Here is a 71,477-nt window from a genome sequence, read left to right on the forward strand (position 1 = left end):
AAAACTGACAGTGCAGGCCTTCGGATAATAGATCATTTCAGGAGAAAATTTTATGAAGCCAGTTTCTTGCCTCTTATACCTCGAAAAGCAGTAAAGTCATGAACAAAGACATCTGCTGCTCATGATTATCAGCAACCTTCTACCAAGAGTGTCTTTGATGGCGGGTTCATCATTTACCAAAATCGTATATATACTGACCTCCCCCCAACCCCACAGCCCCCTGGAGCAGTTCCTTACAGCTGTCAGAGAAGCTGTCCTCAGAAGGTCCTCCCAAATAACCGAACTCCAAGCTCTCATGTTGTCCATTGTTTGTTCCGTGGCCAAGACCTCTTCAGGTCAGCCTGCTCTTGTCATTCCCAAAGAGGACAAGTCTGCCTCTCACCTCCAGCCCAGACTGGACCTTCTGTTGTCAATGGTGAGTCTGGGACATTCATCTGGGGGTTTTTGCACAAACCTAGAATTTCACTCAACTTCTGTTTGCAGTTGGTGGAAGGTATTGGCAGCCATAAACCCTAATGGGAAAGGAAACAGCTGTATGAATGGGCAGTACAGCTTAATGCAGAGTGGATGAGGATTTCCTACCTGAAGAAAAGGATTGTGGTGATGGAGTGAAAGAATGGGATCCAGAAAAGCAGAGAGGGAGAGGGCAGTGTGCCAGGTGTCAGAATCAACACATAGATATATGCTTTATTATATATGCAGTATTATTTTATAGTATCTGTTTATATGCATATGTACCATATATATATTTTATTATATTTTGTGTATAATTGCATATCATTGATGAGACACTGTTTTCCAATTCTGTTTTGCTGACTGTTGGTGTTTTGCAGTCAGTTACAGAAAGGGGTAGGAGAATTCATTATTTCCCTTTATATTTGTCTGAAAACAAGAAAATAGCCACTACCTATTTAGCTATTTCTCAGTGGGTGATACTCTAAGAGCTCTTGAATATTCTAGATTGTCTACTTGTCACAACAACTCTAGGAATCATTTCACTTACTTTATGTTTGAGGAAGCTGAGGCTCAGGGAAGTTAAGTGGTCCCACAGGATCACATGTGTGTCCTGGCAGCATGTAGATGCAATGTGGATCCTTTATCACATGTCAATAATTAAGTTTCATCTCATGCAATTCTCCAGCCCTTTGTTTTCTTTTTCAGAGCTTTTTGAAAGTTGGTCTTCCCTGGTTGACTCCTAACTGCACTGATTACTCCATCTCTGTGCCCTTTGCAGGCTCACCTTTCCTGTCTCAGGCTTAAAAGTTCAAGGTCCTCATAAGCTTTAGGTCATCTTCTCATTTTACATTGTATCGGTAAGGAAGGACATTCCTTACCATGTCCTGATTTCCACATATGCAACAAACAATTGCAAATTAATATCTCCAGGATGTTCATTGTTGCAGATTCTGGATCCATATGTGCTTCTACCAATGGGAAGTCTGTTTTTAGATGTTTCTTGGGCACTTTCTAGAGCACATCTGCTTTCTCCCCTTCTGGAGATGCCACATTCAAGATTCTGGTGAGAAAATCACTTTGCCTTTCTCTCTCTCATTGTATCAGGAAACGTAATTGAGATAATTTAGCATCATTATTGCTTTTAGATCTCTTTCTCTTCCAAAGTGAAAGCTCCAAAAGAAGATGTTTGGCCTTTGCTTTTTTCACCTTCATGTTCTGAGAACTATCACATATCTGATGAGGAGTATGAAGTTTTGAGGGATAACCAACTGAAAAAAATGAATGAAGAGTACAGTTCATCATCCAATTTTTAGTATGGGTTGCAAGTTTCAGCTATTTCTTTTTGTAAGAATGAACAACACCAAGATTTTTTTGGGGGAGTGGGGTGGTCGCATAAATTAAACAAGAAAATAATATGATGAAAGATAGTGGTAAATTTATTTTGTTGATTTGAACACATTACAAATGTGCACATGATGTTGTGTGAACAAAAGAATTTTAAATACCATACATGGTATGACTGAGATGAAGTAGATGAATAAATAGATGGATGCTTTAGAACCCTTTGCATATTAATCACTGTTATTTTAAACCCCTGGTCTGATAATTCCTAACTCTCTACTCTGTCTGAGTCTACTTGTAATACTTGCTCTTTTTTAAATTTCTTTTTCTGGCAGCACTTGCAGCAGCATATGGAAGTTCCCAGGCTAGGAGCTGAATCTGAGCTGGAGCTGCCAGCCTACCCTATAACCACAGCAAGGCCATATCTGAGCCACATCTGCTACGTACACCACGGGTCCGGGCAACTCCGGATCCTTAGCCCACTGAGTGAGTCCCAGGGTCAAACCCGCATCCTTGCGGATACTAGTCAGTACTAGTCAGGTTCCTAACCTGCTGAGCCACAACAGGAACTCCCTGCTCTGTCTCTTCAAGCTGTATTTTTACTTGTTAGTATGGTAAGTTTCTGGTGATTGTTGAACTTGGTGTACAGAGTAAAAGGAATTGTGGTAAATTGGCCATTGGGACGAGGATTTACATTTATCTTGCTAGGAATTTGACTGTGTTTGCCTCTTTCATGGGCTCTGTGTCTTCTTTTTATTCCGTATATCAGCCGAGTTCTCTTATCCTTCTGGATTGGTCTTCTTGAAAATGGCCTTCTTAGACCTATTTGATAAGTAACCACTGTAGGAGAAAGGTCTTTATGTTATTCATTACTTTATCATGAGCACAGAGTTCATAATAATTACCCAAAATAACTATTAACAAAGAGAATTAGATTTTTATCAGATCTCACATCAGAAACCTCCACTGACCTCCCATCAGATCCTCACATGGCAGTAATTTTTAAGCATCACTGTACAATTCAGTACATTTCTCCTGACCTCTTGGTTCACCATTTTCCATCTCATGGTGAAGATGAGCAACATATGATGCTAGACAAAATTAGCCTTCTTTGCTTTCCTGATTTCACAGAATTTATTTTTTTATGTTCTTTTTCATTTAGTATTTTTCTGGGCAAAATTTGTCTTGCTACTTCCAAATAACTTTCTCTATCATCTTGAGATTAGTAACTTAACAGGGACCTAAAAATGGAAACATAAAGGGCCTATACTTTATTTTCCTTAATATATTAAATAAACCTTTATTTTCCCTTTCCATTCAATTTTTTTTTTTTTTTTTGTCTTTTTGCCATTTCTTGGGCTGCTCCCGCGGCATATGGAGGTTCCTAGGCTAGGGGTCTAATCGGAGCTGTAGCCGCCAGCCTACGCCAGAGCCACAGCAATGCTGGATCCGAGCCGCGACTGCGACCTACACCACAGCTCACAGCAACGCCTGATCATTAACCCACTGAGCAAGGGCAGGAATTGAACCTGCAACCTCATGGTTCCTAGTCGGATTCGTTAACCACTGCGCCACGACAGGAACTCCCCATTCAACTTTCCTAGAAAGCTGCCATTGCATTTGGAGGCACTGAGGCAAAAGGAAAACAAATACACATCTGACTATGCTGAGAGTGAAAGTAGTGAAGTGACTCCTCAAGTGAAAAACTGCCAATGGGAGGTCGTGTCAACTCCTCTCATCCTCTATCAGCTCTCACTAAGGTCAGGTCCATCTGTCTCCCATGTGGCAGGAGCAGCTTACAGACAGAGCATCTTACAGACATTCAACACCATATTAATCAAAATAATGATAAATTATCATTGTAAGCAATTAAACATGTCATGATTTAAGTAAATCAAATTTAAACATCAATATGAGTTATCAATTCATCAAATCCATGAAACTCTCTTCAGAAGCAAACACATGTCAAAAATGAAAACAATGCAGACAACAAAATCATCCACATTCTATTCTAGGTCCCACCCTGTATCTGTCCTCTGATTTAGATGGCAAATGTCTCAAACCTATTTTCTATAAATATTATCTTTACCTTATCACCCTTCCACTTTCCCCACTCTGGATTCTGCTGATTAATTCCATGGAACAAGCTCTCACTAAGGCTACCAGTTCCATCTACCATTGCAGTGTAGTGGGTGCTTTCCACATACATTTTCATGAGTGCATGGAGTCTTCTAAGCAGGTTCAGTCTTTCAGTCATGGTCTCCTCACTCTTCTCTCTTGTCCTGTTAACATATGGCCATCCCCACTATTTCCTTTGTGGCATCCCCTCCCTTTTAAGGTTAAGGTCATAGGACTCAAATTTAAGCCCTTTTCTTGGGCTGAACTCTCTCTACATGTGATTCCCTTCTGCCTCATGTTTTACAGTTCATGGAATTCCTTGTAAATTTGCCAGTAGGCATTTGCCCTCAAATATGTAGGAGTTAAGTATAGGTAATACCTAATAATTTTATTTTTATATCAAAACATGGCTTGATCCATTTTCTGCTGATGAAATTCCATTTTCTTCATTGTTCTCATTATAGCATCAAGCCTGATATTAATTTCTAATACTAATTAGTATCATTTAAAAATAATTAATATTTAATTATGTACTAACTTATTATTGTTTTTAGGTTTATTTCCCTGAAAAAAATTCAAAGATATAAAAAAGCAGTGTTGGATTAGTTATGTTCACTTGTGTGTCTTGAGTGTAACATACAACCTGACTCAGAGGAAGTCTACTTTTACCTCTAGGGTGAATATAATTATATTGGGTAAATAAGTTATAATAGCCAGTGTTAGTCAGCTTACACATGCAGGCTTATTGTTTCTTTGTTACAGAAAAAGCAAATACAAGAAGTTTTCTATAGTAAAAATTTAATGAACAAAGAAAAATATAAAATAAATACAAAGGATATATTTTTTCTCTTAACAATGTAAAAGTACATATATATTTTATGAACAAAAATAATTTAAGTCTTATAGTAGATAAATAAATAAATATTTCAATAGATAAATAAATAGATGGCAAGGGCATCTGTAGAGAACCAGTGCCTATAGAGCAGAACACGATGGTGCTCAATACTCCTGAGGTTCCTTGACAAATTGAATCACTTCATGGCAGGATGACAGCAGAAATGAGGGGCTGTGACATGGCAGCACAGAACGAAGTGTGGGCTTGTTAGTCTGTGAGAAGCATTTCCATGATGAACCAGGTGTCTGTCACTCCTTCCTCCTGAGTCTGTCTTGCAGGTTTGTGGAGGAAGAGAAGGCTCTCATGACTTCTGCCCTGACGATCTCCCAGGCACAGGGGCTGTAGCTCTTCTCTTGCAGATAGAGGGTGAGTCTGTGGAAGTATTTCCTCACAGCCAGGATGGAGTCCTCCTCCAGCAGGGGGGTCCCTTCCAGCCCGGCCTCCTGCATGACACAGGCTTCCAGGTCCCTGAGCTGCTGATCCAGTCCAGTGCAGAACTGGTGCAGGAGGCTCTCATCCCAGGCAGCAGCCGAGCCCTCTGTGCTGAAGAGCTGGAAGGTCTGCTGGAGCATCTCATGCACCAGAGCCATGGCTTGAGCCTTCTGGACCTGGTTGCCCCCCAAGGCCTCTTGGGGGAATCCAAAGTCCCTTCTGTGGTCCAGGCAGGAGAAGGGGGAGATTCTCCTCATTTGTGCCAGGAGCCTCAGGGCCCTGGTGTGAGCCAGGCTGTGGGTCTGAGGCAGGTCGCAGCCCAGAGAGCAGATGGCATTGCAGCTGAGCAGCACCAGGGCCGTGAGGAAGGCTGAGGTTGGGGCCATTGGGGACCTTGCAGATGCTGCTGTCCTGGCTGAGGTGGGTGACTCTGTGACCCTGCTCTCTAGGATGTTTGAAGACCTTCCCTCAGGCCTGTGTCTTAAATAGGAACACATTCATTTCCATTTTCTGAATGTTCCCTCTTACTTTCCACTTCTGTTTCTGCTTTTCACTTTGCACTCTCCAAATGGGTTAGGGCAACATTTCTCAGCCATATCTTTTTCATTATTGCCTTCCCTTCCTCTCTCTACAGAGTCTTTTTAGATTTTTTTCCTAATTGTTCCCCCATGAAATTATGTAAACACAGGCATACTGTGTATCTATTTATGTAATACATGGATATCTCTATTTTGTCCATAGAAAAAGAAAGTACAAGGATTACTCTTTGTATTCAATGCACGTTAAGAAGGACAAAAAATTTTAAGTTATGAATGAAATGTAAAAGCTATTGAATTTTAATTTACCTTTATACCTAAATCTTGCAAACTAAGTTGGCAGAGTTACTTTTCGTGTGATACATTGACTTATGTAAGTAAGAATGTATTAAATTACATATTCAAATAAATGCATATAAATATAATAATTTCAAAGTTTGGTTATGTTTAAAATCAAAACTGGTCACAATCATTCAAAGACAAATTATTTTCTTAATATTTATTTTTGCTACTTAACTTTTAATTTTACTTCATATTAGAAAATATTTTTTAACTTCACTGGCTAATAGATATATAGATATTTTCAAAATTTTTCTGTTTAGCCCTTGACATAATTATTGATGTATGGAACAACTTAGAAGAATTAAATAATAAAATGTAACCATTTTTCGTATTTAATGTACAAAAACAAATCTCTGTTAGTATTTAACTCCCATAGCCTGAATGACACTGAGGTTCAAACATAAGCAACATCCACAAGACAGCCAATTGCAGCTCATAAGTAAGTAAAAGCCACCCCTCACAATATGCCTTTAAGATCAAGCCAGTGATGGAGGAGACGTCTTCCAAGGAGCCATCATGTCACCATAGGTTGTAGTACTGATTGTGTATACAGTTTGTTGATTTTCAGTGAACTCAATGTCTGTACTGCTCTTGTAACAGAGAAGAAAACCCGAAGAGAAAATGAATACCAAGGACTAAGATTTTGTTGGATAGGGTTGGATTTTGGAGTGCTACACACCATTGTAGTAGCATGATTTTTTCCGTAGCCCTGAAAGCTAATGCTTGCATCCATGGGAGCAAAGAAAAGGCATGATTTAGAAATCATCATCAATTTGAGTCTTTATTTTTGTGAAATATCAGATATCTCTAAAACTTTCAGAGAGATGCTCCAATCCAAGTCTTTTTTTTTTTTTTTTTTGGTTTGTTTTGTTTTGCTTTTTCTGGCCGCATCTGCAGCATATGGAGGTTCCCAGGCTAGGGGTCGAATTGGAGCTACAGCTGCAGGCCTACAACACAGCCATAGCAATGTGGGGATCTGAGCCTCATCTGCAGCCTACACCAAAACTCATGGCAATGCCAGATCCTTAACCCACTGAGCGAGGCCAGGGATCAAACCCTCGTCCTCAAGGATACTTGTCCCGTTCGTGACCACTGAGACATGTCAGGAACTCCCCAAGTCTATTCTTTACAAGCAAAAGGAAGCCATCATTATGGGTAATTGAGAACTGAATATTGATTACTATTGTGGAATGAAATACCTTCCAGCTCTATTCTAGAATTCTTTTGATTTTGCAGTGGATTTTAAGTTGCCTCAGCCCTCAACATTCCAATCTTTAAACAGTAGCATCTGTTTACCATCTTTGGCAAATCAGCTATGTAGTAACTGGATTCTGTCTTACTCTCTGTGGCATCCTCAGCACCAGGCCCAGTGTAATCAACCAACAGATAATTTTTACTAAAGCAGTATCTCAGATTTTTCATAACCTGCTAGAAGGCATGTATGAATGACCAAGCTATTTTACTTCATCACGGCCATACTTGCTGAGATTATAATAGACAATGGCTAATACTTCCACTTACTCTTACTGAGTTTATTGCTCAAATCACCAGGATTCTCTTTCCTTTAAGGGCTCTTAGTGGTTCAAGTTGCAAATGTAGCACATTTTTCACCTTTCCTTGGGACCATGTTAAATTCCCAAGGATGGCCTCGTCTCTAATTTGCCCTCTACTATGTCATAATAGACAAGAAATAGCTTGGTGTCAGATAAAGAGCCACGTATCTAAACTCAGACTCACCATGATTCACACAGCTCACAGCAACCAGACATTTACCCAGTTACTCTTGGTGGTTCTATAGATGAGGCTGTTACTACCTTTATCCTGAGATTCTTTGGAGACTCCTCACAAAAAAAGATGAAAAATCATTTGCCTCCTATATTTTCATCCTCTTCCATGGGATGGTGGACTCTATTTCGGACTGATACACAAAATCTGTCATATAATTATTAGAGCATTAGTTCAGGTCAAAAATCAAGAGTTTGGATTCTGAGTCCTTGGTCTTCCCTTTTTCCTGCCACCCTGCTCATTCTTCTTTTTTACTCACCAACACTCTACTCTTACTTCCAGATGCCGGGCATGTAGCTTTATGTTTTGAATGATTGAGAATCCACAAAATTCTTATTATGCTGTCCTAAACCCCAAAGTGATGGTATTATATGGTGGGTCCTTGGCAGATGATTAGGGAGGAGGCCTCACAGGTAGAATTACTGCCCTTGCAAAAGAGGTCTGAGGTGAACCCCTCACTTGTCTACCCTGCAAGGTTACAGGAAACTCTGTAGTGTGAGACCTGAAGCAGGATCTCGCCAGAACCCGACCACACTGACACCCTGATCTTGGATTTCCTGACTGCAGTACTGTGAGAAATATAGTTCTACTCTTTTTTTTTTTTTTTTTTTTTTTGTCTTTTGTCTTTTTGTTGTTGCTATTTCTTGGGCCGCTCCCGCGGCATATGGAGGTTCCCAGGCTAGGGGTTGAATCGGAGCTGTAGCCACCGGCCTACGCCAGAGCCACAGCAACGCGGGATCCGAGCCGTGTCTGCAACCTACACCACAGCTCATGGCAACGCCAGATCGTTAACCCACTGAGCAAGGGCAGGGACCGAACCCGCAACCTCATGGTTCCTAGTCGGATTCGTTAACCACTGCGCCACGACGGGAACTCCCAGTTCTACTCTTTACAAACTACCCAGTCTTTGCTATACTGTAGAAGAAGTGGGAGTAGACTAAGACACGACTTGAACTATTTTCTCCTCAGAATACTTCCCAGGAATCTGTAAAATACCTAAAGGGAGAGAAACTCTCTGATATCTGTCATCAAATCAAGATGTCTGTCTTAATTCCTAGACATCTAGTCCAGCCCCTATCATTTCAGGAGCCCAGTCAGTATTCATGAAGGGAACAATCATGGTATAATAGGAGGAGTAATAATACTAACAGACATTGTATAGATGTGATACAATGTAAAGACTCTATGAATTAATTATTCATGGTTCTACAAGGGAGGTTATAATGCAATTTTGCACGAGGTATTTTTTTTAAAGATTATTTGCAGGAGTATTTTCTTCAAGTTTGCATCTTCAATATTCAGAAGATCAGGATGAGAATCACAGGCCAGGATTTAAATGGAAGACTCACTCACTCTCACTTTTAGTTCAGTGATCCTCAAGAACTTGCAAGGAGCTGCCTGGTCATATTTTTCTTGTCTCCCCAGGGAAAAAGGAAACCAGTTGTAATGGGTCTACAGGTGGGGATATTTTCCTCAGTAGCCTATGCGTTTGGGAATCAACCTGAATCCTTCTCTCAGAACCAATGATGCTAGAACTCTAATGAGTGACAGCTATGTCACTATACCTAAGCTGATATCATGGACTCATACTTTGGCTCAGATTGTTTTTTAAAAACTGTGTGCAGACAAGAACATTGGTTGTTTTTTTCCCACCCAGAATGTCATTATTATAAATAGTGTAAAATGAAAGGTGGTCTCATTCAGTGAACTTTTCTCAACTAACACTAGTCACGGAGTCATTGCCCAACTTCTCTGCACTCAGATTCCTATGAGCATCAATTCAGGCCAACTAGTGTGAGCAGAAGTAATGTTTCCCTGTACTGATCTAGCCTTTGAAAACATCCTATGCTCTCCCCATGCTTATTCCCTTTATTGTGGACTAGATAAAACCTGAACAACTGCAGAGAAGTTTCAAGGCATATGTTGAATATGCCAAAGCCACAAAATAGCAGGTATTTATGACACTGAATCACTGTTTAGAGGAGAGCCAATCAGAACAGTCATCTGATCAGGGGTGCCTGCATTGTGCGCTGATACACAGGAAAGATAAATTTCTCTTTTTGATCAGATTGTTGACAGTTTTCTGTTTATTTGTTATAGCAGGTAGCATTAAGGCAACTGACAAATGTCTTTAACAATAGACTATGCTAAAAACCTTTCTGTTAAAAATAAACCTCCCACATAGGAACAGCAAATGGCCTCAAATATCTTAATCAAATTTAAGAAATTACTCTATAAAACATTTATTCAAGAAAATAGTCATATTTTCTCTAAGCATATTTTTGATACTTCATGATTTTCATTTCAAATATTTTTCAGCATGTATGGAAATCTGAGTTGACATTGTTTTGCAGGTCAAATCAAACAATAATGTTACTGATTAGGCTGTGTCACAAGTGTGACTTTTGTCTCTCTTGACTTTTCTTTGAGGATTGTTACATGAGGGAAAGATACACTTCAATTTCAATTCTGACAACCTCCCAGGCACAGGAGCTATATTATTCCTTTTCTTTCAGATAGCGATGGATTCTTTGGAAATACTTCCAGACAACAATTCCCAAATAGAGACAAGCCAGATTGTCTTCTTACATCTGCTCTAGTTTTTCCAGGTTGTGATCAAGGCTAGAGAGTAGTTGATCAAGGAGGGTGTTGTTCCAAGAAGCAAGGCTGTGCTCTGTGTTGAAGAGGTTGATGATCTGCTGGAGTGTCAGAGGGTGGTAACAGGTGCCTTGAGATGTCTGGTTTTGGGTGGTGTTCCCTCTTCCAAGGAAACTGGAAGTCAGTTCTGTCTTTTAGGCCTGACTGAGAGGAGATCCTTTTCATCTGTCACAAAAGCATGGCGATTTCCCTGTTCTCGAGGCTATGGATGCCAGGCAAGTTCTAGCCAAGAGAGCCAGCAGGGATGGAGGAGAGTGTCACTCCTGCCTGGAGCAAATAGATGTGGGCCACTGAGAATTTCCGTGATTCACGAGAGGGCCGCCAGAGGGCGGGCACCGCTAAATTGTAAACAGGAATGTCAGCTCTAACTTTCCTTTCGGGATCCCGGGCAGTGTGCTTCTACGGGCGGACGCAAGAGGCCGCAGGATGGATGTCTTCTTATCGCGTTTGGGAAACAGGACTTCTGAGTGTTTGCAGTTTCAGCGGATCTGGCAGCACGGGAGAAAGAGCTAACCGTCTCCACGGAGCAAGTTGGTGCTGCTGTAATAGTGCACGAAAACCCTTCCTTTCCGAGCCTTAATGCTGAAGAGCGAGGCTAGTCCCGGCCTCACCAGCAACATTTTCGTCTGGTAGGGATCAGGGAACCTTGCCATTCATTTTCTGGGCTTCCGGCTGAGTTTTCTGCGTTTTTTTCTCACAGAAACTTTAGCGAGCCCATTTTTATGGAAGAATCTATTTTCTGAGGGGTGCGAGGCTCAGAATGAGAGCGAGTTGTAGCCGACTTTACAGAATCGGGCGTTTTAGGAGCGATGCAGGGGCAGCTGAGAGAAAGAGGCAAGCGGCGGCGGCGGCGGCGGCGGCGTTGGGAGGACCGCAGGGAGTTAGGGATGCCTTGGGGTGTGATTTGGGGCGTGTCCCCTTGAAGCTAGAGGACTGGGAAGCTGTGCCTCTAAATTCTCTGTGACTTGTCTGGTGTCTTTGAAGGCTACAGCGTTGAAGTGGAGGAGAAAGTATTGAAGAAGTGAAACGTAGGAATTTTTTAAAAGCTCATGGCATTTTACTTTTTATATGTTTTAATTAAATTTATTTTAATTTAATGGATATCTTTAAATTACTTTTACATTAGATTAATATTTTATTGGAATATTTTAAAATATAAAAAGAATATTAAAATATATTTGAATATTAAACGCAACATTATATCAAACTTTATTTAAACTTTATTATTTATTTATTCATTTATTTATTTATTTTGCCAAGCCTATGGCATGGGGAAATTCCCAGACCAGGGCCAAGGATGGAACCGCAGCCACTGCTATGTTGCAACCCCTGGCCGTGACAGTGCCAATGCCACCAGGATCCTCAAGCTAGATGTTGCCCGACAAAGGCATTCCAAAACTTTACTTATTTTAAATCAAAGTAATCATTTAATATACTTTTAATTTTATCTTCCAGGCTTTAATGGAAGTGTTAAAATAATATTAATGTTTTCGAGATTCCTTTTTTTTTTTTTTTTTTTTTTGCTTGTTATTAATTGAGAGAATTTCCATGTTTGACAAGTTCTGGCTCTGTGCCAGTTTTTAATAATATTTAAGTCAGGTTACTGAAACACTGTTTCTAGGACTCCACCTTGACTATGTTGTGTGAAAAAGGAGTTCATTTTCCTGTACAAGCTGTTGGGACATATAGTACATCAGAACTTTGTAAAACTTTTTTGGTAAGAATTTTAGAGACTTAATGGAATTTGCTCAGATGTCATTGGCAACTTGAAAGCTCCCTTTGAAAGACTCTGAGGGAGTTGCAAGCGCAGGGTCAATGTTGCTTTATTTAAAATGTTGATATTTTGTTCATCACATCTAGGTTTTAGAATTTTTATTTTTTTAATATTGCATTAAAATATTCTTTATCTTGGTTACATAGATTTGGGGTCTCTTTATAATCCATGCTCTAGGAAAGTATTTGCTTACTTTACCCTAATACTCCTCCAGGAAATAGTTAGAATTAGTGTGGTGATCTTCCACAGCTGAAAATACAGGAATGTCCTCTAGCTTATCACCCTGGCCCTGATTTGTATTTTTAACCCAAGTCCTGGTCTATAAAACTTTTTTAAAAAATCTGTGTCTTGATATCACCAGAGGTGGTCTGAGACCATCTAAAGATGAGGGAAGGACTATTCATCTCATTTCTATGATTCACAGAGCAACCATATTTTTTCAGACAACTTTCCTAAATGCTGGTTCTGTGCAAAACACTTCAAGAGTTATAGGATTTCTCTCCAAATTGCCCCAGGCACCACTCTAAGGGTGGAAGCTTGTGCTCTGCTTCCTCACAGTCCTGTAGGCCATGCCTCTCCTAGAGTTTGTGTTTGCATTTGGGGCCTCTCTACAGAGGTGCTTGTTTATTTGTTGGGAATATAATTCATCCTCCTGGACTCCCAATCGCCTTGCCCCCAGAGTGTTTGCCTGAAGGCCCCTAGTCCTCAGTGGTAACCTCCTCCTCTCCTGACCTGTGTCCTCTCTCAGGTATCAAATGCGTCAGCAGCCCTCAGATGCTGAGAGCAAATGTTTGTTGTGTCTAAGGAGGTGGAGGAATTATCCAATTGCAAACACTTTACCTTGAATAGACACATAATTTGTATTTTGCCAAATACAAATTTTATTATTGCGTTTGTTACTTAGACTACTGAACACTTGTTAATCTCAAAGTTTTGAAGCTGAGGCAGGGGATTCAATGATGATCTTGTCTCTCTTGAGAAGCTCATGGCACAGAATCCAGTGACCTTCGGTTGTTCAGTTGGTCAGTGGAAACCACTGGGCTTCTCACGTCGTCTGTGTCTGGGAGAAGTTGCCTTCTTTCCTTTACGTGTGTGTGACTCTTCACTTAAAGTTTTTATAAAGTATGTTCACTGAGGGGCTGATTGGGCAAGATTAGTCCTGCTGCTGCTACAGTAGTTTGGATTCATGATGAGGTAAGAGCAATAAAGGGAAGTAAAAGAAAGGCAAAGGGACTACAGTCTCTTTCATTTTCCAGACTTTAGTTTTTTGTTTCTCATTGCACCTCTCCTAGAAAGTAAAATCTGCGTTGTTTTGTGGGCAAAGAGAAAACAAGTATTAAGTCTGAACATCATGACTGTGAAAGAAGGGAAGTGGTTTTCCTCTGACCCAATGACATATTCTAAGTTGGCAAACTTCAGTGCAGCACAGATGGGGACAAGGCTATGCAGGGGGGAAGGGTGAGGCCAGTATGTACAACAAGAAGGCAGGCATGTGGCTGCTTCTGCCAGAGGCTCAAAGAAGACACACTTCTTGGGTCACGTGACTGCCTTCAGACTTGTAGAATGAGCCACGTGAATTTTTTTTTAAATTTAATCCTCATGCGATCCGTTTTGAAGAGAGAAGGAAGAAGTCAGCTTACAATAAGCTGGAAACCAGAACCCCAGTTGGTAGAAGGCTAACCCTCTCTGGCAGGATCTTGGGGATCAGCCTTGCTGAGCATCTGCCTAGGTGAAAAATCCACTCAGGCAATGAAAAGAGTGCTTAGAGAAAACTAGAATTACAAGGAAGGGATTTAGATGATTCTAGATGGTGATCTCAATCTGGATATTAAAAAGTAATTGCTGAATATTATAACTTGTCTATCAGGAACTAACCACTTTGTAAGTGCTTTAAAATGTTTCCACAATCCTCTCATTGGCCGTGTTTTTGATCACATTCACCTAGACAGCTGGAGGGAAATACAAATCTGGATGGATAAACTCTTTCAAGTGTACTAGTGTACAAGGGCAAACGTGAGTGAGGGGCTTTACAGTGATTTGTCTGGAACAGCTTATTAAAGAAAGCGAAGGGTGGAAAAGAACATGATCTTTAGGAACGAAGGAAATAATTGGAAAGAAGAAAGTGTGATGACAAAAGACGGTTAATTGCATTTCAGTTTCCAATGTTTGCTGTTGTTGTTTTGTAGGACAGCAGGGAGTGTGGTCTGAGTCAACAGAAGTGACTTTAAGTTCTAATGAAAAATATTGAAAATCTCTATTATCTCTATTAAGTAGTTAGCAGTGAGTAGATTTTTGAAAACACAAGGAAAAAGCAATCTATGATTTCATGAGTAATATCTTCATCGCAATATAGTAAAATAAATTTGTCTTTGTCTTTTTAGGGCATGCCTGCAGCATATGGAAGTTCCCAGTCTAGAGGATGTACCAGAGCCATAGAAGCCAGCCCATGCTCCAGCCTCAGATCGGAGCCACAGCTGTGACCTAAGCCACAGCTGTCAGCCATGCTGGATCCTTAACCCACTGAGTGAAGCCAAGGATTGAACCCACATCCTCATGGATACTAGTGGGATTCTTAGTCCACTGAGCTACAATGGGAACTCCTAAAATGAATTTTTTTCCCATTCCATTTTATTAACCCCTAACAGCAGACAGCTGTAGTTTATTCATTTGTTATGTATGTATGTATTTATTTATTTATTTATTTATTTATATTGGAGTACAGTTGACTTACAAAGTTGTGTTAGTTTCATGTGTATAGCAGAGTAAATCAGCCACATATAGAAATATATCCATTTTCTTTTCCTGTGTAGTTTATTACAAGCTATTGAGCAGATTTTACTCTGTCATTCTGTATGTTCTGGTTAATCATTATTTCATACAGTAGTGTGTGTATATGTTATTCCCAGCCTCCCAATTCTTCCAATGCCTCCAATGGTTTCACCTATTTTATCCATAAGATTGGTCTTAAAATGTGTGAGTTTGTTTCAGATTTATAAATAGGCATTTATTTTTGTAACACTTGCTATTTCTCATGACTTTAAGAATGAAGAGAAAGCACCTAACAGTGTCTAGCCACATAAACGCTGACATTTCTCCTTTAGGATGAAAACTAAGAAGTCACTCTTGGAGTTCCATTCGTGGCTCAGTGGTTAACGAATCTGACTAGGATCCATGAGGATACAGGTTTGATCCCTGGCCTCACTCAGTGGGTTAAGGATCACAGTATTGCTGTGAGCTGTGGTGTAGGTTGCAGACGCAGCTCGGACCCTGCGTTGCTGTGGCTGTGGCATAGGCCAGCAACTGTAGCTCCAATTGGACCCCTGCTCTGGAAACTTCCATATGCTATGCCACGGGTGTGACCCTAAAAAGCAAAAACAAACAAACAAACAAAAAAAGTCACTCAATCTGATTCCATAGGAATGAAGTCACTGGACTTTAATGCACCCTGAAAGGAGGTCCGGGTAGGGATCAAGAAGGAGGCACTCTCTCTCTGGGAAAACTGACAGATCGGGCCTTCAGGTTCATTTAAGGGGAAAATTTTATGAACCCAATTTCTTACCTCTTCTCACACCTAGAAAAGAAGTAAAGTCCTTAGCAGAGACATCTACTTCTCTTGACAAGCAGCAACCTTTCACCATGATATGTCCTTGATGGGACATACCCTATTTGCCAAAATCATATATATACTGGTCCCCCCAACTCCCTGAAGCAGATCCTTAGAGCTGTCCTCCAGGCTATAGTCCTTAGAAAATCCTCCCAAATAACTGAACTCCCAGCTTGCATGGTGTCGGTTGTTTGTTCAGTCCACAAGGACCTCACTGGTTTCCCAGGAGTCCTCTTCAGTTCAGCCTGCTCTACTCATTCCCAAAGACAAGTCTGCCTCTCCCTCCAGCCCAGACTGGACCTTCTGTTGTCTACTGAGAGCCCAGTAAGGAGTCTCTTTTTATTGTTCTAACTAATGGTTAAGACATGGATCCTGATTAGGGTTTTAAATGACCAAGGTGGAGGAGTATATGTGATTCCTAGACAGAGGCAGTGGAGGTTTTGAAGGGTGCTTAGGACTTCTTGCTGTGGTACAATTGGATCGGTCAGGACACAGGTTTGATCCCCCACCCTGCATCTGCATCTTAGGTGGCATGGCAGCTTGGATCTGATCCTAGCCCCAGGAACACCATATATCCCAGAGGAGAGTCTGGTTCAAACTTAACAGTCAGAAAAACTTCTTAGATTAGTTGTTTTTTTTGTTGTTGTTGTTTTCTTTTGTTTTTGTTTTTGTTTTTTTTTTTTCTGCAGCATATGGGTGTTCCCAGGCTAAGGATCAAATCAGAGCTGTTGCTGCTGGCCTAGCCATGTCTGTGACCTACACTACAGCTCACGTCAACGCCGGATCCTTAACCCACTGAGCAAGGCCAGGGATCAAACCTGCTTCCTCATGGATGCGAGTCAGATCTGTTAACTGCTGAGCCAAGAACTCCAGAATAGTTGTCTTAATTCATGTTTCTAGTCTCAAACTATTAAAGCATCACAAAACAATACTGCAGGATTGAAATAAAATATTATTTAAAACAGCATTCATTGATAAGAGGACATTTTTTTGCAATAATTTAGGACTGTTTTGTTTTGTATTGTTTTGCTTTTGTTTTTGTTTTTTTGCTTACTGTTTGGTTGCTAATTCTGAGGACATTTTCCAAACCTCTAAAAAGACTTGAAATGTTCCTTTGACTTTAAATGTCCCTACTTAGTGCAGTATGCAGCAGCTACAAAGAAAACAGACTGATCCATTAATGTCTACTTTTCAAATTGCCTAAATTACATAAATGTGTTTCCAGAAAGGTCTTTGTTGCTTTGAGAAGTCGTCATCTTCCAGGGTGCACATTGCTGAGCACAGCATGTCCTCCTGGGAAGGCTCTACCCCACTGGTTGCTAAGGTATCAGAATCCCTGTCTGTGTGCCTTCTGTTCAGCATGGCTTTATATTTTTCACCTTTCAAAGAGGCTGTATCATGATGCAAAGTGAGAAACTCCTTGGATGGCATTGTTCCCAGGAATATCCTTCTCCGCTCTGTGATGACTTGCTGGGTCCTAAGGAGGAAACAGGTTTTCAGCTGGCACTGGAGGAACCCTTGTCCCTTCTGATGCTCTGCAAGCTGCTGTGGTATCAGTGTCCCCCATGCTGGGGAGACCGCTAGGGGCCATGTGTTTGTGTGCTCCCTGTGCTCTCAGCATCCACTTCAGTCTCGCATTTTCCGAAAAGGAATGATCTGGAGAAAGTGTTGCTTCAGTGCAGCTCATGCATGTTGTTTTTTGTCCGAAGGATCTGCTGCTGTTCCAGTGAAAGCTTAAAACATCTCTGTTCCTGTTCCAAGTTCTCCAGCTGCTGCTGACTTTCACCTCCATGAATCCTGGGCTTTGGGCTTTTTGAATCAGTGAGAGTCCTGAGACAGGGGAGACCCTCCTGATGCCATCAGCATGTGGAAGCGCCCAATAGAGGCACAGCTGAGCTCCTGAGTTCCCCTAAAGTTCAGGTTGGGCAGGGTTCCCTCTATTTCTTGTGTTTCTTGGAAGCTGGACAGTCTGGACCTGCAGTGCTTGGCAGGCAGAGAGCCTGGAGTCACGCTCTAGTGAAACCTAGAACTTTCCCTCAACTTCTGCTTGCACTTGGTGACTTTCTTGTCTTAAAGGGAAATTAACAGCCTGAAGCCCTAATGAGAAAGGAAACAGCTGTGTGAATGGGCAGTACAGCTTAATGCAGCCTGTGAATGAGGATTTCTGTACTGGGAAGAAGGAAAGTATTGTGATGTTGCAGTGCAAAAGTGGGATCCAGGAAAGCAGAGAGGAAGAGGAAAGTGTTCCAGGTATGAGGATCAGCAGATAGATATGTAGTATATTAAATGTAGTATATCGTATGGTGTCTCTATTTTATATAAATGTACCACAGACATGTATATGTATTATATTATTGTGTGTACAATTCTATATGGTTGATGAGACACTATTTCCCAATTCTGTTTTGCAGACTGTCAGTGTTGTGCAGTCAGTTACAGAGAGAGGGATAGGAGAATTCATTTTTGCCATGTCTCTTTACATGAAAACAAGAAAATAGTCACTACCTGTTTAGCCTTCACTCAGGGGATGAAACGCTGCTAAGTGCTCTTGAATGTTTCATACTTTCTACTCCTCAGAAAAGCTCTAGGAATAGTTTCACTTTACATTTGAGGAAACTGAGGCTCAAGGAAGTAACGGGGTCCCCCAGAATTCCATGATTGTCCTGGCAGCATCTAGATTCAATACAGAATCCACTGTCCCCACTAAATAATTATTAAAGTTTCATCGTGTGCAGTTCTCCTTTGTTTTCTTCTTCAGTGCTTTCTGAAGGTTCTTCTTCCCTGGCTGACTCCTAACTACACTGGCTCCTCCATCTCTGTGCCCTTTGCAGAGTCTCCTTCTCTGTGTCAGGCTTAAAAGTTCAAGGTCCTCATAAGCTTTAGGTCATCTTTTCATTCTACAGCCTGCTGATAAGAAGGACATTCCCTACCATGTCCTGATTTCTAAACATATCAAAGTTACAAATTAATATCTCCAGGATATCCATTGTTGCAGATTCCAGAGCCACATACCTATCTACCAATGGGAAATCTGTCTTGTTTTTTTTTGGGGGGGGGCACTTTCTAGAGCACATCTGCTTTCTCCCCTTCTTGAGAGGCCTCATTCGAGATTATGGCAAGAGAATCCCTCTGCCTCTCTCATTCTCATTGAAGCAGGCAACCTAACTGAAATAACATAATTATTGTTCTTATGTCTTTCTCTGCCAAACTAAAAGCTCCAGAAGAAGAGTTTTGATATTTGTTTTATCCACCTCTGTGTTCTTACAGCAGATAGGTGAACTATCACGTATCTGATGTAAGAATGTGAAGTTTTAAAAATATAATTAACTGAAAGAATTGAGTAGAATACAATCATCCAATGTTTAGTGTGGATTGCAATTTTAAACTATTTCTTTATATGAGAATAAACAACTCCAAGATGTCTTCTAGGGAAAATGTCATAAAATAACCAAAAATAATTTGATAAAAGATAAAGGTAAGCCTGTTTGTTAGTTTTGAATATGGTATAAAGTTGCTCATGATACTGTATGTACAAAAGAATTTTAAATAGCATACATGGTCTGACTGAGATGAAGCAGATGAATACATAAATAGGTAATTTAGAGCCCTTTGCACAAAAAGCACTGTTATTTTAAACTCCTGGTCTGATAATTCCTAACTCTGTACTCTCTCTGGTTCTAGTTCTGATACTTGCTCTGTCTCTTCAAACTGTTTATTCCCTTTCCGTTTCTGTTGAAAGTTGAATATGGTACATGGGGTAAAAGGAATTATGGTAAATTGGCCTTCAGGGTGAGAATTTTCTAGGAATTTGACTTTGTTTCCCTCTGGTCATTGGCTCTGTTTCTGTCCGCTTTATGAAATGCGGATGAGGCATGTCAGCCAAGCCACCTCATCCATCTTGATTTGCCTTCTTGAAAATGACTTTATTAGACCTTTTTTTCAAGAAGCCAATATAGGAGAAAGGTCTATGTCTTACTCACCATTGTATCATGAGCACAGAATTCATAATAATTAGTCAAAATTATGATTAACAAAGGATATTCTTAGATTATTTTTCCGTCACACCTCACACCACAAGCTTCTGTTAACCTCCCATCAGAACCTTATAATGAAGTAACAAATAATCATTAGATCATTGAGTACATTTCTGTGGAGCTTCTTGATTCATGATTCTCCATGTTACAGTCAAGGTGCAGGGCAGGGAAGATGTAAGGCACATGATGCTAGAAAACAGTAGCTTTCTTTTCACCGTTGATTTCAGAATCTTAACTTTATATATGTTCTCTTTTACTTGCTATTTCTCTGCAGGGTTGTCTTGCAGCTTCTGAATTATTCTCTTTCTTCTTGAATCAGAAACCAAAATAGAGAGGTAAAAAGGGAAACACAGGTAGTCTATAACTTTAGTTTCCATAATTTTCACTATGTCATAGTTTTCTTTCCTCCCTCAACTTTCTTAGAAAGCTCTCATTGCCCTTGGATGCACTGGGGTCAAAGAAAATCAAAAGCAAATGTGACCATGAGGAGAATGAAAGTAGTAAAATGAATCCCCAGGTGAAAAAAACAAGGGGCGTTCTCATCTGTCATCACCCTCCCGCCTTTTCCAGGATGGTTTCTGCTGGTGAATCCAACCCAGTCAGCTCTCACTAAGGTGACCAGTGCCATCTGTTTTCTCAAGTAGGGAGCACTCTCCACCTTCAGTTTAAGTGAACACATTGTGTTTTCTAAGCAGTTTCAGACTTTTACACACAGTCTTCTCTCCCTTCCCTCTTGTCCTGTTAACCCATGATCATTCCACCACATTTCCTTTGCAGGACTTCCCACCGTCTTAAGGTTAAGTTCATACAATTCGAGTTTATATTCACTTCTAACTTGAATGTCACAGTGATGGGGAAGTGAATTGCATCATACAATTATTTAATCAGGTTGCACATTCAGGCTTGGTATTTCTTTTTATTATTAAACAAATACAAGATGTTTCCTACAGTACAATTTTAATAAATAAAGGTAATAAATAGATCAAATACAAGGATGTTTTATAAGGTGCATGTAATGTTAAATGTACAAAAATACTTAAAATCTTATAGATAGATAAATAAATATTTAAATAGATAAATAAATAGATCAGCAAGGGATCTGTAGAGAACCAGTGCCTGAAGAGTAGAACAGGATTTTGCATAATGCTTCTGAAAACCTTTGACAGATTGATTCATTTCATGGCAGGATGACAGCAGAAATGAGAGGCTTTGACATGGCAGCACAGAACGAAGTGTGGGCTTGTTAGTCAGTGAGAAGCATTTCCGAGATGAACCAGGTGTCTGTCACTCCTTCTTCCTGAGTCTGTCTTGCAGGTTTGTGGAGGAAGAGAAGGCTCTCATGACTTCTGCCCTGACGATCTCCCAGGCACAGGGGCTGTAGCTCTTCTCTTGCAGATAGAGGGTGAGTCTGTGGAAGTATTTCCTCACAGCCAGGATGGAGTCCTCCTCCAGCAGGGGCGTCCCTTCCAGCCCCACCTCCTGCATGACACAGGCTTCCAGGTCCCTGAGCTGCTGATCCAGTCCAGTGCAGAACTGGTGCAGGAGGCTCTCATTCCAGGCAGCAGCCGAGCCCTCTGTGCTGAAGAGCTGGAAGGTCTGCTGGAGCATCTCATGCACCAGAGCCATGGCTTGAGCCTTCTGGACCTGGTTGCCCCCCAAGGCCTCTTGGGGGAACCCAAAGTCCCTTCTGTGGTCCAGGCAGGAGAAGGGGGAGATTCTCCTCATTTGTGCCAGGAGCCTCAGGGCCCTGGTGTGAGCCAGGCTGTGGGTCTGAGGCAGGTCGCAGCCCAGAGAGCAGATGGCCTTGCAGCTGAGCAGCACCAGGGCCATGAGGAAGGCTGAGGTTGGGGCCATTGGGGACCTTGCAGATGCTGCTGTCCTGGCTGAGGTGGGTGACTCTGTGACCCTGCTCTCTAGGATGTTTGAAGACCTTCCCTCAGGCCTGTGTCTTAAATAGGAACGAATTCATTTCCATTTTCTGAATGTTCCCTCTTACTTTCTAGTTCTGTTTCTGCTTTTCACTTGCACTCTCCAAATGGGTTAGGGCAACATTTCTCAACCATTTCTTTTTCACTATTGCCTTCCCTTCCTCTCTCTACAGAGCATTTTTAGATTTTTTTTCCCTTATTGTTCCCCCATGAAATTTTGTAAACACAGGCATACTGTGTATCTATTTATATAGTCCATGGATATCTCTATTTTTCAGTAAAAAAAGAAAGTACAAAACTTACTCTTTGTATTCACTGGACAGTTAAAAATACACAAAATTTGTAAACTACGAATGAAATGTAAAAGCTATTGAATTTTAATTTGCCTTTATACCTAAATCTTGCAAACTAAGTTGGCAGAGTGACTTTTAGGGTAATATATTGACTTACATATATAAGAATGTATTAAATTATGTACTCAACATTCATGTAGATGATAACACCAAAGTATGGATATATTTTTAAAAAATCATTCAAGACTGGTCAAAATCATTGAAAGACTTAAATTATTTTCTTAATATTTTTTTAGCCTTTAATTTTAATTTTGCTTCATATTAGAAAATATTTTTTAACTTCACTGGCTAATAGACATACAGATATTTTCAAATTTTTTCTGTTTAGCATTGACATAATTATTGATGTGTTGAATGACTTTAGAGGAATTAAATAATGAAATGTAACCATATTTGTATTTAATGTACAGATATAATTTGATGTTTGTATTTACCTCCCATAGCCTGAATCACACTGAGACTCAAACATAAGCCACATCTACAAGACAGCCAATGGAAGCTCATAAGTAAGTAAAAGCCACCCCTCACTGATTATATGTACCATTTGTTTATTTTCAGCAAACTCAGTGTCAGTACTGCTCTTGTGATAGGACAGAATAGCCAAAGAGAAAAGTCAATACTGAGGAATAAGATTTTGTTGGATAGGGTTGAATTTGGACTTCCACACAGCAGTCTAATAACACAATTTTTTCAAGGCCCTGAAAGCTAGTGTGTGCACCCCTTGGAGCCCAGAGAGGCATGATTTAGGAATCATCATCCCTTTGAGTCTTATTCTGTATTTTTTCACTAAATTTCAGATTTCTCAAAGGACTTTCAGCGGTTCCAATGCAAGGCTATTCTTTCCAAGCAAAAGGAAGCCACCACTGTAGTTAATTGAGAACTGAATGAATATTGAATATTATTGTGGAGTGAACTGACTTTCATCTCCATTCATGAGTTCCTTTGATTTTGCTGTGGATTTTGTGTTGCCTAAGCTGTCAACATTCCAACCTTTAAATAGTAGCTATGTGACCATCTTTGGCAAATCGGCTCTGTGGTGACTGGACTGTCTCTTATTCTCTGTGGAATTCTCAGCACCAGGCCCAGTGTAATCACCCAACAGATAATGTTTACCAAAGCAGTATCTCGGATTTTGCTTATCCTGTTGGAAGACATGTATGAATGACCAAACTATTTTGCTTCGTCACTATTTTGCGCATCATTTTGCTGAGATTATAATAGACAATAGCTAATGTTTCCACTTTGCCCCTACTGGTGTCAATAATACCCACTGAGTTTATTGTTCAAACCACTACGATTTTCTTTGCTTTAAGTTGCATGGGGTTCTGGGGTTTCAAGTTGCAAGAGCAGCACATTTTTTTTTTCAGCCTTTGCCTAGCCCCATATTAAACTCCCAAGGATGGTCTCATCTCCAGTTTGCCCTCTCCTATGTCATAATAGAAAAGAATTAGCCTGGTGTCAGATACAGAGTCACATACCTAAACTCAGCTCAGGGCAACCACATATTTACCCAGTTACTCTTGGTGGTTCTATTGATGGGGCTGTTACTACCTTTATCCTGAGATTCTTTGGAGACTCCTCACAAAGAGGATGAATTGCCCTCTGTATTTTCATCCCATTGCTTGGGATGATGGGCTCCATTTCAAGTTGATATACAAAATTTGTCATATAAAATTAGAGCATTACTTCAGGTCAAAACTCAAGAGTTTCTGTTCTGAGTCCTTGCTCTTCTTGTTTTGTCTGCAACCCTGTTCGTTCTTCTTTTTTACTCAACATGACTATAAGCTTACTTTTAGATGCCAGGTGTATAGTCTTTAAAGATCTCTATGTTTTGAATGTTTGAGACCCTGCAAAATTCCTATTTTGTACTCCAAACCCCCAATGTGATGGTATTAAGTGATTGGCCCTTTGGGAACTGATTAGGGCATGAGGATGGAGGCCCCACAAGGGGAATTAGTGCCCTTACAAAAGAGGTCTGAGGAAAAGCCCTCACTCTTCTGCCCTGTGACCTTACAGGAGACTCTGCAACGTGAGATCTGAAGCAGGCTCTCGCCAGAATCCCACCACGCTGACACCCTCATCTTGGATTTCCTGGCTCTAGACCGGTGAGCCATACATTTCTGCTCTTTACAAACTACCCAGTCTTTGCTCTTCTGGGGACGAAGCAAGAATAGACCAAGACATGACCTGAACTATTTTCTCCTCAGAATACTACTCAGGAGTGTGTAAAATACCTAAATGGAGAGAAACCATGTGGCCCAACCTCATCTCCTAGATATGTAGGACAGCAGCTTTTGTGTCAAGAGCTCAATCAATAGTCAAGCAGGGAACCATCATGGCAATAATAGAAGGAATAATACCAACATATATTATATAGATGTGGTGTGAGAGGACGACAATGTAAAGACCCTTTATGAATTATTCATGGTTCTACAAGGGATGTTTTAAGGGAATATTGTGTGAGGCTTTTTTGAGGATTATCTGCAGGATTATTTTCTTCAAGTTTTCATTTTCAGTATGCAGAAGATGAGGATGAGGATCACAGGCCTGGATGTAACTTGAAGTCTCAGTCTCACTTTTAGTTCAGAGGGCCTCAAGAGGTTGCAAGGAGCTGCCTGATCATACTTTTTCTTTGCTCCTCAGGGAAAAAGGCAACAACTTGTAATGTGTCTACATATGTGGATATTTCCCTCCTTAGCCTATGCCTTTGGGGATCAACTTGAATCATTCTTTCAGAATCAGTGCCGCTAGAGCTCCTAATGAGAAGCAGCCAGGTAAACATACCTAACTTGAAATTATGGAATAATTATTCCATAATCAACTCAGATTGTTTTTTTAAAACTGTGTGCAGACAAGAACACAAGAACATTGGTTGTTTTTTTCCCACCCAGAATGTCATCATTACAAATAATGTACCAATGAAGGGTGTTCTTATTCACTACACTTTTCCCCTCTTCCTTTAGTCATGGAATCATTTCCCAACTTCTCTGCACTTAGATTCCTATGAACATCAACTCAGGCCAACTAATGTGAGTAGAAGTGACATTGCTCTGTACTGACCTGGCCTTTGAAGACATCCCATGCTGTCCCCATACTTACTCCCTTTTCTGAGACTAGGGAAAAAAAAAAAACCTGAACACTACTGAGAAATTTGAAGTCGTACATAGAATATGCCAAGGCCACACAATAGCAGGTTCCCATGTCATCGAATCACTGTTTGGAGCAGAGCGAATCAGAAGATTCATCTGATCAGGAGTGCCTGTGTGGTGCTCTGATACAAAGGAAAGTTAAATTTCTCTTAGGATCAGATTGCTGACAGTTTGCTGTTCACTTGTTGCAGCAGCTAGCATTAAGTCAACTGACCGATGTCTACAACAACAGACTGTCCTGAAAACCTTTCCATTAAAAATAAACTTCCCACGTAGGAACAGCAAATGGCCCCCAATAACTTCATCAAATTTAAGAAATTACTCTACAAAACATTTATTCAGTGAAATAATCATAGTCTCTCTAAACATATTTTTGATAATTCATGATTTCCATTTCAAATATTTTTCAGCATGTGTGGAAATGTGAGGTGCGATTGCTTTGGGGGTCAAATCAAACAATAATGTTACTGATTAAGATGTGTCACAAGTGTGCCTTTTTTCTCTCTTGACTCTTCGTTGACGATTGTTGCATAAGGGAAAGGCACACTTCAGTTTCTACTCTGACAACCTCCCAGGCACAGGAACTATATTCCTTCTTTTTGAGATAGCGATGGATTCTTTGGAAATATTTCCGGACAACACTTCCCAAATAGGCACAAGCCAGATTGTCACCTTCCATCTGCTCTAGTCGGTCCAGGCCGTGATCAAGGCGAGAGAGTAGTTGATCGAGGAGGGCGTTGTTCCAAGCAGCCCGGCTGTTCTCTGTGTTGAAGAGGTTGATGATCTGCTGGAGCATCAGAGGGTGGAAACAGGTGCCTTGAGATGTCTGTGTTCTGGTGGTTTTGCCTCCTTTCCAAGGAAATTGGAAGTCAGTTCTGTCCTTTAGGCATGCCTGAGAGGAGATCCTTTTCATCTGTCTTAAAAGCATGAAGATTTCCCTGTTCTCTAACCTATGGATCCCAGAGAATTGGCCAAGAGTGCCAGCAGCAATGGAGGAGAGTATCACCCCTGCCAGGAGCAAATGGATGTGGGCCATTGAGAATTTCAGTCGATTCAGGAGAGGGCCACCAGGGGGCGCGCGGGCACTGCTAAACTGTGAGCGAGAAGGTTCCTTCCCCGAACTCTCAGAGGCTGTAGTTTCCGCGGGGCTGGCAGCGCGAGAGAAAAGAGCTGATCGTCTGCACGGAGCAAGTTGGTGCTGCTGTAATAGTGCACGAAAAACCTCCCTTACTGAGTCCCTGCAAGTTGGTGCTGCTTTAATAGTGCACGAAAAACCTCCCTTACTGAGTCCCTGCAAGTTGGTGCTGCTTTAATAGTGCACGAAAAACCTTCCTTACTGAGTCCCTGACTGCTGAAGAGCGGGGCTAGTCCCGGCTTGGCCAGCGACATTTCTGTCTGGTAGGGATCTGGGAACCTTACATTTTCTGAGCGTTCGCCTGAGTTTTCTGAGGTATTTTCGCACAGAAACTTTAGCGAGGCCATTTTTAATGGAAGAATCTGTTTCGGAATGAGAGCCAGTTGTAGCCAGTTTTACAGATTGGGGCTTTTTAGGAGCGGTGCTAGGACAGTTCCGAGAAGGGGGGGCATGGAGTTGCCATTGTGGGTCTTTGGAAACGAATCTGACTAGGAACCACGAGATTGCTGGTTTGATCCCTGGCCTCATTCAGTGGGTTAAGGATCCAGCGTTGCCCTGAGCTATGGTGTTAGGTCGCGGAGGGGGCTTGGATCCTGCGTTGGTGTGGCTGTGTGTACTTTAGGCTGCCAGCTGTAGGTCCAATTCGACCCCTATCCCGGAACCTCCTTATGCCCTGGATGCAGCCCCAGCAAGAAAAAAAAGAGAGAAAGGCGGGACGCAGCGGGGCCGCGATGGGAGCACTGGGAGGTGTTGGGGACGCCCAGGGGGCGATTTGGCGCGTGTCCTCCTGAGGCCAGAGGACAGGAAAGCTGTGACTTTCCTGGTGTAATTCAAGTCTCCAGTGGTAAAATGGAGGAGAAATTACCGAAGAACTGAAAAGCAGGAATGTTTAAAAACTCGTAGCATTTTACTTTTTATATTTTTAAATTAATTTTTAATTTAATTGATATCCGTTTAATTGAAATTACCTTTAACTTATTTTTATGTTTTAATTTTATTGTATTGAACTGTTTTAAAATATAAAAAAGAAAATATTAAAAATATTTGAATATTAAAACACACCATTATATCAAACTGTATTTAAACTTTTTTTTTTTTTTTTTTTTTTTTTTTTTTTTGCCAAGCCCATGGCAAGGGGAAGTTTCCAGGCCAGGGCGAGGGATGGAACCTCAGCCACAGCTATGATACAACCCATGGCAGTAACAATGCCAAGATCCTTAAGCTGCTGCCCCACAAAGGAACTCCAAAACTTTGCTTATTTTGAACCAAAATTGGAAGTTCCCGTTGTGGCTCGGTGATTAGTGACTCTGACTAGGAAGCATGAGGTTGCAGGTTCTATCCCTAGCCTCGCTCAGTGGGTTAAGGAGCCATCCTTGCTGTGAGCCCTGGTTTGTGTAGGTCTCAGCCTAGGCTCAGATCCCATTGTTCCTTCCCCAACCCAGGGCAAGGTGCTTCTCTAGGCGGCCGCAAGAGGGCGCAGGATGTCCTTTTATGGGGTTTGTTTTGGAAACACCGACTTTCTGAGGCTGTAGTTTCCGTGGGGCTGGCAGCGAGAGAGAGCTGATCTTTACGGAGCAAGTTGGTGCTACTTTAATAGTGCACAAAAAACCTTCCTTTCTGAGTCCCTGACTGCTGAAGAGCGAGGCTAGTCCCAGCTTGACCAGCGACATTTCTGTCTGGTAGGGATCTGGGAACCTTGCATTTTCTGAGCGTTCGCCTGAATTTTCTGTGTTATTTTTGCACAGAAAGTTTAGCGAGGCCGTTTTTACCCAAGAATCTGAGGGGTGTGCGGCTCAGAACGAGAGCGATTTGTAGCCGATTTTACTGATTCGGGCGCAGTGTAGGTGCAGCTCACAGAAATGGGAACGCGATGGCGGTGGGAGGGTTGGGGGGCGTTGGGGATGCCTTGGGTATGAGTTGGATCCTCTCCACAGTGGTGCTAAGGCTGGGGAAGCTGTGCCCCTAGATTCGCTGTGACTTTCCTGGTGTCTTTCAAGGCTACAACGTTAAAGTGGAGGAGAAAGTATTAAAGAACTGTAAAGTAGGAATGTTTAAAAACTCGTAGCATTTTACTTTTCATATTTTTAATTAAATTTATTTTTAATTCCATTTATATCTGCGTAATTTAAGTACTTCTACATTATTTTTGTATTTTAATATTTTATTGAAATATTTTAAAATATTAAACAGAATATTACAATATATTTGAATATTAAAACAGCATTATATCAAACTTTAAACTTTACTTTTTAAAATTTTTATTTATTTCTTTAAATTTTTTTTCCATTATAGTTGGTTTACAGTGTTCTGTCAATTTTCTTCTGTACAGCAAAGTGACGCAATCACACATGCATAGGTACATTCTTTTTCTCACATGATCCTCCATCATGCTCCATCCTAAGTGACTTGATATTATCCAGTGCTATACTTTTTTTTATTGGCCATACCTATAGCATAGGGAATTTCCCAGGCCAGGGCCAGGGATGGAACTCAGCAATGACCCTAGCCACCACAGTGAGTGACAATGCTGGATCCTTAACCTGCTGTGCCACATAGGAACTCCAAAACTTTACTTATTTTAAACTAAAACAATCATTTAATGTAATTTTACCTTCCAGACTTTAATGGAAGCCTTAAATTAATATTAATATTTTCAAGATTTTTTAAAAACTTGGCATTAATTGAGAGAATTTCCATGTTTGACATGTTCTCCTGGCTCTGTGACAGTTTTTTAATGATATTTAAGTCAGGTTACTGAAAGACTGTTTCCAGGACTCCACCTTGACTGTATTGTTTGAAAAATGATTTCACTTCCTGTATAAGCTGTTGGGACATGTAGTAGGTCAGACCTTTTAAAACGTTTTTGGTAAGAATTTTATAAATTAAAAGGAATTTGCCCAAATGTCGATGACAACTTGAAAGCTTCCTTTGAAAAACTCTCAGGGAGTTGCAAGTACAGGGTCAATATTGTCTTTTTTTTTTTTTTTTAATTTGAGATTTTGTTCCTCAAATTTAGAATTTTCTCTTTTTAAATATTGCATTAAAATATTCCTTATCTTGATTACATAAACTTGGGGCATAATCCATGTTTGTGGAAAGTATTTGCTTACTTTACCCTAATACTCCCCCAGGAAATCGTTAGGATTAGTGTGATGATCTTTCACTGGTGAAAGTACAGGAATGTCTTCTTTCTTACCACCCTTACCCCGATTTGTATTTTTAATCCAAGTCCTGGTCTGTACAACTTTAAAAAAAAAAAAAAATCTGTTTCTTAACATCACCAGAGGTGGTCTGTGACTAAGGATGAGGGAAGGACTATTCATCTCATTTCTATGATTCATGGAACAACCATATTTTTTCAGACAAGTGTCCTAAATGCTGGGTCTCTGCAGAGCACTTCAAGTGCTGCAGGATTTCTCTCCAGAATGCCACAGGCACTGCTCTGAGAGTGGAAACTTGTGCTCTGCTCCCTCACGGTGCAGCAGGCAATGCCTCTCCTAGAGTTTGCATTTGAGCTTCAACCTGTAGACCCCTGACAGTGGGTAAGGGAGCTGCAGTCATAGCTTCTCTGGGCTGGGCTGAGCATGGACTCTACAGGTTATCTTGTGTTATATTAATATAAAAGCTGCCAGCATTCACCGTGTTGAGATTCTCAGCCTATACTTTGCAACTTTAATTTTACTTCAGCTTTACAAATCCCTGAGTGACCACTAGTTCAGTTGTTTCCATTTTTTAGAAGGTTAAATGAAAATCTGATGTCATTTGAGGTCAGAGGCCACAGATTTGGTGCAAGTGGAGGTTTCTGCTGCCCCCAGTCCCTCCTCTTTATTAGCTCTGAGTACTGGCCCTCAGCTGAACTGGGCATGTGCTGCTTCCTTCCTCCTAATCCTGCCTCTGATGTCTGTCCTCCCTGTTCCCTGCAGGGCAGTCTGCATCCCTGCCTTACTTCTCTAGAATCCACACTGCCAAGCATATTGTCATGTATGTGTGCAGTCAGCACATTTTGGTGACAGAAAGAAGAGAATGGTTTGAAGTATCCTTTCCCCCTTTTTGAGAGATGGGGGGGAAGAGCTGCCTTAAAAGTGGAAAGTTCGCAGGCTAAGGGTCAAATCAGAGCTGCATCTACCAGCCTGCAAGACAGCCAGAGTAACTGGGGATCTGAGAAGCACGGGCAGCCTACATCACAGCTCGCAGCAGTGCTGGATCCTTAACCCACTGAGCAAGGCTAGGGATCAAACCCACATCCTCATGGATGGTATTGCGTTTCCACTGAGCCACAATGTGAATTCCTGAATTAACCCTTGATGTTAATGTTTGTGCCCAGTTGTCCATAGACTATGTCAGGATGTATGAGCTGTGAGGTCTGAAAGTGATGTGAAGGAATTCAAACCGAATGTCTCTTAGCCTCTTAAAAAGGAAACAGAGAGGCTAGTTGTATTTTGATGCATTCAGAAGTGTGGAAATGGAGAGCAATCTCAAGTCTGTAAGTCTTATTAGAATTAAAAGAGGTACAGATTGAGACTCAGATTTTTATTTCAAGCTGGGTCTCATTTAGATGAACACATCCTGCTGGATTGGTCCTCTGTCATGTTCCATGAATGTGTTTAATTTCCAGTGTCATAACCAAATGAGGCATTGGAGTTGTCACATTACTTGGAAGAGGTATTGAGAAAAACGTGGAAACAACATTGAGATAGGAAGAGAAATGACAACCCCGGCCTGTATAACACTGTCCCTTGCAGGCAGGTATTCAGAGCATCTGGAGAACGTCTCCTATGGCCAGACATCTGCATCAGCAAGCTCACTGGGGACCTGCCAGGCTCTTCACTGGTGACATGGAGGATGATGGTCTCCAGCCCCGTCTGCAGACTTAGCTGTGACCTGGCCCAGATCCATGGCCTGCCAAAGCAGGAGACCTCCACAGTTCTGCACCTAATGGGGACAGTCCTCCTTGTTTTCCTGCCTGAAGGACAGGAATGCTTTGGGGTTCCCCAAAAGCTGAACAGCAGCCAGTTCCAAAAAGCTCAGGCCACCTCTTTCTCCATGAGATGATCCAGCCGAGCTTCAACTTGTTTGGCACAAACAGCTGAAATTCTTCACTGGGCTTGATCAGCAGGAGGAAGCTCTGCAGACCAGTTTGGTGCAGGAGCCTGGGGAAGAAAAGACCTTCCTGGAAATGAGGACTCTAGCCTGACTTTGAATAACTCCTTTTGAAGGACCAGGTTACATCTGAAAAGAAAGTATAGCCGCTGTGCGTGGGACATCGTCAGACTGGAAGTTAAGGTATGAAAATAGGCTGTGCTTTCCCTGTAGCATCAACCTCAGCGAAAACCCAGAAGTTGGCAAGGAGACTTGAAGCCAGCCATCCGCAATTGGGTTTTACCTACTTATAGGTGCCTCTTGTGTGTCAGTGTTTCCACAGTTTAAAGACTTTTCTGCTTCGGTTGTAAATGCATTGAGTCATCTCAGCACATTGATTTTAGTTGTAACTGGAGGTGAGACTCTTGAATCCAGAGGAAATATATTTTAAGATCTGTAATAATTAGAATTTATCTTTCTATTATGATTGTTGCCTTTACAAAATTTATGCTTATTATTATGATGTGGTCAATTTTGCTTTGGTGGTGCACAGGGTATATTTTTAATGGTTAGGTTTTACTCAAACTCTTAAAGAGAATCACAGTGTTGGAGTTCCCACTGTGGCACAGTGAAGAATCAAAGTGTCCTTAAACCTAAATCTGACTTAAAATCAAAAATGAATATAATTAGTTTTATTGACTTCCTTGATTCTTAACATATTTTGATGCCACATGGCCCCCAGTAGTTTACTTGTGTTTGTGAATATATTGGTAGATGAAACAAAGATACTGCTTTTTTTTGGAGCTTTTCTGCTGGAGAGGATAGGGCTTAATGTGTAATTAGGAGGGAACCCTTGCTGGGCTAGGAAGGAGAAGCATAAGGCACTAGGACAGGTTATCGCAGCAGGACCTCTTCCCTTTTTTTAATTTTTAAATTTATTTTTATTTTTTAAAACACAGTAGAGTGTGGTTGACCTACAGTGGAGTGCAGATTTAGGTGTACAACACAGTGAATCAGTTATATATGTACATATATCCATTCTTCCTCATATTCTTTTCTCAGGTGAGTAATTACAGAACATCGAGTAGATTTCCCTGTGCTATACAGTAAGTCCTATAGTTATTGGAGCTGTTCCTTTAACTTGTACTTTCTTGAAAAAACATGTCTGATGGTTGTTGATTCAGTTTCAGCAGTTGCATGATGACGAAACTGTGCGAAATACATTTTAGAATCATGGAATTTAAACTTCAGCAAATAGGTAGTGAGTATGCCTTCTATTTGTTGCCACTGTGCTGGGTGCCAGATACAATGTACAGAGCAGACACCTTGGTATTGTCACAAAGCTTCCAGTCTGGTGGGGATATGGGTTGGCGAGCATTCAACTAAAGGCATGTTGATGCTGTGACAGGGAAAGTGCAGGACACTGGGAGCATGTGGGGTCCCACAGATCAGAGAAAGCTTCTGGAAGAAGCAGCTGGTGAGCTGGCATCTCAAGGGTCTGCAGGGTTAGCCAGGTAATTGCATGATGGCCAGTGGTGGACATGTTGTGTGGAGATCGTGTAGGGTAGCAGGCAGATAAAGGGTTTGGAGAGGAACAAGTGTTTTGAGATGTGGCTCTGGGTAAAGTCATGCATATGGAAGTTGTAATCTCAGAGATGACATTTGGAACCATTTGGGAGATTGAGACTCTGTGCAGAGAGGACAAAGTGTGATGCCTAGTGTGGAATTTTGAGAAAAACCAAAGGTCCCTAAGATGAGAGGGAGGAGTCAGCAAAGGAAGGAGAAGAGGAGAAGCAGAAAAGCAGAGGATGGTGGTGACATGGAAACCAGCTGAAGGTCCAACTTTAAAATGGTCAATGTGGGAACAAGTGTTTGATGCTTCTGAAATGTCAGCTGGGGCTGCCTGACGGTGAACTGTGGCCTCAGTAAGATGTAGTTTGTTACGCACCTTGGCTGAGCAGTTTCAAGAAAACAAGGAGACAGGCACCAGATTCTAGTAATTGGAGAAATGAGCTGCATGTGAAGAGATAGGGACTCATATTGCAGGGATGTTCTAGACACTTGGGTATGAACAGAATAATATCGTTGTAATGCGAAGGAATGGTCATATTCCGGATGTCGAAGATGAAAATTAAGCACTTTTAATGTTGATCAAAACCCAGCCTGTCCAAAGGAAGATGCGGATACAGCAGAGAGAGGAGCTCACTGATAAAGCATAAGCATCTTGCTAAAGCCTTTTCCACTTTGCAGCAAGGGAATCTCTCCCCAAAGCTGTATCTTCTGAAACTGACCCTCCATGAGGAATTGGACCCTGGAACAGCCATGGTGAGTCTTGGGATGTCTAAGAGAGACTTTCTTTTATAAAATGATATAAGGTCTGAATGTGAGAATGGAGGTGGGAATGGGACGGGCCAAAGGTCCATCTCTCTTCTCAGGCAGATCGGTTCTGTGCAAGCATGTGTACCCATGTTGACCATGTTAAAAATTTGCTAAATGAAATATTTAAATAATTTGAACTCTTTAATAAATATTAAACATGGATTACCTTCTTAATAATTTAAAATACAATTTTTGACTTAGGAAAAGTGGAATTTTCCTAGTCATGTCATTAAGAAATTTTGCATAATTATTGATTTCATATTAGCACAATGAAATAATAAACTCAGACAACAAATTGAGAGACACTTTCTTTGATACCTTTCACAAGCACATTGATTAGATCTTCATATGGCTAAACAATTTCTAGTAACTTTAAACAGGTACAGAAATATAATGTACTAAGAAACAGGTCTTCAGATCAAAATATTGCGAAGTGTAAAACAAAAATGTTGAATGTTTAATAAGTCTGGATTTATTAACAAATCCTTTCTTATCAGGCCTGTCACAGAGTTTTTAAGCACACCTATTTTTGTATTAAGGTATATGTAGATTTACTTAGAAACCAGGCAAAATGACCTTGTGCCTTAAGGAGATTTGTCCCTGAGCAGATTAAAACGTACAAAAACATGCCTTCATTCTAGCCTCTTGGATGATAGGAAGAAAATAAAATTAACGTAATTTTGAAATAGGAATTGAAGAAGCTCTTTATTAACAAGTTGAAAACTCAGGAATTAAAGAAATATTTTGACTATCAAAATGCTGAACCTGACTGCCTTTCACTGGCACGTGCTTATAAATGGCAGAAATGTATTTGTCACAGTTCTGGGGGCTGGAAGCTTGGGATCTGGTGGCAGCATGGTTGAGTTCTGGTGAGAGCCCTCTTCTGGGTTGCAGCCTGCCAGCTTCTCTTTGTATCTTCACATGCTGGGGAGCAGAGAGAGAATGCAGGCTGTCTTGTGAGCCTCATGAAGGCACTAATCCTATTCCTCTGAGCCCCACCCTCATAACCTCATCAAATCTGAATGACTCCCAAACACTCTACCTCCTAATCCATCGCATAGGGGGTAGGGTTTCCATATATGAATTTGGGGGTCCATAACATGGTGATAGGATCCCAAGGTCTTGTGTTTATGGCAAGGGTCCTTAGGATAAATTTCATTCCTGACATTTATTTGAGGCAAAAAACACATTCCTTGATGCTGCCTTCATTTCTTAATGGCACATTAAACCTGAATTGATTACTAATGAAATGTTGCAGTTCTACTGGGAACAAGATCACCAAGCGCCTACCAGATAAATTCCAGTCTTTATCTAAAATGAGGGTGATAGGAAGTGTAGATTCCTTTGACTTTTGTAAGGGACTCATTTAATACTTCCACACCTCAACCCATCTAATAAGTAAATGGCCAATCCAGGTTTCAAAACCTGGTATGTCAGATTCCACAGTCCACCTCCCTGTACATGACATCAGATGCCTGTGCCAACTGCATGTATTGAACCATCACTTATTTTCAGGAAAGCCCTCTACTTCTAACCGACTGATATTGTTGTGTCTCTAAATATCTCACTGTTACAAATTCTCTATATTTTCATTAATCATCATCTATCTCTGGGTTTGTTGATGAGTTAATTTAATAACAATGTATTCTGATTATTGTATGTAATAAGAAATATAAAATTACCAACTGGCAATTATTTCTGAGGGCCTTAAATGTGAGCCACAAAATTACTCCTCCTAAGAATGATAAAATAACCGTATTTAATTATCCCAGGTGGTTCAAATAGTTTGCTCAATTAATTTTCACCATAAAGTTAGGAGATGCATAATACGCAAGGCCCTTGAGAGTTGTGGCTCCTGCACCAAAGAGTGATGAAATCACAAACATTTCAGTGAGTCCTCTGTAGAAAACACTAAGCTGATGGCTCTAGTGGATTCAAGGTAACAAACACTTATGCTACCAAATTACACGAGTATGGGAAGTGATTGGAAAAATATAAGAGGACATATACAAAGGGGTAAAATGTGAGGGATGGAGCAGATCATCGCCATTGCCATCAGCGGTCAGACCAGGAGTCTAGAAATTCAGCATTCACCTGGCAATCTGAGCAACTTGGCTTCCCCCTCCCCTCAGCAATCTAGCAAAGCTCTCTTCACTGAGCCCCAGCGGTGGAGAAGGGGCGCTGGAACTTGCTGCTATGGGCTGGCGTGCTGCCCACCTAGCAGGACTCGCCTAAGGTTCCCTACCGGGAACTCTGGCCCAGGGGAGCACCTTGGCGTCGCAATCAGCAGGAGCCCCGGCCCGGGCGAGGTGCTGCAGGAGCCCAGGGAGTTCGTGGGGCCGTGAGAGCAGTGAGTCAACTTCCTTCTCCAGCCTGACTGCAGCGGGGAGCTCAGCCGCCGCTTTCACAGAGCCTTTCATTTTCTGCACCTGCCCCCCGTGCATCCTTCCCTTTGTGGTGGGAGATTTTAGCCAGGCCTGTTTACACCAGTGCCCGCTTCTGCGGGAATTGATGGCTCCAAACTAGAACATGTTGTGATATGTTTTCAGCTTCAGGATTGTTTCTGGGAAGAAAGTCAAATTCAGGGAAAAGGGAAAGGCCTTTAAAATCTGGACACCAATCAACTAGATATTGGGACCCTCCAGGGAGGAGAGTTAGGAACATGTCCGGGACTTAAAGGAGCTCAGGCAGAAAGGAAAAATTCATATATATATGTGTATATATATGTGTGTGTGTGTGTATTCCCCTTTCTTCCCCTCTCCTCTCTTTCTCCCTATCTCTCTCAACATGTGTTGTATGTGTGTGTATATATGTGTGTGTGTATATATATATATGCTTTTTTCCATTTTGTTGGACATGTCCCGTGTTGGGGACGCCCTGAGGGTTACTTAGAGCGAGGCCACCACCAGGGCCAAGGACTGGGAAGCTGTGCCCCTAGCTCCTCTGACTTTATTTATGGTCTTTCAAGGCTACAACATTAAAGTGGAGGAGAAAGAACAGAAGAACTGAAAAGTAGGAATGTTTAAAAACTCACAGCATTTTATATATTAAAATTAATTTAAATCTAATTTTATATATTTATTTTACATTAAATATTTTTAACATTATATGATTTAAAATTATTGAAAAGCTTTTGGATTTCCCGTCGTGGTTAACTCAGTGGTTAACGAATCCGACGAGGAACCATGAGGTTGTGGGTTCGAACCCTGGCCTTGCTCAGTGGGTTAAGGTTCCGGCGTTGCAATGAGCTGTGGTGTAGGTCCGCAGGTGCGGCTCAGATCCGGCGTTGCTGTGGCTCTGGTGTAGGCAGGTGGCTACGGGTCCAATTAGACCCCTAGCCTGGGAACCTCCATACGCCGCGGGAGCGGTCCAAGAAATGGCAAAAAAGACAAAAACAAAATTATTGAAAATTTTTATACGTTAAAATTCTCTAGACGGCCGCAGGAGGGCGCAGGGTGTCTTTTTATTGAGTTTGGGAAACAGTGGCTTCTGAGTTTGCAGCTTCAGCGTTTCTGGCGGACTGAGAGAAAGCATCTGGTCCTCACAGAGCAGCTTTGTGGTGATTTACTAGTGTGGGGAAAACCTTCGGTTTGCGGCGGCCTCGTCAGCGCCGTTTTTCTCTGGTAGGGAGAATGGAACCTTGCATTTTCTGAGCTTTCCCCTGTGTTTTGTGCGTTATTTTCGCCCCGGAAATTTATCTGGGCCTTTTTAGGAAAGACTTCGTTTTCTTCAGGGTGTGAGGCTCGGAATCAGAGTGAGTTGTAGCCAATTTTACCGATTGTTTTGGCGTATTCCATGGACAGCTCAGAGAAAGGGGGAAGCAAAGGCAGTGGGAGAACTGGACAGTATTGGGGGTGAGTGGGGGAGCGGCCACAGCTGAGGCCAGAGGATGCGAGGCTCTGCTCCAGAGGCTGAGTTTCGTGGTGTCGTTCAAGGCTACTACGCAAAAGTAGGGGAGAAAATAACTGAAGAACAGAAAAGTAGGAATGTTTAAAAACTCAGCATTTTCCTTTTTTTGTGTATTTAAATGAAATTTATTTTTAATTTAATTTATATTATATTTATTTTGAATTAGGTATTTTACATTTATTTATATTTGAAAAATAGTTTCATGGCAAGTTCCCTGGTGACCTAGTGACTAAGGACCCAGCATTGTCACTGCTGAAGTTCAGGGTTGCTGCTGTGGCACTGGTTCAGTCTCTGGCCTGGGAATTTACACATGCCCAGGGCAGGGCCAAAAATAATAATTTAAAAAAATCGTTTTCTGAAAATAATTTAAATATTAGATAAAGATACTACCAGTATTTTCTCAAACATTACTTTAAACTTTACTTTCTATATATTAGAAGCATAATTTAATATAATTTTACCTCCCTGGCTTTAATGGAATCAAACTCAGTACTATTTACCAAATTATTTCTTTACTTGTTTTTGATTGAGAGAATTATAATGCTCAATAACTTCTCTTGACTCTGTGACAGTGTTAAATAATTTTTGCTCAACTCAGGTTACTGAAAGTCCTTCCATAGGACCTCGCATTGACTAGATTGTTAGAAAGAAGAGTTAGTGTTTTGTACAAGCAGTTGAGGACATTTAGCAGGTCTGATCTTTTCATTTTCTTTGGCAAGAATTTCATAGAATAAATGGAGTTTACCCAAATTTCATAGCAACTTGAAGGCTTCCTTTGTAAGAACCTGCAAGGACCTGCAAGGGCACAGTCAGTTATTTATAATTTTGGTATTTTGTTCACCATGTATGTTTTTGAATTTTCATTTTTTAATATTGCATTAAAATATAATTTGTTTGGATTATGTAGATTTGGTGCCTCTCGTTTGTTTTAAGCAGAGGTCTTCTATGACACATTAGGCTCTATATACATTCAGTGCTTTTATGGAAGAGTTTTATTGATGCCTTCAGAATGTCATCTCATCTGGATAAGATGCATAAAAATTCAAATTTTGTTTGCATCAGCATGCTTTCAATTTCTGCATAGTTTAAGTTTAAACCTAATATATCATTTTCTACTTACTAAATAATTTAGGTGCCAGTGCACTGATTGATTGTGTTTTATTTTGATGCCCACTAGATGTCAGAGGTATTTTTAATGTGGTGTTCGATAAAGCTGTGAGAGCATTTGATTTGCTAGAAGAATTTAAAAATTTTGTATATGTACTTGGTACAAGACAAAAAAAATATTATTCTGTTTTAATTCTCAGAGGTAGAATTTATCCATTGAAAACTCACGAGGCCATCAAGGCACAAATGCGGCATGATCATCTTTTGGGCAAATATGAAATAATGGCTTTCACACCTGTCACAGTACCAGCTGTCATAGCTAGGCTTAATATGTCCCTGACGCTTTGTATAATCTACTCAAGGATGGTCTCATTATACAGAGAATATAATAGGAGAGATGGTGTATTGAATGGAATGTAGAATTCTCATTTTCCCTCTTTTAAAGCTGAGCAAACCACCCTATAGGAAAAAGAAAACAATTGCCCTAAATCATGCAGGCAGTTGAGGGAAGACTAAGGAGGTGCCCAGTTAAATTTACTGGTCACCTGAGAAGACAAGAGTAACTCACAAGAGAAAATGCAGCCAGACTGTAGTTTGCAAACAGTTTTCCTGGCACAACTATTTTAAACTTACTACATTTATCATTTTTATTAACAATCCTGAAGGTCAGTAATACCCCTAACATTGTGCAGGATACTGGGAGGGAGTAAGAAGTATAGAAATCTCCCTGCTCTGGGAAGTCAATTAATCACAGACCTTTAAGTTGTAAGGACCTCAGTTATAAGGCCCTGGGTGAGTACATGTGGGGAAGGATGGAATGAGAGGTCAAAAGTAAAGGGCAAGACCTTGTCCTTGAAAAGTGTAGGACCATAGGAAATTATTAGAATAATAAAAGTTAAAATGTCTTAAATGAGATGTATAAGCCTTGGTAGGACTGGCTGGGGGGGGGGCCTTCAATTTTAATTAATTAAGCCTCTCTGATTACTGTAGGGTTATTAACCCCATGTTCACATCTCAGAGAAACCTCGGTCCATGGTGATGAATAAATGATGTGCTGCGATTTTGAGGAGACGCGTTCACGTATTTCAAAAGGTAAATATCAGGGTTTTGACTTATATCCACATTTTGACATTTCATTTGTTATGTTTGATTTGTAAAGTTTTTGAGGAGCATCCATATAAGTATCTTAATAGGCAAAGGAGACAGAGGAATGTAGGCTGGATTTAATGGTAAACATTATATAGATAACCTGAAAATGCATGTAGAAGAAAGGGTTTTCACAGGGCCTTCCCACTCTTTCTTAGGGTCATTTTCAATTTGTAGCTTTTAGAATAGACCGGCAAATTCTTCAGGGAAGTATATTTTGCTTTCAGGTTTTCCTAAAGTGTAGCTGCTGTACAATGTTGTGATAATTTCTGCTGTACAACAAAGTGATTCAGTTATGCACGTACACATCTCCATTCTTTTTTAGATGCTTTTCTCATGTAGGTTATCTAGGAATGTTGGGTTGAGTTCCCTGTGCTATAGACCAGGTCCCCACTGACCATCCATTCCATGTACAATAGTGGACACATGCCGATCCCAAACCCACAATCCATTCCTCACTGCCCCCATCTGTCCCCTTTGGTAACCATAAATTTGTTTTTGACATCTGTGAGTCTCTTTCTGTTTTGTAAATAAGTTCATTTGTATCCTTTTAAAAAATATTCCACCTATAAGTGACATCATATGATGTCTTTCTCTGTGTGACTTCCTTCACTTAGTATGATAATCTCTAGGTACATCCATGTTGCTGCAAACAGCATGATTTCATTCTTTTTTATTGCTGAGTAATATTCCATTGTATATAGGCACCACATTTTCTTTATTCAGTCCTCTGTCGATGGACATTTATGTTGGTTCCATGTCTTGGCTGTTGTAAATAGTCCTGCAGTAAACATTGGGATGCATGTATCTTTTTGAATTATGTTTTTGCCCGGATATATGCCCAGGAGTGGTATTGCTGGATCATATTATGGAAGTTATATTAAGTTTTTAAGGAACCTCCATAGTGTTTTCCATCATGATTGTACCAATTTGAATTCTCACCAACAGCATAGGAGGGTTCATTTTCTTCCACCCCCTTTCGAGCATTTATTGTTTGTAAGCTTATTAATGATGGCGATTTTGACTTGTATGAGGTGATACCTCATTGTGGTTTTTCATTTTTCTAATAGTCAGCAATGTGGAGCATCTTTTCTTGTTTTTTAAATCGTTGGACTTTAGTTATCATTGTACAACCATCATCACAACTTAATTTTACAACATTTCCATCCCAAACCCCCAGGGCATACCCCCTTAGCCTGTCTCCTTTGGTAACCATAAGTTTTTCAAAGTCTGGGAGTCAGTTTCTGTTCTGCAGATAAGGTCATTGTATCATTTTTTTTTGGATTCCACAGCTAAGTGATAGCATGTGATGTTTATGTCTCACTGTCTGACTAACTTCACTTAGCACGATAGACAAGTTTTAGGTGCATCTTGTTGTTGTAAAAGCCATTATTCCACTCCTGTTTATGGCTGAGTAATATTCCATTGTGTATATTATGACATCGTCTTTATCCATGCCTCTGTCAATGGACATTTAGATTGCTTTCATATCTTGCTAGGCTTTTGTATGTAGTGATTCAATGAAGATTGGGGTGCTTGTATGTTTTTGATTCATGGTTCTCTTTGCATAGATGCCCAGGAGTGGGATTGCTGGATCATATTGTAATTCTATTTTCAGTTTCTTGAGAAATCTCCATACTGTTTTCTGTAGTGGCTGCACAAATTTAAATGCCCCCCCCAACTGTGTAAGAGGGTTCCCTTTTCTCCACACCCTCTCCAGCATTTATTATTTGTAGACTTTTTGATGATGGCCATTCTGGCTGGTGTAAGGTGGTACCTCCTAGCAGTTGTGATTTTCATTTCTCTAATAATTGGTGATATTGTACATCTTTTCATGTGTTTTTTGGCCATCTGTATGTCTTTTTTGGAGGAATGTCTGTTTAGATCTGCTCATTTTTTGATGGGGTTGTTTTGGGGGTATGGAGCTGTAGGAGGTGTTCATATATTTTAGAGATTAATCACTTGTCAGTTGCTTCATTTTCAAATATTTTCTCCCTTTCAGTGGGTTGTCTTTTCATTTTGCCTAGGGTTTCCTTTGCTGTGCAAAAACTTCTAAGTTGAATTAGGTCATGTTTGTTTATTCTTGTTTTTATTGTCATTACTCTCTGAGGTGGATCTGAGAAGACATTGCTGTGGTTTATGTCAGAGAGCGTTCAGCCTATGTTTTCCTCTAAGAGTTATATAGTATCTGGTCTTATATTTAGGTCTTTAATCCATGCTGAGTACATTTTTGTGTATGGTATTAGGGAGTGTCTAATTTCATTCTTTTACATGCAGCTGTCTAATGTTCTCAGTACCACTTATTGAAGGGACTGTCTTCTCTCCATTGTATATTCTTGCCTCCTTTGTCGTAGATTAGTTGACCATAGGTGTGTGGAAATAACTCTGGGCTTTCTATCCTGTTGCACTGATCTATACTTCTGTTTTTGTTCCACACCATATTCTTTTGATGACTGTAGCTTTGTAGTATAGCCTGATTCCTCCAGCTCCATTTTTTCGTTCTCAGGATGGCTTTGGCTATTCTGGGTCTTTTGTGTTTCCAAATAACTTTAAAATATTTTGTTCTAGTTCTGTGAAAAATGCCATTGGTACTTTCACAGGGATTGCATTGAATCTGTAGATTGCCTTGGGTAGTATAGTCATTTTGATAATATTGATTCTTCTAATTCAGGAGTATGGTATATCTTTCCATCCTTTTGTGCCATCTTTGATTTCTTTAATCAGTTTCTTAAACTTTTCAGAGTACAGGTCTTTTGTCTCTTTAGGTGAGTTTATTCCTAGTTATTTTATTCCTTTTGATGTGATGGTAAATGGGATTGTTTTCCTCATTTCTCTAGAAATGCAGTTGATTTCTGTGTATTAATTTTTTATTCAAGATATTTATTTTCTTCTATTATAGTTGATTTACAATGTTCTGTCAATTTCTGCTGTATAGCAACATGACCCAGTCATATATGTATACATGTATATATTCTTTTTCTCACATTATCCTCCATCATGTTCCTTAACAAGTGACTAGATAGAGTTAGTTCCCTGTGCTATACAGCAGGATCTCATTGCTTATCCATTACAAATTCAATAGTTTGCATTTGCTAACCCCAGATTCCCAGTCCATCCCACTCCCTCCCCCTCCCCCTCGGCAACCACAATTCTGTTCTCCAAGTCCATGGATTTGTTTACGTCCTGTAGCTAGGTCCATTTGTGCTGTATATTAGATTCCAGTTATAAGTGATATCATATAGTATTTGTCTCTTTCTGACTTACTTTATTTAGCATGAGAACCTCTAGTTCCATCCATGTCACTACAGATGGCATTATCTTGTTCTTGTTTATGGCTGAGTAGTATTCCATTGTGTATATATTTATCCTCTTGCTGTTCCTTGTGTTTATTGCTGATTTTAAAAAAGGTGGGTTTTTATTCCTTTTAGTTCTGTATACTGGCTTATGTAAGTGATTACTTTCCAATTGTGATTTCCTGCATCCTGTTTGTCCTTACTTCTTTTTTTCTATAGTGGAGCTCTTTCATAATTTCTGTTGTTCATTGAAGAAAATCTTTATTTCTCCTTCTATGTTAAACTGTATTCTTGCTGGGTAGAGTATTCTAGGCTGCAGTTTTTTCCCTTTTAGAACTTTGAATATATCTTGCCACTCTCTTCTGGATGGTAGTGTTTCTGTCGGGAAATCAGCCAATAGCCTTCTGGGGGTTCCCTTATAATTAAGTCTTTGTTTTTCTCTTGCTGCCTTTAGAATTCTCTCTTTATCTTCCGTTTTTGCCATTTTTTATTATAATATGTCTTCTGTGGGCCTCTTTGTGTTCAGCTTGTTTGGGGCTCTCTGGGCTTCCTGTATCTTGATATTGATTTCCATTAGATTTGGGAAGTTTTCAGCCATAATTTCCTCAAATGTAATTTCAACCCTCTTTTCTTTTGCTTCTCCTTCTGGAATCCCTATTATGCATAAACTGCCCTGATTCATATTATCCCCTAGATCTCTTATATTGTCTTCATGTTTTTTCAGTTGGTGTTCTGTCTGCTGTCCTGATTGGGTGATTTCCATTATTCTATCTTCCAAGTGACTAATTTGTTCCTCTGCACGATTCATTCTGCTCTTCAGTGCCTTTAACTCAGTATGTGTCTCTGCAAATGAATTTTATAATTTTTCTTGGCTCCTCCTTATACTTTCTAGTTCCTTTCTAAAGTCATCTGCATTACTGTTTATATCCACTTTTAATTCCTTCATATTCATCATTAATTCCTTCTGTATTTCACTATTTCCTTTTTTTTTCTTTTTGTCTTTTTGCCTATTCTAGGGCCGCTCCCATGGCATGTGGAGGTTCCCAGGCTAGGGGTCAAATTGGAGCTGTAGCTGCCGGCCTACACCAAAGCCACAGCAACGCGGGATCTGAGCTGCGTCTGCGACCCACACCACAGCTCATGGCAATGCCAGGTCCTTAACCCACTGAGCAAGGCCAGGGATCGAACGCACAACCTCATGGTTCCTAATTGGATTCATTAACCACTGAGCCACAATGGGAAATCTGACTATTTCCTTTTTGAACTCAGTGTCTCTTAGACTGCAGAGGGCTGTTTCATTGTTTCTTCCTTTAGGTGAATTCTCCTGTTCTTTTAACTGGGAATATTTCCTGAGCTTCTCAGTTTGCTTATATTTTTCTTATTCTGTGAGTTTAGGGAAATGAGGTACTGTAGTCTTGGAGGGCTATTTATATGCAGGAGTGTCCCTTTGTATTTTGCAGTGGCTTGCTATTTATTTTTGGCATGGGAGTTTGGATATTTGCTGTCTCTTTCCTGTGAGCAGACTGTTATCCCCTTGATAGGGGGCTGTGTGTGTTTCCAGGAAAAGGAGGTAATGGGCAGGGCTAGTAGTCAGTGCCTGGTTGCTGGACTCCTGACAGTAGCAATGATCTTCAGGAAGTTGGCGCAGGCTACTGCTAGTTGCAGGGCCCTGGGAAGTGGTAATGAGCCTTGGGCAGAATTAGACACTGCCCAGAACATTTGACAGTGGCATCAGCAGGGCGAGTGCATTCCCAGGGGTGTGAGAGCAACAACAGGTGGTGCTCGATTGTAATGCCGTCCTCCGTGGTGTCCTCTGAGATGACTGGGGCCACAAGTGGTGCATGTTCATGGACTCCTGGTCGTGCCAGGCCACACCCACCTCTGAAGTCAGAGGGAACTCACATGGTTTTCCTCTGCTACCTGTATACCATGCAGGAAGCACCCTGTCCCACTTAGCCCGCACAGGATTGCTGCCACCCTTAGCTAGCACAAGAGGGTGAGTCCCTGGCCCAAGTCGTACCTCACTGCCCTTAGCCCCGCCCTCTGGGAGTCTGTACATATGCAGAGAAGGAAATTTCTATAGCAGTCTGACCCTCCTCCTGTTGCCCTCGCAACAATGTGCACCTAGCTTCTCCTGCAGGCCCAGACTTCCTCCCAGGTTACCTTGGCTGTGGCATCCACTCCACAGTTCCTCCATCTGTCTCCACATCACCAATCCTAGTCCTTTACCCGGAACTGACTTCTAGAGCCTGAGTCTCAGAACAAAGCCCCCACCCAAACATCTCAGGCTCTGGTGTCCAGGGGCAGTGGTACTGGTGGTTTTTGTGGCTGTCTTTCTGCTTTGCCTTCCTCAGTCCAGCTAATGTGCTTTTCTTTGTGAGTTTGAGGTCCCTTCATCTTGGCTGATCTCCCTGTCACTTAGGTGGCTTCCTAAGGTATGGGTTCCTTTCCTCTTTCTCAGTTCCCTCTTGGGAGTGCAGGTCTCATCCTGATTACTTTTTCTCTCACTCTCTCTTTTCTTTTTCCTTTTGTTCTACCCAGTTATGTTGAGGGATTCTTGCTTTTTTTTAAGAAGTTTAAGGTCTTCTGCCAGGGTTCAGTAGGTGTTCTGTGTAAATAGTTCTACATGTAGATTAATTTTTTTGATGTGTTTGTGGGAGCCATCTTGGTCCCACCTTCTGTGTATTAATTTTGTGTCCTGCAACTTTATCAAATTCATTGATGAGCTCTTAAGATTTTTCTGGGAGCATCTTTAGGATTTTCTATGTATATATCCTGTCATCTGCAAACATTGATACATTTCTTTCTCTCTTTCCAATTTGGATTCCTTTTACTTGTTTTTCTTCTCTGATTTCTATGGCTAGGATTTCCAAAACTGTTGAATAGTACTGGAAAGAGCAGACATCCATGTCTTGTTCCTGATCTTAGCTGGAATTCTTTCAACTTTTCACCATTGAGAATGATAGTAGCTGTGGGATTGTCATATATAGCCTTTATTATGTTGAGATAGTTTCCTTTTATGCCCACTTTCTTCAGGGATTTTTTTTTTATAAGAAATAAGTGTTGGATTTTGTCAAAATCTTTTTTGCATGTATTGAGAATATCATATGGTTTTTATTCTTCAGTATGTTAATGTGATGTATCACACAGATTGATTTGAGGATATTAAAAAATCCTTGCACCCCTAGGATAAGTCCCACTTGATCATGGTATATGAACCTTTTAGTGTATTGGTGGATTTGGTTTGTTAGTATTTTGTTGAGGATTTTTGCATCTAAGTTCATCAGTCATTTGGCTTGTAATTTTTTTTTGTGATATCTTTGTCTGGTTTTGGTATCAGGCTGATGGTGGCCTCAGAGAATAAGTTTAGGAGTGTTCCTTCCTCTGAAATTTTTTGAAATAGTTTCAGAAGATTAGGTGTTAACTCTTCTCTAAATTTTTGATAGGATTTGGCTGTGAAACCATCTGGTCCAGGACTTTTGTTTGTTGGAAGTTGTTAAATCAGTTTCAATTTCAGTACTTGTGATTGGTCCGTTGATCTTTTCTACTCATTTTGGTTTAGTCTTGGAACATTGTACTTTTCTAAGGACTTGTTCATTTCTTCTAATTGGCCATTTCATTGGCATATGGTTGCCTATAGTAGTCTGTTACAATCCTTTGTAATTATGTTTTGTCCCTTGTAATGTCTCCTTTTTCATTTTTAATTTTATTGATTTGAGTTCTCTTTTTTCTTGATGAATCACATGAAGGGTTTTTCAATTTTGTTGATCTTTTCAAAGAACCAGCTTTTAGTTTCCTTGATCTTTTCTATGGTTTACGTTTCTATTTCATTGGTTTCTGCTCTGATCTTTATGATTTCTTTCATTCTGCTAACTGCGTTTTGTCTGTACTTGTCCCTCTCATTGCTTTAGGTGTAACATTAAGTAGTTTATTGGAGATTGTTCTTGTTTTCTGAGGTAGGCTTGTATTGCTATGAACTTCCCTCTTATAACTGCTTTTGCTGCATCCCATAGGTTTTGGATTGTTGTGTTTTTGTTGTCATTTGCATTTAGGTGTTTTTAATTTCCTCTTTGATCTCTTCATGATACATTTCATTGTTTCATGACATGTTTAGTTTCCATGTGTTTGTGGTTTTTTTTTTTGCAGTTTTTCCCCTATTGTTGATTTCCAGTCGTATAGCATTGAGGTTAAAAAAGATGCTTGATGTGATTTCAGTTTTCTTAAATTTACCAAAGCTTGATTTGTGGCCCAGAATGTGAACTATCGTAGAGAATGTGTTCCATGTGCAGTTAGGAAGAATGTGTGTTCTGCTGCTTTGGGATGGAATATTCTGTAAGTATCTAATAAGTCCATCTGCTCTAATGCATCATTTAAGGCTTGTGTTTCCTTGTTGGTTTTCTGTCTGGATGATCTGTCCGTTGCTGGAAGTGGGGTGTTAAAGTCTCCCACTATTTTTGTGTTATTGTCTATTTCTCCTTGTGGGGTTGTTAGCAGTTGCCTTATACATTGAATTGCCTTATACATTGAATTGCTCCTATGTTATATGTTGGGTTCATATACATTTACAATTGTTGTTTCTTCTTATTGGATTGGTCCTTTGATCATTATGTAATGTTTCTCTTTGTCCCTTTATGGTATTCTTTATTTAATGTCTATTTTGTCTAATATGAGTATTGCTACTCCAGGTTTGTTTTGATTTCCATTTGCATGGAATATTTTCCCACTCACTTTGAGCTTGTATGTATCCCTAGAACTGAAGTGGGTCTCTTGAAGACAGCATATATATGGGTCTTGTTTTTTAATCCATTCAGCCAGTCAGTGTGTTTTTGTTGGGGCATTTAGTCCATTTAAATATAAGGTAATTGTTGATATGTATGTTCTTATTGCCATTTTATTAATTGATTCATATTTGTTTTTGTTGGTGTTTTTTCTTCCCTTCTTCTCTTTTATTCTCTTGTGGTTTTATGACTGTCTTTCGTGTTATGTTTGGATGGCTTCTTATTATTTGTGTGTATCTATTGCAGTTTTGCTTTGCAGTTACTATGAAATTTTGATGTAGGAGTACACACACACACACACACACACACACACACATACACGTGTTTTAATTTGTTGGTCACTTAATTGAAAATGCATCTCCAGTATCCTGCATCTGTACCCTCCTCTTCTTACCTTTTCTGGTTTGGGTAGCATATCTGTTTGTGGATGTTTTCCTACTTTTACTATACGTATGCCTTTACTGTTGAGCCTTGCCATTTGAAACATTTCTGTTTCGAGTTATGGCCTTTTCTTCTCCACCTAGAGGAATTCCTTTAGTATTTCTTGTAAAGCTGGTTTAGTGATGGTGAATTCTCTTAGCTTTTGCTTGTCTGTAAAGCTTTTGAGTTCTCCTTAAAATATGAGCGAGAGCCATGCTGGGTAGATTAATCATGGTTGGGGTTTTTTTTCCTTTCATCACTTTAAGTATATCATGCCACTCCCTTCTGTTCTGCAGGGTTTCTGCTAAAAAATCAGCCAGTAACCTTTTGTGGTTCCCTTGTATGTTGTTTGTTTCTTTTCCCTAGCTGCTTTCCATATTTTCTCTTTGTCTTTAATTTTGATCAGTTTGACTAATATGTGTCTCGGGGTGTTCCTCCGTGGGTTTATTTTATATGGTACTTGTTGTGCTTCCTGGATTTGACTGAGTGATTTCTTCCCTATGTTAAGGCAGTTATTGGCTGTTATCTCTTCAGATGTTTTCTTTGACCCTTTCTCTCACTCTTCTCTTTCGGACACTCCTCTCATATGGATGTTTGTGTGATCAACCTTGTCCCAGATTAACCATTGTCCCATTCTGGTTGCTTACTATAAAAAACATGATAGGAGATGTTGGTATATTTTTGAAGATTAATCCCTTTTTGGTCAATTTGTTTGCAAATATTTTCTCCTATTCTGTGGGTTGTCATTTCTTTTTTGCTTATGGTTTCCTTTGTTGGGCAAAAGCTTTTAAATGTAATTAGTCCCATCTATTTATTTATTTTTTTAAATTTTCATTACTTGAGCAGTGGTTCAAAAAATATACTGCTGTGATTTATGTCAGAGTGTTCTGCTTATGTTTTCCCCTGGACGTTTTGTAGTATCTGGTCTTACATTTAAGTCTTTAATCCATTTTGAGTTTGTTTTCTCCTTTCATTTCCTTTTGGCATATGGAACTCATGGGCCAGGAATCAGATCTGAGACAGGGTCATGACTGAAGCCACAGCTGTGGCAATGCCATAGCCTTAATCCACTGTGCCAGGCTGGGTGTCTAACCCATGTTCCAGTGCTCCTAAGACTGTCCCGATCCCATGGTGCCAAAGAGGGAGTTCCATGAGTTTATTTTTTGTGTATGGTGTTAGAGAGTGTTCTAATTCCATTCTTTTACATGCAGCTGTCCAGGTTTTTTTTAATGATTTCATTTTGTATCACCTAAACTTGAGATGCTACTAGATACCAACTGTCAGAGGGAGTTGAGGACAGATTTCCAGAGTTTAGCTTTGACATAATAATATTCTGAGATTTTCCATCAGATCTCTGTTCAGAAGCTTCTGTTGACCTACTCAAAGAATCATATATTAAAATAAGTAACAAGCATCATGAGATTATTTAGTATATATTAGTCAGTTTTCATATCCTTAGCTGAGAACTCAACTCTCCTCCAGTAGCTGGATGGCGAGCTGAGTGCTACTTAATGCTGATGGAGCTTTCTTTCCCAAGCCTCCTAAGGCTGTGCTCTTTCCCTCCCAGCATTGTTAAGGCCTTACACCTGTTCCGTCACACTTGGGTCTCCCCCTGTCTCTGCCTGTCAGCCACACACATGGCCAGGAGTGCTGCATTCCTGCTACTTGCAGAGCCTGACTGAGGAGGAAAGGGAAGAGGGAAAGTGGTCAGTGTATACGCTCATTATGGCCAAACAAAGACTTGGGAAACTGAACTGCTCTGTCCAGGCTGGGATCAGGATGAACAAGGGACTTGGAGTCAGATAAAAGGTCTTATCCATCCACATATTTGAGGTCATATGCTTTGTTCCTTTCTTTTCTGAACTTGGGACCTCAAGACTGCAAGAGTTCAGTGATATTTGGGGGATATGTGAAGTTTCGTGCTGCTTTCTGTTCCTAGAGCTTGAGTGAGACATTTGGGGCTGTATGTGCCTGTGTCACCCAAGCATCCAACCCATGGCTGTTTAAGATCAGTATATTGATGGATCATGGAAAGGACTGGGAAGTCCTGTCCCGAGGCTTGTTCTCTAATGGATTTTCTCAATTTTTAAAGCCCTTCAACATTTGTCAAGTTGTGATGCTTTTGTATTAGCTTTTGGAAGGACTGTATTCAGCAGGACAATCATTAAGGAGGCTCAGAGGGTAGTGGGTGTGAGAGGCCACTATGAGACTCCCTCCCTAGCATCCAACATCCCTCCCTCCTCCTCCCACATCACAGTCAGCTCTCAGAGCTGGAGCAATCTCTTCTTTTATCTCAGTCCACTCCCTGCAATACTCCATTCTTCACCTCAGTGCTGCAGAGACAAAAGAAAACATAATTTCTTGAGAAAAATAAATTTGTTTGTGAGGGATGAATTTTGCTGTTTTTGAGAAGCAGAGACCATCTTTTTCAGAAGATACCTCAGCCCAAGGCTTCCTTCCCTATTCAGTTCCCCCTGGGATCCCCTCACTTCAGCCGCATGCTGGGCTTGGAGCCTGGGCTTCTACAGGGCAAGCTAGCAAGAGGGATGCCTGAGGTAAGGAAGAGATGAATCACCTTTCTGAAAAGAGGCTGGGCTGGTGTCATATTATCACCTTTCAGGTGAGCTCTGAAAATTGACATAGGAGCCTGGGTGTGTCCAGAGAAAGTTGGAGCCAAGAGAGAGAATGGAGGAGACTGAGTAGAATGTTCCACTGAGAAGAGATTCTTTGAAGATTCATGGCCAGGAGCTAGGATTCCAGGTTGAGTGTCAAGGACAATAGCTATAATGTAAGGCCCAGGTATGGATAGAGCTGTGTCTGTGTAAAGCATTTTCACACACATTCTCCTGGGCAATCATCTCAACAGCGCCCTGAGGTTTGTAGGTCTGAAACTTGGGAAGGTTAACTTGTCTGACTCACTATCCAAAATTTTGCCACCAAAACAAGCCTTGTTCCACCACGTCTCACACAGTCACCTGGTGGGTAAGCACCATGGCCCAGCTTTCACATGGACAAGCAGAGCTTGGGTGAGATGTGCCCCTACTCTAGATTAATTTGTTTTCTTGTTTTGACTCTCTCCTCTGAGGACCTTATTTTCTGAGAAGGACCAGCTCTAGGAGGTGACATTGCCAGCCATCATGGACTTGGGACTTTATGGAGAAGAGAACTAGGATCAAAATGGGCAGAGCCGGGGTGGTGGTGGGGGGACAGAATCTTTCCTTTCACAGCTCCTGTTAGTTTCTTCCTGCCTCTGAACTTGTGCTGAAGGACCAGGAAAGAAAGAAAAAAAAAAAAAAAAGAGTTCATCAGCCCTTTTTCGCCCTTCCCCTTACTAAAGCGTCCACACAAACATCATTACTGAATAATTTGTGTGACTTTCTGCATTGATTTGAGAACTCTGTTCTTTCCATATTATTTCTGTTTAAAGTATATTCAGGTGTTTTCTGATGAACCTTCTCTGCCAAGGAATTTTTGCTAATACCCAGGAATTATTTTAGAAATGTAATACACAGCAACTGCAAATTACCTTAAGCGTACAGCCCAAAGCATTTTCATACACTGAATTCACTGTGAAACTAGCACCCAAAGTGAAAAACAAAGATTTTGCCCAGGACCTGCCACCTTTCTTGTGTTCCATCCCAGTCACTCCCTCAGACCAGTTCTTCTGCATCCTCCCTGAAGGCAACCCCTGCCTCTAACAGTCGTGATTATTTCGGCCAGACACACTTTTATGCTTCTTGTGTATATTTTACTCACTGAATCCTTACAATAACCTAATGAAAAAAATACTATTTTTCCCATATTAAAGATGAGGAAACTTAGGGAGCATGTTGTTTGTGTTATTTGTCAAGGTCACACTGCTTTTAAGTAGCAGAGTTGGGATCTTGAGGTTTTGAAAAATCCTAGAATTTCTCCTTTCACTTGTGCCTTCTTTCTGTGGCTTCTACTCAAACACAAACCTCGAGGTTAGAAACCAGCTCAGAAACAGACACCTGTGTGGAAAGGGAGTCAGTTGGAGAGCTGGAAGCTGTCTTATGAGGAGTAAATGGTTCAGAAAAGCAGGACTGGGGAGAAGGTGGGAGGAAGAGTAACAGGTGCCAGGTCAGCCCATCACCGTCGTGTGTCACCAGCTTCCCTGGAAGAGATGACTCCTTTCTTCAGATATTTACACCAACTTCCATTTGCTGACTAGATATAAATCATGTCCACCTATGACAGAAGGACAGACCGTTTTCCTTAATTACTGGGATTCCTCTCTCTTCCATGTAGTTCCACATTTTTCACAAGCATTTCCTGGAAAGTGGTAGGATGGTGCCATAGGACAAAATGGATGACTATGATTCTGACATAGATTTATGTAGAAAAAATAAGGGTTTGGGTTTTCAGAATTAAAAAAAAACTCAAAAACGTTTCTTTCATTAGAGTTGAATAATAAAACATTAGGCAACTTTAATGAAAAAGGTGAACATGATTTCTAACTTTTAATACAATGTAAGCAGAAATACCTTTTATATGAAATTATAAATGAGACATAAGAATAAATAAATAGAAATTAGTAAATAAGCAATAAATAAATCACATCAGAGCAAACAGCTCTTAGGGCCTGATGTCCAGGGAAGTTTTACTACTGAAAAAGTATTACTCGAATTATTTCAATAAGTTTTGTGACTAAAACAGAAATGAATTTTGTGAAATGACCAGAGTCGAATGTACAAGGTGATTTGGCATCTTAATCAATGAGAATCATGTTACGGTGATGCCAGGTCTCCATCCGCATTGGGCAACCTTTCTTGCAAAGTGGTTGATGACGACAAGGGTCTCAGATTTCCACTGTGACATTCTCCCAGGCACAGTCCCTGTATTTTTTCTCCTTCAGATAGAGGTGGATTCCCTGGAAGTACCTCTTCCCAGGGCAGATACCTGCTCTCCCCTCACCTGCACCAAGCAGGAGTCCAGGTCTTCCAACTGCTGATGGAGTCCAGAGCAGAGCTTGTCCAGGAGGGTGGAGTCCTAGGCAGCAGAGGAGTGCTCTGTGTGGAGGAGGAGGAAGGTCTGTTGGAGCGTCTCATGGAGGACAGAGATGGCCTGGGCCTTCTGCAGGTGGCTGCCATCCACCATCTCCTGGGGGAACCCGAAGTCTTTTCTGCCCTTCAGGCAGGAGGAAGGGGAGATTCTCCTCATTTGACACAGAAGCACCAGGTTCTTCCTGCTGACGTGCACATGGTTCTGAGACAGGTCACAGCTCAGAGATCCCCCAGGGCCGTAGCTGAACACCACCAGGGCCATCAGTAGAGAGAACACAAAGGCCATGGGGAAAATGAGGGCACTGCTGGCCTGGCTGAGGTGGGTGTCTGGGGGAACCTTGCAGGTAGGTTCTCTGATGCCATTCTCTCTAAGCAAGGCCATTAAACAGGGAACACAGTAATTTTCATTTTCTAAACATTTCTCTACACTTTCACTTCTTTTTTGGTTTCATTTATGTATTTTCCATATGGTATAAGACAAAGTCATTACTCTAAACCATTAATTTTGTCATAGAGGTTTAGTTTTCCCCATAAAGTTCAGATATGTTCATCCAAATGGATCTTTATTAATCAAGTAAGAAGGGTCTCTGTCTTAAAATCAGAAGTGATGTACGTGTGTAAAACCATTCTCTGTATGTGTGTCTCCCTTTCACGCCTAAATATTGCTCTTCTGTGTTCTAGGTACAAATATCTACAGCCTGAATTTGGATCCATTTTTCCCACCTTCTTTACGTGAGAGGCCAGATCCCTCAGCTCTTTGGCTTCTGTATTTATTTATAGATTTCCCAGACCACCTCTGGCAGTTAAGATCTTTGTATCAAAGAGGAGTTTTCCTTCGTGTTCGATTTACAGGAGAGGCTGATGATTATGAGTGAATGAGCTTTTCCTATGTTTCTCTTGCTTCTAGAATATGTTCATGCAGATCCATGAGGTTCTGCTCTTGGGAGACCAGGAGGTCATGACTATTACACATATAAGCCTCTGTTTTCATCATTTTCTTATGGGGGACCTGTAGTCCTCCACAGCCTGGCCAATACCCCTACCACATATTTTGATTATTTTCATGAGACTGTGAGTTTGGAGATTCTAATTCCAAGATGATTGTGTTTTCCCCGCAGCACCTCACTCACAAAGGAGATGTCACATCTAGTAACACCTTGTCCTCTAGATGGAGAGAGTCCACTTCCTAACCTCCTGGACCCATTCCCTGAGGCAGGCTCAACACATCCTGAAGACTAAAATCTTCTCTCTGTGGAGGAGCCTGTTTATTTGTTGGGAAAATAATCCATCTCCCAGAATCTCCGCCTTTGTCCCCAGAGTGTTTTCGTGAAGGACCCTGATCCTCAGTGGTGACCTCCTTCTCTCCTGACCTGTGTCCTCAGGTATCAAAGGTTTCAGCAGCCCTCAGATGCTGAGAGCAAAGGTTTGTTCTGTATTATCCAATCGCAATCATTTTACCTCGAGTAGACAAATAATTTGTATTTTTGCCAAAGACAAATTTCTTATTCAACTCTTTTACTTAGACATTTGAACAGTTCTTCTACTCAGAGTTTCTCAGCTGAGGACAGGAGATTCACTGATGATGTTGTCTCTCCTGAGAAGCTCACGTCACCGAAACTAGTGACCTTTGGTTGTTCATTCATTCAGTTGGTCCCACTGGGCTTCTCTTTCTCTGTCTCCGTCTCCCTCTGAGAACGCAGGGCAGTGAGGCCCAGGCCATCATGTCAGGTAGAAATTGCCTTCTTTCCTTTGCTTGTGTGTGATTCTTCACTTAAAGGCTTACAAGTTATATTCACTGAGGGTCTTATTGTGCAAGATTAGTCTTGCTGCTCCAATGGTAGTTTAAATTCATGATGAGGTAAGAACAATAAAGGGAAGTAAAAGAAAGGCAAAGGAACTGCACTCTCTATCATTTTCAAGACTGCAGATTTTTTGGTTTCTTGTGACAACTTTCCTAGAGAGTAAAAGCTGACCTTTGTTTTGTGGGCAAAAAGAAAACAAATGTAAGTCTGAATTTCATGAATGTGAAAGAAGGGAAGTGGTTTTCCCCTCACACACGTTATGTGTTCTATGTTAGCAAGCTTCCGTGCAGCACAGATGGGGACAAGGCTATGCAGAGGGGAAGGGTGAGGCCAGTATGAACAACAGGAAGGCAGGCACATGGCTGCTTCTGCGAGAGGCTCAGAGAAGACCCACTCCTGAGTCAATTGACAGCCTTCAGATTTGCAAGTTAAGCCACTTGAATTTTTTTAATTTAATGCATATGTGGCCAGGTCTGAAGCAAAGAGAAGAAATCAGCTCATATGAGACTAGAAACCTTGGAGTTTCCATTGTACTTCAACAGGTTGTCTAACAGGATTCGAGTTTGAGCCTTGGCCTTGCTCAGTGGGTTAAGGGCTGGATATTGCTGCAAGCTGTGTCTTAGGTGGCAGATGTGGCTTGGATCCTATGTTCCTGTGGCTGTGGTGCAGGCTGGCAGCTGCATCGCCCATTCAACCTCTAGCCTGGAAATTTCCATATAAGACAGGCAGGGCCATGAAAAAAAAAAAGAGAGACAGAGAGAGTGAGAGAGATTGGAAAACAGAACCCCAGTTGCTAGAAGAGTAAACCTCTGTGGCAGGATCTTGGAGATGAGCCTTGCTGAGCATGTGTCTAGTTGATAAATCCAGTTGGGCAATGAAAAGAATGCTCTGAGAAAACTAGAATTACAAAGAAGGAAATTCCTAGATTATGGAATATCCTGATATTAATCTAGATAATAGTAATCATGATATTAAAGAGTAATAACTGAATTTCATTGCTTGCTCATCAAGGACTAACTACTTTGTAAGTTCTTAAAATATTAACTCAGTCCTCTCATTAACCCTATTTGGAACACATTCACTTAGACAGCTGGAGAAAATATAAATCTGGACGGTGTACGTAAGATATAGGAGCAAACCTGAGTGAGGAGGTATCCAATGATTTGTCTGGAGGAGCCCATTAAAGAAAGTGAAAGGTGGAAAAAACACGTGATCTTTAGGAAAGAACAAAATAATTAGAGGGAAGAACGTGAGATGACAAAAGATGCTTACTTTCACTTCAGATGCCACAGTGTTGCTTTGTCAGGCAGGAGGTCTGAATCAATTGAAGTGACTTTAAGTTGTGATGAAAAATAGATAAAATCTATAATTAAATAGTTAAAAAGAGATTTTTCTGCTAATTGAAAAAAGGGAGATTTTATGACTGATTTCTTCAATAAAATATAGTAACACAACTTTATTAACCCTTCAAAAGCAGATCCCTGGAGTCTCTTTTTGACGTTTAATTTTTCTTGTGACACTAAGAACAAAGGAAAAGCACCTAACGATTTCTAGCCATATGAGCTCTGACATTTCTCCTTCAGGATGACAACTAAGAAGTCCCTCTCCATCGGGTTCCACAGGAATGAAGTCACTGAAGTTTAATACACCCTGAAAGGAGCTCAGGGTGGAGATCAGGAAGGCGGCAGGCACTCTGTGCTCTGGGAAAACTGACAGTGCAGGCCTTCAGAGGGTAGATACTTTCTGGAGAAAATTTTGTGAAGCCAACTTCTTGCCTATGCTCATACTTAGAAAAGCAGTAAAGTCATCAACAGAGACATCTGCTGCTCCCGATGTGCAGCAACTTCTACCAAGCTGTGTCCTTGATGGTAGGTACCCCATTTGCCAAAATTGTGTATATCTGACTTCCCCCTAACTGCCTGGAGTATATCCTGAGAGCTATCTGAGAGGCTGTCCTCCAGGCTATAGTCTTCAGGAAATCCTCCCAAGTAACTGACTCCCAGCTCTCATGTTGTCCATTGTTTTTCAGTCCACAAGGACCTCACTGCTTTCCCAGGAGACCTCTTCCAGTCAGCCTGCTGTTCTCATTCCTAAAGAAGACAACTCTGTTGCTAACCAGACTGGACCTTCTGTTGTCAATGGAGAGTCCAGTGAAGAACGTCTTCTCTTTTTTATTACAACCACTGGTTACGATGTGGGTCCTGAAGATGCTTTACATATGATCAAGATGGAAGAGCATACGCACCTCCTTGACAAAAGCAAGGTGTGTTTTAAAGGGCTGCTTTGGAGTACCCACGGTGGTGCAATTGGATCTGCATCATTTCCTGGACCTCCAGGACACAGGTTCGACCCTGGCCCAGCACAGTGGGTTAGAGGATCAAGCGCTGCTGCATCTGCAGCTTACATGGCAACTGCAGCTTGGATCTGATCCCCAGCCTGAGGAACTCCCTATGCCGAGGAGCAACCAAAAAGGAAAAAAAGATTTAATTAGCAGGGAGAGTCTGGCTTGAACTCAACAGTCAGAAAAACTGCTTAGAATAGTTCTCTTGATTCATGTTTCTAGCCTCAACCTATTAAAGCATCATAAAAAAATACTGTAGGATTGAAATACAATATTTTTCAAAACAGCATGCATTGATAAATGACATTTTTGCTGTTATGTATGTTTTTTGCTTATTGTTTGGATGTTAATTCTCAGAAAGGTTTCCAAACCTCTGAGTGACTTGAAATGTCCTTCTGACTTTAAATATCCCAACTCTGTGCGTATGCATCAACTACAAAGAAAAGAGATTGATCCATTAATGTCCACGTTCCAAATGGCCTAAATTAAATGAATGCATTTCCAGAAAGGTCTTTGTTTCTTTAAGAAGTTGTCATCTTCCAGTGTGCACATTGCTGATCCATGTCCTGCTGGGAAGGCTCTACCCCACTGGTTCCTAAATGGATCATAATCCCTGCCTGTGTCCCTTCTGTTCATCATTGTTTTATTTGGTTCATCTTTCAAAACAGCTCCATCATGATGGACAGTAAGAAATTCCTTGGGTTACATTGTCCCCAGGAATATCCTTCCCTGCTCTATGATAACTTGCTGGGTCCTAGGGAGGAAACAGGTCTGCAGCTGGCACTGGAGGAACCATCACCCCTCCTGATGCTCTGCAGGTTGCTGTTGTATCCGTGTCACCCATGCTGGGAACACTGCTAGTGGCCACATATTTGTGCGATAACTCTGTGCTCACAGCATCCACTCGGTCTTCTCATTCTTTGAAAAAGGGTTTTCTTGGGAAACACTTGCCTCATTGCAGCTCATCTGTGTTGTTCCATGAAATGAAGACCTGCTCCTATTCCAATGAAAGCTTTAAATATCTCTGTTCTTGGTCCAAGTTGTCCAACTGCTGCTGACTTTCACCTCCATGTTTCCTAGGCTTTGGGCTTTTGAAGCCAGTGAGAGTTCTGAGCCAGGGGAGCCCCTCCTGGTGCTATCAGCATGTGCAAGTACCCAATAGAGGCACAGCTGAGCTCCTGGCTTCCCCTGAAGTTAAGTGTTGGGCAGGGTTCCCTGTATCTCCTGGGTTTCTCTGGGAGGCTGGACAGTCTGGGCTTGCACTTCTTGGCAGACAGAGAGCATGGAGTCATCTGAGAGTTACTGACAAACCTAGAACTTTCATTCACCTTCTGCTTGCAGTTGGTGGATTTCTTGTCTTAAGGGGAAATTGACAGGCAGAGACCCTAATGGGAAAGGAAACAGCTGTGTGAATGAGCAGTACAGCTTGATGCAGAGTGAATGAGGATTTCTTCTCTCAGAAGAAGGAAAGGATTGTGATATTGGAGTGAAAGGATGAGATCCAGGAAAGCAGAGAGGAAGAGGGAAGTGTTCCAGGTATGAGAATCAGCAGATAGATATGTGGCTTATTGCATGTGGTATAATTTATAGTATCTGTGTTTTAGATGTATGTACAACATATCTATATGTATTATATTATTATGGATAGAATTCTATATGATTAATGAGGTACTGTTTGCAGACTGTCAGTGTTGTGCAGTCACTTGCAGAGAGAGGGGTAGGAGGATTCATTTTTTCCATTTCTCTCTGTATGAAAACAAGAAAATAGTCCCTACCTGTTTAGCCTTCACTCAGTGGATGATAAGCTGCTAAGTGCTCTTGAATATTTTAGATTGTCTGCTTCTCATGACAGCTCCAAGAATAGTTTCACTTTACATTTGAGGAAACTGAGGCTCAGGGAAGTAAAAGTGGTCCTCTGAGATCACACATGTAATCTATATTCAATGCAGAATCCAATATAACCTATAAATAATTATAAAAGTTTCATCTTATGCAATTCTCCTTTGTTTTCTTCTTCAGTGCTTTCTGAAGGTTGTTCTTCCCTGGTTGACTCCTAACTGCACTGGCTCCTCCATCTTTGTGCCCTTTGCAGTGTCTCCTTCTCTGTCTCAAGCTTAGAAGTTCCAGGTTCACATAAGCTTTAGGTCGTCTTTTCGTAAGGAAGGACATTCCTTACCTTGTCCTGATTTCTACTCCTAAGACATTCTTTACCATGTCCTGATTTCTAAACAAATAAAAATTGCAAATTAATATCTCCAGGATATACACTGTTGCAGATTCCAGACCAACATATCTGTCTTCCAACGGGGAAATCTGTCTTGTTTTATGGGCACTTTCTAGAGCACATCTGCTTTCTCCCCTTCTTGAGATACCTTGTTGGAGATTCTGGTGAGAGAATCCCTTTGCCTGTCTCTCTCATTGTAACAGGAAACTTAATTGAAATAATTTAGCATAGTTACGATTATAATAATTTATCATAATAATTTATCATAATTATATATTTAGCATAATACACAAGCAATAATTAACCAAGCCAATAATTTCTTCCAAACTGAAAGCTCTAAAACAAGAGGTTTGACATCGATTGTTTTTCACTTCAGTGTTCTTGGAACTATCACATATCTGATGTAGCAATGTGAAGTTTTAAAATATATACAGCTGAAAGAATTGAATGATTAGTAGAATATAATCACCCAAATTTTTAGTACGGATTGCAAATTTATTTCTTCTTGTACGAATAAGCAACTCCAAAATGTCTTCTAGATAAGAATTTCATAAATTAACCAAGAAAATAATTGGATAAAAGGTAAAAGTAAGCCTATATGTTAGATTTGAACATATTGTATAGTTGAACATGATGTAGTTTGTACAAAAGGTTTTTAAATACCATACATGGTCTGGCAGATGAAGTAGTTAAATAAATGTATGGGTGCTTTAGAGCTCTATGCACATTGATCACTGTTATTTTAAACTCCTGGTCTTATATTTTTTAACTCTATACTCTGAGTCTAGTTCTGGTACTTTCTCTGTCTCTTCAAACTGTGGTTTTAAAATTGGTAACTTTCTGTTGAAAATTGAACATGGTGTCCAGGGAAAAGGAATTATGGTAAATTGGCCTTTAGCGTGAGAATTTCCATTTATCTGATAGGAATTGGACTGTGTTTCCCCTCTAGTCATTGGCTCTGTTTCTGCCTTCTTTATGACATCACATATATGATATAGGAATATGAAGTTTTATTTTTTATTTACTTACTTATTTATTTTTTTGTCTTTTTAGGGCCGCACTGCGGCATAAGGAGATTCCCAGGCTAGGAATCTAATCGAGCTGTAGGCTCTGACCTACGCCACAGCCACAGCTGCGCCAGACCTGAGCCATATCTGCAACCTGCACCACAGCTCACGGCAACGCCAGATCCTTAACCCACAGAGCAAGGCCAGGGATCAAACCAGCAACCTCATGCTTCCTAGTTGGATTCGTTTCCGCTGCACCATGATGGGAACTCCCAGGAATATGAAGTTTTTAAATTCTTTGTGACATACTGATGAGACATGGCAGCCATGCTGCCTCATCCTTCTGAACTGGTCTTCTTGAAAATGGCTTTATTAGACCTTATTTCAAGAAACCAATATAGGAGAAAAGTCAATATCTTATTCACCATTATATCAGATGCTGTAAGCATGAGTTTATATTAATTACTCTAAATAGTGATTTAAAAAGTGTATTCTTAGATTTTTCCATCAGACTTCACACCACAAGCTTCTGTTAACCTAATTTTTTTTTTTGGTGTTTTTATTTTTTTTAATTTTTTATTAGAGTTGATTTACAGTGTTTTCTCAATTTATGCTGTACAGTAAAGTGACCCATTCATACATACATATATTCATTCTTTTTTCACATTATCCTCCATCATGTTCCATCACAAGTAATGAGACAGAGTTCCCTGTGCTATACAGCAGGATCTCATTGCTTATCCACTCCAGATGCAATCATTTGCATCTCCTAACCCCTAACTCCAAGTCCATCCCACTCCCCCACCCCACTCCCCCTTGGCATCCACAAGTCTGTTCTCCATGTCCATGAATTTGTTTCTTTTCTGAGGAAAGGTTCATTTGTACCGTATATGAGACTCCAGATATCAGTGATACCATATGGTATCTGTCTTTCTCTTTCTGACTTTCTTCACGTAGTGTGAGAGTCTCTAGTTCCATTCCTGTTGCTGCAAATGGCACTATTTTTTCTCTCTTATGGCTGAGTAGTAGTCCATTGTATACAGGTCACCACATCTTCTTAATCCATTCATCTCTTGAAAGACATTTAGGTTGTTTCCATGTCTTGGCTGTTGTAAATAGTGGTGCCATGAACCTAGGGGTGCATGTATCTTTTTCAATGAAAGATTTGTCTGGTTATATGTCCAAGAGTGGGATTGCTAGGTCATATGGTAGTTCTATATTTAGTTTTCTGGGGTGCCTCCATACTGTTTTCCACAGTGGTTGTAACAATTTGCATCCACACCAACAGTCTAGGAGGGTTCCCTTTTCTCTACAGCCTCTCCAGCATTTGCTGTTTTTAGACTTACTAATGATGGCTATTCTGACTGGTGTGAAGTGGTACTTCACTTAGTTTTGATTTGCATTTCTCTAATAATTAGTGATGTTGAGCATTTTTTCATGTGCCTGTTGGCCATCTGTATGTCTCCTTTTTAGAAATGTCATTTTCAGTCCTCTGCCCATTTTCCAATTGGGTTGTATGGGGTTATTTTGCTGTTGAGTTGTATGAGTTGTTTTTGTATTTTGGAGATAAAGCCCTTTTCACTTGCATCTTTTGCAACTATTTTCTCCCACTCCTTAGGTTGTCTTTTTAGTTTTTGGTTTTTTAATGGTTTCTTTGCTGTGCTGGTAAGTTGGTTTAGGTCCCATTGGTTTGTTCTTGTTTCTGTTTCTATTGCGTTGGGAGACTGACCTAGGAAAACATTTTTACACTTGATATCCGAGAATGTTTTGTATATTTTCACTTTGAGGAGTTTTATGGTGTCTTTTCGTATGTTTAAGTGTTTAAGCCCTTTTGAGTTTATTTTTATATATGGTGTGAGTGTGTGTTCTAGTTTTGTTGATTTACATGCAGCACTCCAGTTTTCCCAGCACCGCTTGCTGAAAAGGCTGTCTCTTTCCCATTTTATATTCTTGCCTCCTTTGTCAAAGATTAATTGACCATAGGTGTCTGGGTTTATTTCTGGGTTTTCTATTCTGTTCCATTGGTCTGTATGTCTGTTTTGGTACCAGTACCACACTGTCTTGATTCCTGTAGCTTTGTAATATTGTCTGAAGTCTGGGAGAGTATGCCTCCTGCTTGGTGTTTGTTCCCAAGGATTGCTTTGGCAGTTCTGGGTCTTTTGTGGTTCCATATAAAATTTTGGATTGTTTGTTTTAGTTCTGTGAAAAATGTCATGGGTAATTTGATAGGGATTGCATTGACTCTGTAGATTGCTTTGGGTAGTATGGCCATTTGAAGGGTGTTAATTCTTCCAGTCCAGGAGCATGGACTATCTTTCCATTTCTTTGAATCCTCTTTGATTTCTTTGATTAATGTGTCATAGTTCTCAGCATGTAAGTCTGCTTTCACCAACTTGGTCAGGTTTATTTCTGGGTATCTAATTTTTGGAGGTGTGATTTTAAAAGATACGTTTATATTCCTTTTCTAGTGTTTCATTGTCAGTATACAGAAATGCAACCGATTTCTGAATGTTAATCTTGTATCCTGCTACTTCGTTGAATTCATTGATCAGATCAAATAGTTTTTGTGTGGAGTCCTTAAGGTTTTCTACATATAGTATCATGCCATCTGCATAAAGTGACAGTTTTACCTCTTCTCTTCCAGTTTGGATACCTTTTATTTCTTTTGTTTGTCTGATTGCTGTGGCTAGGACTTCCAGTTACCTTGTTGAATAAACGTGATGCGAGTGGGCATCCTTGTCTTCAAGATTTTAGTGAAAAGGCTTTCAGCGTTTCTCCATTGAGTATTATATTGACTGTGGGTTTGTCATAAATGACCTTTATTATGTGAAGGTATGTTCCCTCTCTACCCACTTTGGTAAGAATTTTTATCCTGAATGGATGTTGGATTTTATCAAATGCTTTTTCAGCATCTATTGAGATGATTATGTTTCTCGATTTTTCTCTTGTTAATGTGGTGTATTACATTAATTGACTTGTGTATGTTGAATCATCCTTGTGAAGTTGGGATGAATCCCATTTGGTTGCAGTGTATGATCTTTTTTATAATTTGTTGGATTTGGTTGGCTGAAATTTTGTTGAGAATTTTTGTGTCTCTATTCATCAATGATATTTTCCTATAATTTTCTTTCTTGGTAGTATCTTTGTCTGGTTGGTATTGGGGTGCTGGTGGCTTCATAGACTGTCTTTGAGAGTGTTCTTTCTTCTTCCACCTTTTGAAAGAGTTTAGGAAGGATGGGGGAATTCCCATCGTGGCTCAGCAGTTAATGAACCCAACTGGCATCCATGAGGATGTGGGTTTGATCCCTGGCCTTGCCCATTAGGTTAAGGATCCAGCATTGCCATGGGCTGTGGTGTAGGTCACAGATGTGGCTGTGGCATAGGCCCGTGGTCTCAGCTCTGACTCGACACCTAGCCTGGGAGCCTCCATGTGCCAAGGGTGCAGCCCTAAAAATCCAAAAAAAAAAAAAAAAGATGAAAAGGAAAAATGGGTATAAGTTTTTCTTGTATGTTTGGTAGAATTCTCCTGTAAAGCCATCTGGTCCTGGACTTTAGTTTGTATAGAGTGTTTTTTATTACATATTCAATTTCACTTCTAGTGATTATTCTGTTCAATTGATCTATTTTTCTTGACACAGTTTTGTGGGCTTTATATCTCTAGAAAGCTGTCTATTTCTTTTAGGTTGTCAAATTGTTGGTGTATAATTGCTCACAGTATTCTCTTATGGTAATTTTTTTTTGTAATTCTGCAGTATTTATTTAGATTTCTCCTTTTTCATGTATTATTTTGTTTGTTTGAGTTCTTTCTCTCCTGTTCTTGCTGAGTCTGGGCAGAGGTTTGTCAATTTTGTTTACCTTTTCAAAGAACCAGTTCTTGGTTTTATTGATTTTTTTCTATTTTTTTGGGGGGGGAATCTCTATTTTATTGATTTCCTTTGTGATCTTTATGATTCCCTAACTTCTGCTCACTTTAGGTTTTGTTTGTTCTTTTTTTCTAATTCTTTTAGGTGGTGGGTTGATTTTTCTTTTTCTTTTTCTTTTTCTTTTTCTTTTTTTTTTTTTTTTTTTTTTTTTTTTAAGGAAAGCCTGTGTTGTTATGAACTTCCCTCTAAGCACTGCTTTTGTGGCATTCCATAGATTTTAAATGGTTGTGTTTTCATTATCATTTGTCTCGAGGTACTTTTTAATTTCCCTTTTTGATTTCCTCGGTGACCCACTGGTTTTTTAGTAGCATGTTTTTTAGTCTCCATGTAGTCAGTTTTGTCTTATTTTTTTATTCCTGTGGTTGATTTCTAGTTTCATGCCATTGTGGTCAGAGAAGATACTTGAAATAATTTCTATACTCTTAAATTTGTTGAAGTTAGTTTTGTGCCCCAGTGGTCAATCCTTGAGAATGTTCCATGGGTATTTGAAAGGAATGTATATTCTGGGTTTTTGGGATATAATGTCCTGAAAATATCAATCCAGTCTAACTTTTCTATTGTGTCATTTAGGATCTCTGTTACCCTATTGATTTTCTGTCTAGAGTATCTGTCCATTGGTCAGAGTGGGGTGTTAAATTCTCCTACTGTTACTGTATTCCCATTAGTTTCTCCTTTTATGCCTGTTAGTATTTGTCATGTGTATCTGGGTGCTGCTATATGAGGGGCCTATACATTGATGAGTGTAATATCCTCTTCTTGAATGGATCCTTTTATCATTAAATAGTGTCCTTCTTCGTCTTTCTTTATGGCCTTCATTTTAAAGTCCATTTTGTCTGTTATGAGTTTTGTGACCCCTGCTTTCCTGTCTTTTCCATTGAAATGAAGTATCATTTCCCATCCCTACACTTTCAATTTATATGTGTCCTTTGCCCTAAGGTGAGTCTCTTGTAGCTGATACTCCTGTTTTTTAATCTAGTCTGCCGCTCTGTCTTTTGATTGGAGCATTCAGTCCATTGACATTACAGGTTATTATTGATAAATATGTATTTATTGCCATTTTAAACCTTGTTTTCCAGTTGATTCCGTTTCTCCTTTGATCCTTTCTTTGTTGGTTGGAAGATTTCCTTTTATTTTATACTTGCGTCTGCTTTTTAGTTTTTTTGAATGTATTATTTGATTTTGATTTGTGGTTACACTGTTTTTCAAATACGTTAACCCCTTCCTATATCTGCTTACTTTAGACTGATATTCATATAGGCTCAAACGCATTCTTAAAAAAAAAAAAAAGACTAGCTTTTCTTACTTTCCTTCACCACATTTTATGATTTTGGTGTCCTTTTTTTAACATTTTCGTGTTTATCCTTTTGCTGTTCTTTGTTGCTTTTTTAAAAGTTTTTTTTTTCTATTAGATCTGTATCCTGGCTTATTTAAGTGATTACTTTCCAATTGTGATTTCCTGCATCCTATTTCTTCTTCCTCCTTTTTTTCTTTAGAGTAGCTCTTTCATAATTTCTTTTGGAATGGGCTTAATATTGCTGTACTCTTTCATTTTTTGTTTGTTGGAGAAATTCTTTATTTCTCCTTTGGTTTTAAATTATATTCTTGCTGGGTGGAGTATTCTAGGCTGCAGATTTTTCCCTTTTAGAACTTTGAATATATCTTGCCACTCTCTTCTGCATGGTAGTGTTTCTGTCGGGAAATCAGCCAACAGCCTTCTGGGAGTTCCCTTATAATTAAGTCTTTGTTCTTCTCTTGCTACCTTTAGAATTCTCTCTTTATCTTCCGTTTTTGCCATTTTTTTATTATAATATGTCTTCTGTGGGCCTCTTTGTGTTCAGATTGTTTGGGCCCCTCTGTGCTTCCTGTATCTTGATATTGATTTCCATTAGATTTGGGAAGTTTTCAGCCATAATTTCCTCAAATGTAATTTCAACCCCCTTTTCTTTTCTTCTCCTTCTGGAATCCCTATTATGCATAGATTGCCCTGATTTATATTATCCCCTAGATCTCTTATATTGTCTTCATGTTTTTTCAGTTGGTGTTCTGTCTGCTGTCCTGATTGGGTGATTTCCATTATTCTATCTTCCAAGTGACTAATTTGTTCCTCTGCACGATTCATTCTGCTCTTCAGTGCCTTTAACTCAGTATGTGTCTCTGCAAATGAATTTTATACTTTTTCTTGGCTCCTCCTTATACTTTCTAGTTCCTTTCTAAAGTCATCTGCCTAACTGTTTATATCCACTCTTAATTCCTTCATATTCACCCTTAATCCCTTCCGTATTTTCACTATCTCCTTGTTGAACTTGGTGTCTGGTAGACTGCAAAGGTCTGTTTCATTGTTATGTGAGAGCATCCCTGGGTATTTTGTGAGGGCTTACTATTTATTTTTGGCATGGGGTTGCTTTTGGTTTGAATGCTTGCTGTCTCTTTCCTCTGTGTGCAGGCTATTATCATCTTGATAGGGTGTTGCATGTGCTTACAGGCAGATGGAGGCAGTGGGGAAGGATAGTTACCAGTGCCTGGTTGCTGGGCCCTTGACGGTAGCAAGGAACTGAGGGATGGCAGCACAGGCTACTCCTAGTTGCAGGGCCCGGGAAGTGGTAGTGACCCTCAGGCAGGTGTAGGCGGTACCCTGAGCATTTGGCCTCAGCATGGTGTGTGCATTCCCAGGAAAGTGAGAACAACAATGGGTGGTGCTTGGTTGCGGTGCCCTCCTCTGTGCCAGTCTCTGAGGTGGTGCCTGCTCACCGACCCCTAGTGGTAGCAGGCCAGGCCCACCTCTGAAGTCAGAGATAGCTGTTGTGATTTGCCCCCATGGCTATAGCCCTGCCCCCCAAGAGTCCATGCATGTGCAGAGAAGGATATTCCTATGGCAGTCTGCCTCTTCTTTTCTCACCTTCCCCAGCAATGGCACCTTGCTTCTCCTGAAGGCCTCAGACCTCCGCCCATGTTCCCTGGGCTTTGGTGATCTGCTCCCCCACCCTTGACACAACACCCCTAGCTCCCTCAGGCTGTCTCCACACAGCTAACACTAGTCCTCTCCCCAGAACTGACCTCCAGAGCCTGAGTCTCAGCACCCAGCCCCCACCTGAGCATCCCATGCTGTGGTGTCTGAGGGTGTCTCTCTCTCTCTGCTTTGCCCTTTTCAGTCCAACTGCTGTGCTTTTCTCTGCAGTGTAAAAGTCCCTCCATCTCTGCTGATCTCCCCATCAGTTATGTGGCTTCCCAGGGTGTTGATTCCTGCCCTCTTTCACAGCTCCCTCTCAGGAGTGCTGGTACCATCCTGATTCCTTTCTCTCTCTCCTTTTGTTCTACTTAGTTACGTAGAGGGTTTCTTGCCCTTTTTGGTGGTTTAATGTCTTCTGGTAGTGTTCAGTAGATGTTCTGTGTGAATCATCCTACATGAAGTTTTTTTTTTTTAATTTGCTTGTGGGAGAAGGTGAGTGCCACGTCTACTCCTCCATCTTGATCTTGCTCTCTTTGATAGAACTTTATATTGAAGTAGTGAATAATCATTAGACCATTGAGTACATTCCTGTGGAGCCTCTTGATTCATGATTCTCCATGCCACAATCAAGGTGCAGGGCAGGGAAGAAGTAAGGCACACGATGCTAGAAAATGGTAGCCTTCTTTTCACTATTGATTTCAGAGTTAGATATACACATACACTCAGTATTTTTCTGGGTAAGGTTTTGTCTTACAGCTTCTGAAGTCTTCTTGAAACAGAAATCAAAATAGAGAAGTAAAAAGGAAACATAAACGGTCCATACAATTAGTTTCCGTAATTTTCAATATGTCATGATTTTCTTTCTTCCTTCAACTTTCTTAGAAAGCTCTCATTGCCTTTGGATGCACTGAGGTCAGAGGAAAGCAAAAGTAAATCTGAACAAGATGAGAGTGAAAGTAGTAATATGACTCCCCAGGTGAAAAAAACAAGAGGAGTTCTCTTCTCTCCTCACCCTTCCAGCTTCTCCAGGATGGTTTCTGCTGATGAATTCCACCCAGTCAGCTCTCACTAGGGTGACCAGTGCCATCTGATTTCTCAAGGAGGGGCAGTTTCCATCTTCAGTTTAAATGAACGTATTGCATCTTCTAAGCAGTCTCAGTCTTTTACATGTAGTCTTCTCACCCTTCTCTCTTGACCTGTTAACCTATGACCATTCCACCTCATTTTCCTTTGCAGGTCTTCCCCCCCTCTTAACTTTAGGCTTTTCTCATTCTGTGCCCTCTTCCCATTTGATCACTTCTGTTCCCATGCTTTACACCTCAGGGAATTGCTTGGAAATCACCAGCTCCAGTACCCAATGGGCATTGGAAGTTAGATCCCCCGGTCAACAGTAAAGAAGAACTTCGACTTTTACTTTTGAGTCCTCACATGGCTTAATCCACCTTCCACTTAAAGCATTTCTTTTTTTCTCCCTTCTTCTCTTTACAACATTAAAACAACCTGATGTTAATTTCTAACATTAGCTAATACTAGTTTTAAACATAATTGATATTTGATTTTCAGTTAACTGATTACTTTTTTCAGATTTTGCCCTATAAAAATCAAAGATACAAGAAAGCAGCATTGGATTTCTTATGTTCACCTCTCTATCCTGAGGGTAACCTACAACCTGGCCTTGAACAATTTTATATTCACTCTAATGTGAATGTTATAATGGGAAATTAAAGGCACCATAAATCCTTTAATCAGTTTGAAAATTCAGAATTGGTGTTGTTTCTTTTTTAAAAATATACAGGTAGAAGAAGTTTCCTATTGTCAAAAATTAATAAACAAAGATAATAAATACAAAGATGATTTATAAGGTACATATAATATTAAATGTATAAAACATAAATCCTATAAGTAGGTAAATAAAAAAATCTTTAAATAGATAATTACATAGAGCAGCAGGGACATCTGTAAGGGAGCAGTGCCTGTAGAGCAGAACATGATGGTGCTTAGTACCCCTGAGAATCTTTGACAAACGATTCACTTCGTGGCAAGATGACACAGAATGGAAGCTCTGCCCTGGCATGAGAAGGGCTTGTCAGGCTGTGAGAAGCATTTCTATGATGACTATTTACATTTATAACTAACTGTCACTCTTTCCTACTGAATCCATCTTACAGGTGTGTGGAGGAAGAGAAGGATGTCATGACTTCTGCCCTGACGATCTCCCAGGCACAGGGGCTGTAGCTCTTCTCTTGCAGATAGAGGATGAGTCTGTGGAAGTATTTCCTCACAGCCAGGATGGAGTCCTCCTCCAGCAGGGGGGTCCCTTCCAGCCCCGCCTCCTGCATGACACAGGCTTCCAGGTCCCTGAGCTGCTGATCCAGTCCAGTGCAGAACTGGTGCAGGAGGCTCTCATTCCAGGCAGCAGCCGAGCCCTCTGTGCTGAAGAGCTGGAAGGTCTGCTGGAGCATCTCATGCACCAGAGCCATGGCTTGAGCCTTCTGGACCTGGTTGCCCCCCAAGGCCTCATGAGGGGATCCAAAGTCCCTTCTGTGGTCCAGGCAGGAGAAGGGAGAGATTCTCCTCATTTGTGCCAGGAGCCTCAGGGCCCTGGTGTGAGCCAGGCTGTGGGTCTGAGGCAGGTCACAGCCCAGAGAGCAGATGGCATTGTAGCTGAGCAGCACCAGGGCTGTGAAGAAGGCTGAGGTTGGGGCCATTGGGGATCTTGCAGATGCTGCTGTCCTGGCTGAGGTGGGTGACTCTGACCCTGCTCTCTAGGATCTCTGAAGACCTTCCCTCAGGCCTGTGTCTTAAAAGGAAACAAATTAATATCCATTTTTTATGTTACTTTCTACTTCTGATTTTGCTTTTCATTTAACACTCTCCATGGGTAGGGCAGCTTTTCTCAACCATTTTTTTTTTCATTATTCCCTCCCCTTCCCCTGCCAGAGAGCCTTCTTAGATGCTTTTTCCTAACTTCCCCCCTATGGAATTTTTATATGGAGATATACTGTGTACATGTATATTTATCCCATATACATTTCTAGACGAAGGTGAAAATTTTATTCTTTTTACTCAATGCAAGGTTAAGTATGACAAAAAATTTAAGATAAAAATTAAATGTAATAAATATTGACAATTTAAATGTATAACTAAGTTTGCAGATTGACTTGTTGTTGTTGTTGCTGTTGTTGTTGTTGCTATTTCTTGGGCCGCTCCCGCGGTATATGGAGGTTCCCAGGCTAGGGGTCGAATCGGAGCTGTAGCCACCGGCCTACGCCAGAGCCACAGCAACACGGGATCCGAGCCGCGTCTGCAGCCTACACCACAGCTCAGGGCAATGCCGGATCGTTAACCCACTGAGCAAGGGCAGGGACCAAACCCACAACCTCATGGTTCCTAGTCGGATTCCTTAACCACTGCGCCACGACGGGAACTCCGCAGATTGACTTTTTAATGTAACACATTTACTTATATAAATAGGAATATGTCAAATTACATATTCAATAAATATTTATATAAATACTGCCTAAGAATATCAATGTATAAATATCTTTAAAAGTCCAT

General features: G+C 40.6%; 4 protein-coding genes, 1 long non-coding RNA gene and 2 pseudogenes across 20 annotated transcripts; 1 reads left to right on the forward strand and 6 right to left on the reverse strand.

The window, feature by feature from the left end:
* Positions 1 to 5,058: 5,058 nt before the first annotated feature.
* IFN-ALPHA-8 (interferon-alpha-8) lies at positions 5,059 to 5,628 on the reverse strand. Its single transcript, NM_001164849.1, is given in 1 exon segment — positions 5,059 to 5,628. A coding segment is annotated over 1 exon segment (570 nt).
* A 4,712-nt stretch (positions 5,629 to 10,340) lies between these two features.
* LOC100525628 (interferon alpha-8-like) lies at positions 10,341 to 11,183 on the reverse strand (annotated as a pseudogene).
* A 10,076-nt stretch (positions 11,184 to 21,259) lies between these two features.
* IFN-ALPHA-9 (interferon-alpha-9) lies at positions 21,260 to 21,829 on the reverse strand. Its single transcript, NM_001195377.1, has one exon. The coding sequence runs from the start codon at positions 21,827 to 21,829 to the stop codon at positions 21,260 to 21,262; it is 570 nt and encodes a 189-aa protein (NP_001182306.1).
* Positions 21,830 to 24,406: 2,577 nt separating this feature from the next.
* Positions 24,407 to 58,326, forward strand: LOC146406982 (uncharacterized). Of its 16 annotated transcripts, none has more exons than XR_014820708.1 (8): positions 26,539 to 26,614; positions 26,669 to 26,803; positions 31,283 to 31,823; positions 33,870 to 33,944; positions 40,005 to 40,106; positions 54,794 to 55,098; positions 57,061 to 57,345; positions 57,507 to 58,326. It is a non-coding gene; the product is annotated as an uncharacterized LOC146406982 (long non-coding RNA). The 16 variants fall into 16 exon arrangements; XR_014820720.1 differs by having other exon boundaries at positions 31,654 to 31,823; XR_014820722.1 differs by lacking the exons at positions 26,539 to 26,614; positions 26,669 to 26,803 and adding an exon at positions 24,407 to 24,535 and having other exon boundaries at positions 31,654 to 31,823.
* IFN-DELTA-5 (interferon-delta-5) lies at positions 25,887 to 26,441 on the reverse strand. Its single transcript, NM_001164854.1, has one exon. It carries the CDS (start codon positions 26,439 to 26,441, stop codon positions 25,887 to 25,889), a length of 555 nt encoding a protein of 184 aa, NP_001158326.1.
* On the reverse strand, positions 53,400 to 54,038 carry LOC146406983 (interferon omega-1-like; annotated as a pseudogene).
* An 11,755-nt stretch (positions 58,327 to 70,081) lies between the features above and the next one.
* On the reverse strand, positions 70,082 to 70,627 carry LOC100156936 (interferon alpha-11). Its single transcript, NM_001130246.1, is given in 1 exon segment — positions 70,082 to 70,627. A coding segment is annotated over 1 exon segment (546 nt).
* Between the last annotated feature and the right edge of the window lie 850 nt (positions 70,628 to 71,477).

This window comes from Sus scrofa, chromosome 1 (genome assembly GCF_054392235.1).
Source record: "Sus scrofa isolate SSC_HxYL_T2T_F1_AM1 chromosome 1, Sscrofa_HxYL_maternal_Yorkshire_Landrace_v2.0, whole genome shotgun sequence".
NCBI classification, from domain to species: Eukaryota; Metazoa; Chordata; class Mammalia; order Artiodactyla; family Suidae; genus Sus; species Sus scrofa.

Excerpts from the sequence above, each read along its gene's own strand:
- IFN-DELTA-5 (NM_001164854.1), bottom strand. The coding sequence starts at position 26,441 with ATGGCCCACATCCATTTGCTCCTGGCAGGGGTGATACTCTCCTCCATT.
- IFN-ALPHA-9 (NM_001195377.1), bottom strand. The coding sequence starts at position 21,829 with ATGGCCCCAACCTCAGCCTTCCTCATGGCCCTGGTGCTGCTCAGCTGC.